The sequence below is a fragment of the Sus scrofa genome, chromosome 4, assembly GCF_000003025.6.
Source record: "Sus scrofa isolate TJ Tabasco breed Duroc chromosome 4, Sscrofa11.1, whole genome shotgun sequence".
NCBI lineage: Eukaryota > Metazoa > Chordata > Mammalia > Artiodactyla > Suidae > Sus > Sus scrofa.
In genome coordinates, this window is record NC_010446.5 from 83980947 (window position 1) to 84042500 (window position 61554).

At 37.8% G+C, this 61554-nt stretch overlaps 1 protein-coding gene and 1 long non-coding RNA gene across 2 annotated transcripts; one reads left to right on the forward strand and one right to left on the reverse strand.

Annotated features, from left to right (window-relative positions):
• Window positions 9320-59519, reverse strand: MAEL (maelstrom homolog (Drosophila)). The gene is given in 12 exon segments (NM_001097511.1): window positions 9320-9763; window positions 10295-10370; window positions 14140-14272; window positions 15579-15641; window positions 46952-47093; window positions 47215-47269; window positions 48809-48933; window positions 55072-55113; window positions 56552-56707; window positions 57588-57687; window positions 58979-59071; window positions 59321-59519. Coding segments are annotated over 12 exon segments (1305 nt in total). The 5' UTR covers window positions 59453-59519; the 3' UTR covers window positions 9320-9575.
• On the forward strand, window positions 21256-23900 carry LOC110260301. The gene is made up of 2 exons (XR_002343363.1): window positions 21256-22398; window positions 23166-23900. It is a non-coding gene; the product is annotated as an uncharacterized LOC110260301 (long non-coding RNA).

A 61554-nucleotide genomic window follows, 5' to 3' on the forward strand; every position in this document is an offset into this window, starting at 1 on the left:
AATGTTCCCTTCAACTTCTTGCTATAATTGAAACACAGATCTCCCCTGAAAGCACTGTTTTTTCCATGCAGTGTTCTCAAATGCTGGCTGTTTTTCTCTCTCACACCCATTGCCTCTGAGCCTAGAGGATGGGATAGTGTCTCCTTCTCCCTCACTGCTGCTTTCAGACTTTTCTATCTTCCTTTTCTCTAAAACCTCCAGCTTTCACACTCATGTGTTCAGATTAGATCACTTATTACCTCTTAATGCAATGTCATCTACCAGCTCCTGAATTAAACCCCCACCTCCATTTTCACAACTTTGTTTCCTGGCACACTACCCTCTCTCCAACACTCCCCATATCTTAATTACTGGCAGTTTAAATATATGGAGATAATTCTCTCAACACCTTAGCTTCTCAGTTCCTTGAAGTCTTCTCGAATCATCTTGTTTTCCACCTTCTTCAGCAACTCATTCCCATGCAATATCTAGATTCTGTCATTATTAGTAACTATAAACTTCTACAACCTTAATTGCATAATTTCCATTCTCTGATAACCATTTCCTATCTTTCTAGCTTACTCCTTCTGGTATCACAGAAATTCATCTGTCTGTCCTTCAACCCTACTTCCAATCCACTGATTTAATCACTAACTGTCCTATCTAGGTAGACTTCATTAAAAATCACTATTCTCCCTTACATATACATTTGACTCCCTTTTCAGTAAAACCACATCTTGGAGCAACTGTCTCTCTCCCAACTCTGCACATGCAGCTATGTAGCTTTATACAACTGAAGAAAAAGGTGCAACTATGTTGGTATCATTTTAAATTCCTGACCACAAATCCTAAGCATTCTACCAGGTAATAACACTACATGTATCCAGTCCATTTACCCTCCTACTCTCCTAAGCTATGACTTTATTATACCTTTTTCTGAGTCTGCAACCCTTGAATACCTCCTTTCTTTCTCATCCTCAATTTCAGATGACATACTCCAGTTCATCTTGCCAACAACTGTCTCTCTGCTAATAACAATATTTTTTTCTAGGAACCATTTTCAGAAGTATAAAATACAAATACACTTCTCTTGCTATTGCTATCACTGCTCTATTTTTTGTTCGTCTTACAGAAAAATTCTTCTAAGTTGTTCCTTATACTCTGTGGTTAATAAATGTACTCCATTCAGGTTCTTACCCATCACTCCAGAGGCTGCCTTTGTCAAAATCATGAAAGACTTCCACACTGGTCAGCTCTCAGTCCTCATCTTATTTGACCAAAGAGCAGCATTTTATGCAAATGGTCAGACTCTTTCCTTTGATACACTTTCACTTGATTTCCAGGACTGCAGTTATGCTATGTATAAATGAAATGAATGATAGCAATGATATATACACATGAGATACATCATGCCAACACTAATCAAAAGAAAGTGGGAGTAGGTATTATCAATTTTTGACAGAGCAGACTTCGAAGTAAGGAAAATTATCAAGGATGAAGAAGAAAATTTCACAATAATAAAGGGATCAGTACTCCAAGAAGACACAACAATCCTTAATGTGTAAGCACTTAACAACAGAGTTATCAAAATATGGGAGGCACAAATGACTGATAGAAAAGTAGAAAGAAAGGTGTGAATCTACTGTTAAAAGTTGGAGACTTTAACACCCCTCTTTCAAAAAGGACAGATCCGGCAAACAAAATCAGGACAAAATCAACAGCACCATCAATTGACTGGATACAGCTAACATCTATTGATTACTTCACCCAACAGCAGAAGACACATTCTTCTCAAGTTTACCTTGAACACTAAGACTATACATTCTGTGCCATAAATTCTGACCCTAACAAACTTTAAATATTAGAAGTAATACAATGTCTGCTCTCAGACAATGGAATTAAACTAGAAATTAATAACAGAATGACAGCTGGAAAATCCCCAAATATTTGGAGATTAAACAACATACTTGAAAATAACACATGGGTCAAAGATGAAGTCTCAAAATTTTAAATTTTTTGAACAAAATGAAAATGAAATTACAATATCAAAATCTGCAGTGTAGGAGCAGTGCTTCAAAGGGAAGTCTTTTAGCACTGAATGCATATATTAGGGGAAAATATATGCACTCTATCAATAATCTAAGCTTCTACTTTTAAAAACTAGAAAAAGAAGAGCAAATTACATCCAAAGTGAGCAGAAAAGTAACAAAACTAGAGCAGGAATTGATAAAATTGAAAACAGGAAATCAATAGAAAAATCAATACCAAAAGCTAGTTCTTTGAAAAAGAGCAATGAAACTGATAAGCTTCTTCAGCCATACTAAGAAAAAAGACATAATTAATAATATCAGAAATGAAAAAAGGGACATCACTACAGATTCCACGAACATTAAAAGGATAATAAAGGAATATTATGAACAACTCTATGCCCATAAATTTGATAACCTAAATGAAATGGACCAATTCTCTGAAAGACGCAATCTGCCAAAACTCACACCAGAAGTAATAAACAATCTGAACGAGCCTGTACCTAGTGAACAAATCAAAACAGAGTAACCGTCCAAAAGAGAAAAGCACCAGGCCCAGATGGGTTCACTGGGAAATTTAACAAACACTTAAGAAACTGTATAAAATCTCTACAATCTCCTCCAGAAAAAAGAATCCCAGTGAATACTTCTTAACTCATGCTTTGAGTCAAGCATTAACCCAATACCCAAACCGGATAAAGAAAGGAAGACTACCAAGGGAGACTACCAAGCAATCTTTCTCATGGACATAGATGTAAAAGAATCCGCAAAATATTAACGGAAGAAATCAAAGACTGTATGAAAAGAATTATACACCACAACCAAGTGGGATTTATTTCACATATGCAAGATTAATTCAATATTAAAAAATCAATATGGAGTTCCCATCTTGATGCAGCAGAAACAAATCTGACTAGGAACCATGAGGTTGCGGGTTTGATCCCTGGCCTCACTCAGTGGGTTAAGACTCTGGTGTTGCTGTGAGCTGTGGTGTAGGTTGCAGACACGGCTCAGATCCCGCATTGCTGTAGCTCTGGTGTAGGCCAGCAGCAACAGCTCTGATTAGACCCCTAGCCTGGGAACCTCCATATGCCGTGGGTGTGGCCCTAAAAAGACAAAAAAAAAAAAAAGTTTAAAAAAATCAATGTAATCTATCACATCAATAGGATAATGCAGTAAAATCACATGATCATATCAATAGATACATAAACAGATTTTGACAATATGCAGCATCCATTCATGATTTTAAAAAAACTTCCTAGCAAACTAAAGATAGAGGGGGACTTCCTCAACTTGATAAAGACTATCTGCCCAAAACTCTACAGCTAACATCATACTTAATGGTGAGAAATTTGAAGCTTTTCTGCTAAGATCAGGAACAAGGCAAGGCTGTCCCCCTCATCATTGCTTTTCAACACTGTACTGGAAGTCCTAGCTAGTACAATAAGATATGAAAAGGAAATAAAAGGTACATAGACCAAAAAGAAAAAATAAAAGATGAAAAAATCTATGCAGAAAACCCAAGAGAACTGACCAAAAAACTCATGGAATAAGTGATCATAACAAAGTCACAGGATACAAAATTAATATACATAGTCAGTCACTTACATATATACTAGTAATGAGTAGAATTTTAAATTAAAAACGCATTACCAGCAGAGTGCAGATAATTTTTAGGGAAGTGAAAATACTCTGTATTATATTATAATGATGGATATATAATGTATAATGTCATTATATATTCATCCAAACCCACAGATTATACAAGACCAAGAGTGAACCCTCAAGTAACTACAAAATTTGGGTGAATGGCTAATTATAATCAATGTACCACTCTGAGATACATGTTGACTATGGGGGATAAACTATGCATGTGTTGGAGCACAGTCTATTTGGGAAATATCTGTAGCTTCCTCTAAACTTTGCCATTAATCTAAGACACCTCAAAAAATTGTCTAAAAATTAAAAACTTTATTTCCATTAGCACCTCCTAAAAATGAAATACTAAGTCTACCAAAGTATACATAAGACATATACAAGAAAACTGTAAAATTCTGATGGAAAATATCAAAGAACTAAATGTAGAGATATTCCATGTTCATGGACAGGAAGACTCAATATTGTTAAGAGGTTGGTTCTTATCAACATTGATCTATAAATTCAGTGTGATACCAATCAAAATCCCAGTTATTCTGTGGATGTCAACAAACTGATTTTAAAGTATATATGGAAAGGCAAAAGATCCAGAACAGGCAACTCAATACTGAAGGAGAACAAAGTTGAAAAACACACTACCCTACTTTAAGACTTACTATAAAGCTACAGTAATCAGGAGAGTGTGGTATTGAAATAATAGACAATTAGATCAGAGGACCAGAATAGAGCCTCATAAATAGACCCAAATAAATACAGTGAACCAATCTTCAACAAAGAAGCAAAGGAAACACAGAGAAAAGATGGTCTTTTTTAGCAAATGGTGCTGGAACAACTGGCCATCCACAAGCAAAAAAAAAAAATCTAGTCACAAACCTTACACCTTTCACGAAAATTAACTCAAGATGGATCATGGATCTAGATGCAAAACATAAAACTCCTAGAAGATAACAGAGGAGAAAGGGTACAGTGTCCTTGAGTATGGTGATGAACTTTTAGATACAACACTAAAGGCACAATACATGAAATAATCATTAAGCCAGACTTCATTAAAATTAACAAATGAAAAAAATTAATAAATGGTGCTGGGAAAACTGGACAGGTACATTTAAAAGAATGGAATTAGAATACTCTCTAGCACCATACACAAAAATAAACTCAAAATGGAGTAAAGGCTTAAATATAAGGCCAGATACTATAAAATTCCTGGAGGAAAACAGGCAGAACGTTCTTTTATATAAACCACAGCAACAATAAACCAGTCGGACCTAATCAAACTCAAAAGCTTTTGCACAGCCAAGAAAACCATTAAAAAGAGAAAAGACAAACCACGGAGTGGGAGAAAAATCTTTGCAAACAATGAAACAGATAAGGGCCTGATCTCCAAAATATACAAGCAACAAAACAAACAACCCAAATGAAATATGGTCAGAAGACCTAAAAAGACATTTCTCTTAAGACATATGGCCAACAGGCACATGAAAAAATGCTCAACATTAATAATTATTAGAGAAATACAAATCAAAACTACAATGAGGTACCACCTCACCCTAATCAGAATGGCCATCACTAACAAGTCAACAAATAACAAATTCTGGAGAGGGTGTGGAGAAGAGGGTACCTTCCTTCACTGTTGGTGGGAATGTAAACTGGTATAACCACTATGGAAAACAGAATGAAGGTACCTCAGAAAACTAAATACAGAACTACCACATGATCCAGTAATCCCACTCCTGGGCATATACCCAAACAAAACATTCATTCAAAAATATACATGCACACCTATGTTCACTGCAGCACTATTCACAATAGCCAAGACATGGAGACAACCTAAATGTCCATCGAGAGATGAATGAATAAAGAAGATGTGGTACATATATACAGTGGAATACTACTCAGCCATAAAAAGGACAAAACAATGCCATTCGCAGCAACATGGATGGAACTAGAGGCTCTCATATTAAGTCAGTCAGAAAGAGAAAGTCAAATACCATATGATATCATTTTTTTTTGTCAGAATCAAAAATATGGCACAAATGATCCTACCTGCAAAACAGAAAGAGATTACAGCCAAGGAGAGCAGACTTGTGGTTGCCAGAGGGGAGGGAGTGGGATGGACGCAGAGTTTGGGGTTGGTGGATGCAAACTGTTATATTTGGAATGGGTGGGCTATGGGGTCCTACTGTACAGTACATGGAACTGTGTATGATAGGGCCACTTTGCTGTACAACAGAAATTGAAGAAACATTGTAAACCAACTATATACCTTAATAAAAATTTTAAAAATTCTGCTCTGCAAGACAATATAAAAGCATAATAAGCCACAAACTGAGAAAATATTTGCAAAAGACACATGATAAAGGACTGCTTTTTAAATTGTACAAAGAACACTTAAAACTCAAAAAATGAATCCAATTTAAAAATGGACAAAAGACCTTAACAGACATCTAATGCATTTTAAAATTAGATTGTTCCCTTATTGTTGAGTTAGAAGAGTTCTTTATATATTTTGGATACTAGACTCCTATCAGATAAATGATTTACAAATATTTTCTCCCATTCTGTGGCTTTTTTTTTTTTAAACACCTTTTTTTCCCCTCTTTTTATGGCTACACCTGCAGCATATGGAAGTTCCCAGGCCAGGGGTAGAATTGGAGCTATGGCTACAGTCTTCAGCACACCCATGGTAACGCTGGGCCCAAGCTGCATCTGTGACCCATGCCATAGCTCGTAACAATGCCAGACTCTTAACCTGTTAAGTGAGGCCAGGGATTGACCCCACAACCTAACAGACAATGTAAGGTCCTTAACATTGAGCCACAAAACTCTTTTGACTTTAATAGTGTACTTTAACATACAAGGACACTTTTTCTGGACTTTCATTTTGATGAAGTCCAATTTATCTTTATCTTTTTGACTGTGCTTTTGGTATACCATTAAGAAACCATCACCTTAAAAACCAATAATATGCTTCTAAGCCATAAAAAAAGAAACCATCACCCTGCTCTCTCTAAAAAAGAAGAAACCATCACCTCATCCCAGGTCATAAAGATCTACTTACACTTTATTCTAGGAGTTTGTATATAGTTTTAGCTCTTATTTGGTCTTTCATCCATTTTGAGCTAATTTTTGTCAGTGGAGAGATCCAAGTTCACTGTTCCAAATACAGATTCCTAGCTGTCCCGTCACTATTGTTGAAAAAACTATTGTTTCCCCCATTGAATGGTCTTGGCACAATTGTCCAAAATCAACTGACATGATATAAGTTTATTTCTGGATTTTTTTTTTTTTTTTTGGCTTTTAGGGCCACACCCATGGCATATGGAAGTTTCCAAGCTAGGATTCAAATCGGAGCTATAGCTGTGGACCTACACCACAGCCACAGAAATGTGGGATCCAAGCTGTGCCTGTGACCTACACTACAGCTCATGGGAATTGCAGACCCCTAACTCACTTAACAAGGCCCAGGATCAAACCTGCATCCTCATGGATCTTAGTCGGATTCATTACCACTGAGCCATGACAGGTACTCCTGTTTCTGGATTTTCAATTCTGTTCCATTGATCTATGTGTCTTAGCACTTTTAATAATGCATTAATTGTTTACTATCCCTATGAAACTGAGTCTCTTGAGGGCAGGGGCAACATCTTTATCTTAGTATTTTTAACCCAGCACTTTAAAAAATCCTCAAAACATATTCAGTAAGTAAAAATCAATCATTTACTTTTGAGGAAAAGGAATGGGAGTGGAGTCCATAAGAAAGGTGGGCTCCTGTACCCATGAAATACTTTGCCATTTGACGTGGATTTTAAATTCTGGCATCCCTTTTCCTTGACTTGCAATGGCAATTATTCATTCTAACATGTACTGAGAACACCTTGCTCATACAAAAATATGGGCACCTCAGAGTTCCCATTGTGGCTCGGCTAGTATCCATGAGGATGCGGATTCGATCCCTGGCCCCACTCCCCGCCGCCCCCCGCCCCGCCCCGCTCAGTGGGTTAAAGGATCTGGCATTGCCATGAGCTGTGGTGTAGGTTGCAGATGTGGCTCAGATCCCACGTTGCTGTGGCTGTAGTGTAGGCCTGCAAACTTCTGGAAACTTCTGTATGCTGCATGAGCGGCTCTAAACAAACAAACAAAAAAAACACACCGGCCCCCACGCATTTTGTAAGGGGGGGAAAGAAGATATGACATGAACTCAAACAACAGTAATTAAAGCTGTAAGTATTACCAGATAACACAAAGAAAATGCTACCGGAGTGGGAGCAGAAATCATTTTCAACGTGGATATCTAATCACTTAACACTCTGCATTTACTGCCAAAAGAATTTTGAAATAGGAGACAGGAGTCTGACGTTTACTAGTAATACGGTTTGGAGTTTTAATTACCTGTGAAGGGAGAGATCAATTATTCTCCTAAAATAAAGACCACTGAATTGTTTTGGTTTATTTGACATATAATATATACTTCAGAAGTACAATACAACCACCAAAAAATTTTAAATATAAGTTGAATGATTAACATAGAATGATTAACACAGAATTAAAGTCCTATGGCACAGAGAGGTCTTAGGAACCTGAAACCATAAATCTGAATTATAATTTTAGGATTTCCCTCCACTTTTAAAGCCAACCCAATTACTGTCATGCTGATTTTGAAGAAAGATAAAATGGCCTCAAAGCTTATATATAAGATTTTAAAATAAATCTGCTAGAAGAAAATGCAATATATAAACTTAAATTCAGTAAGCTTTTTCTGGTTTAAAGATCTAATATCAGAAATAGATAAAAAGGAGGTAAAATACAGTGTGGTATTTGAGTAACATGGTCTTTGGAGTCAGACCTGGTTAATAGTTCCTCCACAATGTAGCTGTACAACTTGAATCTCCAAGTTATGTCTGTAAAATGGAGGTAATCTCCTTCCTCAGAGTAGATTATTAAGGATTTCACAAGATGCTGTGTGTATATACACACACACACATACATATATCCACAATGTAGGTACTCAAATAGTTAGTAAAGGAGAATGCCTGTATTAAGAAAAACCAGAGTCCCATGACAGACACCAGGTGAATCTCTATAGTCAGAGGGACCAGGGTTTTGGGTCAAACAGATCTAAACTAGAATACTATCTCCGCCACTGCCATGTGTATCCTTGGCTGTGGTTCCAAGTAAAAAAGGGTTATTACATCTCTCTTTGCTCCAGGGCTATATAATAGCTCAGGTAAAGAACACATGCCAGTTTAAGTCAGTCATCAACAGGGCAAAATACCTGATTCAATATACATCTGCTTATTACATGCAAAGTGCTCTGTGGTCAGGTGGACCTGGAATCTGGTCACTGTCTAGCCATGTGACTTGGGGAAAATTATATACTCTTGTTTCAGCTTCTCATTGTTCAAGCGTCTTTGCCAAAGTCAGCATATCTCAAAGACTTTAAGTAGCAAAACTATTTTTGCTAAAGACTAACTTTTTAGATAGTTGCAATTAAAACAGCTGCAGGTCTCAAGGGTACCATTCCACATTTCATAATGGGAAGAAACTGATTAAAACTATTTTAAAACCTTTCATAACAGATATTCAATACCTTTATTGTGGAGGAAAAGATACCAAAATATAACATTTTCAAAAGCACAACTCTGAAAATGCCAGTTTTATTCTTATAGGACTCAAAACTTTAATGGCATTCCCCTAATACAATCAGGAATTAGAACAAGCCCTCATGAACAAAAGCAAAAATGCCAAGATCTTCCCCAACCACCATTATTTTTAATCTTTGAAACAGAATTTCCTTACAAATTAAGTAGTTTTTATAGTTGTGACATTTATCATTGATGTGATCTGTTTAACATGACTGTAGTCAGAAGGGAAGTTGGGCCCGTCATTTTTCCAGAAATGAAAAAAGTACCATCATTAAGATAAGGAAGAGAAAGATTTGTATCCATCTTTTTGGGACATGTAAGGTGAGAGTGAAGACTCACAGGTGGAGAATTTGTGGATATTGCTGGAGGAATTGGAGATGCTCTCTAATAAGCGGGTAATCCCTCTTCCCCGAACACTGCTGCTTTGGCCAGAAATTTTCACCCCAGATGGGTAGTCACCTAGGATATGGAAAATACAACAAAAGAAAAGCAGCAATTGAGATCTCTCAATTGACTTATCCTACTGCAGGACTTTCACTAAGCCATGATTACGGATCATCAATAGGGAAGATAATTCTTAGAGTAAAGGAAAAAAGGCTGAACAAGAATATTTCCTTTTAAGTCTTGGAAACCTTAAGTGAGGGTCTTCAGGGACCACTGGAAATGTCATGTCATTAGTCTATTTAAACTTTCCTAACTCCCCAAAGACACTATCACATCAAAACCATAAAACCATAGCTGCTAAAAGAGTAACAAGTTTTAAACAACCTGAACAAAATCTGAAGAATAAGTTAAATTGTATCAAAGTGATACAAAAATGTACATATCCAAATTGTTTAAGGTGCTTATGCTGAATAAAACTCCTAATTCATTGAGATCTATGTCGTAAAGCCAATTTAGAGCATCTGTTTAAGTACTATACCCTGGTATCATAAAAAGACCCCTAACTATTAAACATAAGATGCTTCTTATTAAACACAAAATGCTTACCAGTGGGTGTGTTTGATCTTTGCTCCTGATTAGAAGAGCTGAAATGAGAGAATCCTGAACTCTCAACCCTCAGCTTCTACAAATAAAAAGATACCAGGGGGAAACATGTTTATTTTTTATTAAAGAAATCTATTTATTAAAGATCATCTACTTCAATTTCAAATTACTCTTTAAATATAAACACTTTTCCAATGACTGATCATTTTTTTTTTTTTTTTTTGCTTTTTAGGGCTGCACTTGCTGCATATGGAAATTCCCAGGCTAGGGGTCAAATTGGAGCTACAGCTGCCACCCTACACCACAGCCACAGCAATGCCAGATCTAAGCCACATCTGCGACCTACACCACAGCTCATGGCAACACCAGATCCTTGACCCACTGAGCAAAGCCAGGGATTGAACCTGCATCCTAATGGATACTAGTTGGGTCCGTTTCTGCTGCTTACTATGGAAATTCCTCTGATCAATTTCTGAAGAGTATTGCTATAAGGAGTAGATAATCTTTAAAAAAAATTTTTTTTAACTGTTTTCTTTTTATAGCTACACCTGTGGCATATGGAATTTCCTAGGCTAGGGGTCGAATTGGAGTTGCAGCTGCCGGCCTATGCCACAGCAACACCAGATCTGAGCTGCATCTGCAACTTATACCACAGCTCAGGGCAATGCTATATCTTTAACCCACTCAGCAGGGCCAGGGATCAAACCTGCACCCTTATGGACACTAGTTGGGTTTGTTACCACTGAGACACAACGGGAACTCCACAGAGGGTAATCTTTGAAGAGGAATTACAACCTCAAGAAAGGGTTTTTTCTTTAATCAATCAACTTATTTATTTATTTTTTAGGTCCGCACCCATGGCATATGGAAGATCCGAGGCTGGGGGTCAAATTGGAGCTACAGCTGCTGGCCTTTGCCACAGAAAAATATGGGATCCAATTTCATCTGCAACCTACACCACAGCTTGTGGTAACACCGGATCCTGGCCCTGAGCAAGGCCAGGAATAGAACCTGCATCCTCGTTGACATTAGTTGGGTTCATTACTGCTGAGCCACAATGGGAACTTTCAAGAAAGGGTTTTTACTTTTAAATATGAGAGTATAGCCTGTTTACTGACAAGAATGGTTCAGAGCAGAGAAAAACCCTGACGATGCAGGGAAGAGTAGGAAATTTTTGGAGCCATGTCCTTAATAGGATCTAATATACAAATAAAAGGACTGGTCTTAGCAACAGGCAATTCATCAATTCACACATTAAAGCAGAGGATATAGTAGATATAATGGTGGGAATATGGGGAAAACCTCTCGATTGCTTCTATGTTCTTAGAGAAGGAGGGGGCAAGAATATCAGCTAGAATAAGGGTGAAGGAAGAGGTGATGGCAGTCTGAAGTGAGAGAAGGTGAGAAATAACTATCCAGGAGCATAGATAACTAATCAAACCAGAAAATGGACAACTGCCAGGTAATACTAATGGCTCATTGGAAGTTGATGGTTATGAATATTTAATAATACCAGTCAGTACAGTAGTTTCTTCTCAGCCTCCGCTTCACATGAAAAGGAATAGAGCAGACGAAGAGTTAGATTTCATTAGGGTTACTGTTTGTCAACCAAGTATGATGAAGAATGAAGGGCCAATGGAGTTCATAACACATGGGAGTGGAAGTAATAGAGCAAGAAAAATCTAAGCTGGGAAGGAGGAGATGAAGGGTGGGGATGAAGTGGGGAAAGGAGGAGACCCAAGGCTACAGCACTTGGAGTAAATGGTACCCTGGAGTTGTGCAATGCAGTGACCCTGTAAAGGAGCACAGAACAGTGGAGGCAAATGATAAATTGAAGGTCTCAGTACAAAGAGTTGTTGGCACTGAGGTACCAGCGAAAGACAGTGGTAGTCAGAAAGCAGGATGCTTGAAATTATGGTGAGGTGCCCCTGGGGCATAGAATATGATAATGAGAGTGGATATTTGATATGTGGCCAGAGACAGGATCGCTGGAGAAAGGCAAGTCAAAGAACTGAGAGGTCAGGCGGTCTGAGAGATCATCTATGTGGAAACTGAAATCAAGAATTCTGACAGGAATATTGTTTGATCTCCTGGTTCAGTGTTGTTCTTAGGGGCTACTGATGCCAAGAAGGGGTTATCAGGTACTGCCGCCTGAATGGTATGAGACTCAAAGCCTAGAAAATTTAGGGAGAAGGTAGGAGAAGTCTGGAGACCACAAAGTTAAAGATAACTACCTCAAATCTAGGCTCATGATAAATGAGAAAGAAAAAAAAAGATGTTGCCATTTAAGAGAGCTAACTGGGAAGCAGTGTTTAGAGGATAGCCAAATTTTAATTAGAACCAAGGAAGTAACCAGAAAAGAAAAGGTTGAAGGTATTCGAGATTTTGCTAATAACTGAAGTTGAAAAGACCCACAAGTGTTTTTCAGGAGCTGCAGAGGGTTGGAAAACACAATCAGCCAAACAAGATGAGTCTGGAAGATGAGCGAGAATGTGGGTATCCTGAACTTCAATAGTGAGTGATGCAAACAATAAGAAGAGAGTTAATGAGTCTAGTTCTGGTAGTATTAATACGGATGGTGATGATGCGGCCAAGGCAGGGTTTCTCAACCTGGGTACTATTGACATTTTAAGCTTAATATTTTGTTTAGGAGGCTGTCCATTGTCAGATGTTTAGCAGGATCCCTGGTATCTACCCACTAGATGCCAGGAGTACCCCCTTTCCAGCTGTAACAACTAAAAATGTTTCCAAGTGTTGCCAAATATCCCCTGAAGGACACAAGATAGGCTCCAGGTGAAAACCTCTGGGCTAAGGGTTAACAGTAGAGAGAAGCGTCTTGGCTACAGAATAATATGGAGGGAGAACTCTGGGGGCACTTCAATTTTTAAAATTATGATGGAGTAAGACAGACTTTTGGGATATATATTTCTATGAGTTTTAACAAACAAAGATACTTGTGAAAGCACCACTGCAATCAGGACACAGAGCCATCCTATCACCTCAAAACATTCCCTCATGCTTTCCCGTAACCCTTAAGGTCTAGGAACCACTGATCTGTTCATTATTATCATTTTTCAAGAATGTCATATAAATGAAAGAATACAGTATATAAACTTTTTAGACTTGGTTTTGCTAAGTGTAAGTAATGCTTTGGAGATTGATCTTAATAGTTATTAATATCAATAGTTCATTGCATTTTGGGGTTCCATTTTCATTAGTTTAATTAACTATTTTAAAATAACAATTATTGACTATGTTCTAAGGCAGAGTTCTTAGTACTCTCATACCCTGCTGCATTTAATTCACAACTACTAGCCCTTATTAATATTCTCATTTACAGATAAGGAATCAGGAAGAAGGTTCAAATAACTTGCAGAATCACACAGCCTATATGTAGCAGAGCCTGAAGAGAATTTTAACGTGAGAGCCCACATGTCAGAATTAATTGCTTTGCTCTTAGTAATGTAGAGAGGCCTACCAGTAAGTAAACAGCAAGGAGGGAAGAGAGGTGGTAGGAAAATTAGATGGCTTCTAATCAAATCCTGAGTCAGGTTTTACCTATTTCTGAAGCAAATATTTTAAATATTTATATCATTTATTTTTAGAACAAATGTGTGGATGTATTTTGTATAAAGATTAATTGCCAACTTTAATTTCTTAAAGCTTTTGTCAGGAAGGAAAAGGATTTTATGCAAGATTCAATTAACTGTTTAAATATTATATTAAGGATTAAAAAACTGTTTAAAATAACAGAGTACCAAACAAAGGCTTGATTTTGGCTGCTAGCGACGGAGATCATACTGAGCAGGATATATAAGACTAGTAACTCCCAAAAGTCAGTTCCTTACCTGGTAGCGCCCTGCATCCAATACAACCATTTTGGGTGTCACACTATTGCTGGTCTCATAATCTTGGAGTGGAACATGAGCCTCTGTGAGTTGGATTCCAAGAAGAGTGGCCAGAGAATTACTGATGCAATACCTTTAAAAGTAAATTTAAAATGTTCATTATCTGAATCTCATCCAGTTCACTCTAAAAGCATTCACATTTAAAATTTTTCTAATATCTAAGAGCATGTGAGTGATACTGTTTTAAATTGGGGGAAAAATAAGTTTAGAGATTTGAAGAAAAAAAATGGGAACAGGAACATAAAACTGGTAATTACTGGTAAGCAAAACTCTGATTGCCAACTAAAATTTCAGGTTCACTACAGGGATGAGGGTAAAGATTACAAGAATTCTCAAATATTTGAGCAGGGAGAGACAAAACCAGAAATAGGGCTAAAATGTAGAAACACTTATTCATCCAAGAACTACTGCCACCTATGTAAAGAGATCATTAGTGCTCCCAGATCTCAGGCTGCAAGTACATTCACTACAAAATGAGGAGAGGAGTTCCCGTCGTGGCGCAGTGGTTAACGAATCCTACTAGGAAACATGAGGTTGCGGGTTCGGTCCCTGCCCTTGCTCAGTGGGTTAACAATCCGGCATTGCTGTGAGCTGTGGTGTAGGTTGCAGACGCGGCTTGGATCCCGCGCTGCTGTGGCTCCGGCGTAGGCCAGTGGCTACAGCTCCGATTCGACCCCTAGCCTGGGAACCTCCATATGCTGCGGGAGTGGCCCAAAGAAATAGCAAAAAAAAAAAAAAAAAAAAAAAAAAGAGGAGAAAAGAGTCTATTATTTTTAAGCACCTTAACAAGGAAGTGGTGGTTATTAATGATAGTAGGGCCTTCACTTTCCTAAAGAAATCCTAGAAAGAAAAAATTTTAGTAAGTGCTTCTGAAAGTTCAGCCAAATAGCTCAGGTAGTAACTATACCAGACAACTAGTGACACCGGTAAAATAATAAAAGTAACCATGATTTTAAAAAGCCATTGTTGGAGTTCCCGTCGTGGCACAGTGGTTAACGGATCTGACTAGGAACCATGAGGTTGCGGGTTCGGTCCCTGCCCTCACTCAGTGGGTTAATGATCCGGCGTTGCCGTGAGCTGTGGTGTAGGTCGCAGACGCGGCTTGGATCCCGCGTTGCTGTGGCTCTGGTGTAGGCCGGTGGCTACAGCTCCGATTCGACCCCTAGCCTGGGAACCTCCATATGCCGCAGGAGCGGCCCAAGAAATAGCAAAAAAGACAAAAAAAAAAAAAAAAAAAAAAAAAAAAGCCATTGTTTTACAAGAACTGTGTAAATGGAGGTGAACAATGATGTATCCCAACTACCAAAGCAACAACAAGCAAAGTGGCAAAGAATTCAATGCAGAATAGAGCATTATGAAGAAAACTTTCTCCAACTTACGCAATTTTCCTGCAAACAGCTAAAGCACAGAAGAGGATATCATTTTCTTCATGCCACTTGCACCTGTACCAAAAAAGAGACTTTAATATCCTGATCTAACTGACGTAATACAGCTTATGGGTTTTTTTTTAAACCAAATATAAATTTTATATTTTTATTTCCTAATTTACCTGAGGAAAAATATAATTCATAAGAATAATCTGCATTGCAACTTTAGTATCCAGTCACTTCAGATAATTTATAATTATTAACTCATTTTTAAATTTTTCAGTTTCATTGAAGCACAGATGATTTACAATGTTGTGATAATTTCTGCTGTACAAAGTGATTCAGTTACACATGTACACATAACCATTCTCTTTCAGATTCTTTTACCATATAGATTATTACAGAATATTGGGTAGAGAACCCTGTAGCCTGTAAAAAGGAGACCATAAAAAAAGCTATACAAAACGAAAAGGCAGAGAAGTATGAGCCAGATAAAAGAACAAGACAAAACCCCAGAAGAGCAGCTAAGTGAACGGAGATAAGCAACCTTCATGAAAAAGACTTTAAAGTGATGATAGTAAAGGTAATCCAAGATCTCGGAGAAAAAAACTGGAGCCTAAGATCAATAAATTATAAGAAATGTTTAACAGAGAAATAAAGATTAAACAAGCAGAGGTGCAGAATACAGTAACTGAAATAAAAATTCACTAGAAGGAACCAATAACAGAATACAAGAGGCAGGAGAATGAGTAAGTGAGGTGGAAGCCAGATTGATAGGAATCACTGGTGCAGAACAGAAAGAAGAATGAAAAGAAATTAGGAAAGTCTAAGAGAACTTTGGGACAATTTCAAACCAACATTCACATTATAGGGGTGCCAGAAGAAGAGAGAAAGGGCTGGAGAAAATGTATGAAGAAATAATAGCTGAAAACTTCCTAAACATGGGAAAGGAACAACTCAAATCCAGGAAGCACAATGAATACGATATGGAAAAAACCCAAGGAGGAACACTTTGAGACACATATTAAGCAAAATGACCAAAATTAAAGACAAAGAAAATATTGAAAGCAGCTAGGGAAAAGCAACAAATTAACATATAAGCAAATCCCAATAAGGTTATCAGCTGATTTTTCCAGCAGAATCTCTGCAAGCATGTTATACTTAAAAGTGATGAAAGCAAAAAAATCTACAACCAAGAATATTCTACTCAGCAAGGCTCTCATTCAGATTTGAAGGAAAAAATCAAAAGCTTTACAGACCAACAAAAGCTCAGAGAATTCAACACCACTGAACCAGCTTTATAACAAATACCAAAGGAAAGAAAAGGCCACAACTAGGAACAAGAAAATTACAAATGAGAAAGCTCACTGATAAAGGCAAAAACTCAGTATAGGTAGAAAATCATCTACACACAAATATGATACCAAAACCAGCAACTGTGAGAAGAGGAGGGTATAAATGCAGAATACCGGAGATGCATTTGCAATTAAGAGACCAGCAACTTAAAACAATCTTGTGTGTGTATACACACACACACACACAAACACACAGACTCCTTTATCAAAACATGACAACCTCAAACCAAAAATCTATAATAGATATACACACACAAATAAGAAAAAGCAGTCCAAACACAACACTGAAGACAGTCATCATATCACAAGAGATGAAAAAGGGAAGAAAAAAGACCAACAAAAAAAAAATCAAAATCATTTAGCAAATTGGTAATAAGAACATAAATATCAGGGAGTTCCCATTGTGGCTCAGCAGTAACCAATTCAACTAGTATCCATGAGGACATGGGTTCCATCTCTGGCCCTGCTCAGTGGGTCAAGGATCTGGCACTGCCATGAGCGTGGTGTAGGTCACAGATGCAGCTCAGATCCCGTGTTGCTGTGGCTGTGGCATAGGCCAGCATCTACAGCTCCAATTTGACCCCTATCTAGGAACTTTCATATTCTGCAGATTAGGCCCTAAAAAGCCAAAAAAAAAAAAAAGTAATGAAATAATGCCATTTGCAGCAACATGGTTGGACCTAGAGGTTATCATGCTAAGTTAATCAGACAGTGAAAGACAAACATTACATGACAACACATATGTGGAATCTTAAAAAAGGATACAAATGAACTTCTGTGCAAAACAGAAACAGACTCACAAGATTTTGAAAACAAACTTATGGTTACCAAAGGGGACAAGGGTGGGGAGGGGTGGACTGGGGGTTTGAGATTGTCTGCCGCTTATGGGTTTTCTATATGCCATATTTCTAGCTTTCTAGTTTAGTTGAAATCATTTAAGAAAAACTGATGCTATTACACAAAGATTAACGTTTCTATTTTAATATAAAAAAGATTCTTTAAAACTTTGTTATATCCTCTGATGAACATTCATGATGCATTTCAAACCACACACGACTGTTATAGATTTTTACCTTGAAATAAAATGAGTGTTCCAGAGACATGTTAGTGACTATGGTTAACACATACTCATTCAACAAGCATTTACTGAACACATTCTATTTACCAGGAACTTTTCTAGGCACTAGGGATGCCATATTGTATGAAAAACCCTTATCCACACAAAAATGGGGAAGCTGTATTAAAAAAAAAGATGTAGGCATAATACATCTAAGTTCTAAGAAGGAAAAAAAAAAAAAACAAGAAAAAGATGCTAGGAAATGCTAGAGAAGGGTGACATTTTAGATAAGAGGTAGCCAGGAGAGGTGTTACTGAGAAGTAAACGTTTGAGTGAGTGGAGACCTCATGAGGTGATGATGGAAAGAAAATGACCAACAACACATTTTCATGATGAGAGGTCCTATAAACCTGTGTATATCTCCCCCCAAGTGGATTAAGTCTATCAAGACTCAGAACTGCACTGTCTGCATAATGGAAAACTTGCCTGAACACAGCAAGAATCTTACAAACATGCTAAACAGTAAGTGTAAAAAGTCCCGTATTTGCACTTATGTTAAGTAAATGGAAGACTATCTAAAAATATATAAGAATTTTCCACTGCTCTTAAAAGTGATTCATAAATGATTCATAAAACTCTTAAAATGAAGCCTTAAGTTAAAACTAAATTTCATTTCTTACATGCTCAACCAGAATTAAGTATTTTTAAATTTCCAGTTAGTTTTGTTCCTTGTCCAGAACTTACACTGAAGAGTACCTACTTCATATACACTTTCCCTTGAAGATAATTTAAACAAAAACAATTGAAAAATTAACAGTATTCCAGTAATAAAACAAACAAAAAAACCCCCCCACAAAAATGTGATCTCAGAGAAAGTCTCCAAATCTAGTTATGCTATTAAAAATGACATTATTTTGGTGTTTTTATTTATTGGTCCTCTTCCTCCAAATCATCCCACCAATCCCTCTAAAAACATGAATGTATCTTCCAGTAAAGGAAGATTCATTCTAAAAATCTCAATAAGCAGAACTGCTTTGTACACTCTATAGAAGCTATTAATATTCATTACGTGACCTCAAATCTAGCTCCAACTTTAATGCATTTAAATGTGTTTCTTTTATGAGATTCCACTCCAAAGTCATAATATAAGGTCACAAGTGAGTACGTGTGCTAGGTTCACAAGCTACTGCCAACATTCCAACACTATCTCCTTCACTAAAAGAATGTGCAGCACACAGCATTTATACTTCTCTTTTCCTCCGATCTCCAAAGGTCTCAATGGTCTCACTTCCACCTATTTCAGGGTTAAGCTACCTTCTTCTTCTCAAGGATAACCTTGCCTTTACCTTCCTCAGGAACCAGTGTCATCTGAAATTATAGATGTTCTCTGCTCTAGTCAAACTGACTCACTGATTTTTCTTAATCTCAATGCTTACATTCCTCTGAGTCACTGTTCAGGTCATTTTCTTCTCTTAGAAATGTCCTCCCTTCAACTCAAATCTCTGCTCATATAAATTCTATCCATCTTTCTAGAAGAATCAAATAAAACATTTATTCCATAAAGCATTTCATATATTTTTAACCTGTATACTGAAGTGATTTTTTTCCCTCATCTGATCATAATCTTTTCAAATTCTTTAAGAATCATCAGAAATTATTGTAACTCTAGTATGTCTACATGCTTCATTGCTCTTATCAGAGAGAAGACTCAGAGCAAGTGTGATCATGTTACTCTTTCCCATGTTTCCCAAAGAATCTAGTCTTATGCCTTATGTGTAAGAGCTGCTCATATATTTGTTAAATATACAAAATTCAATAAACTGGACTAAGAAAAAACTATTCTGAAGTGCTGTCAAGAGAGAAAGATAAGACGGCAGAGTAGGAGGATTTGAGCTCACCTCCTTTCACAAAAACACCAAAATTACAACTAACTGCTGAACAATCATTGACAAAAGGACTGGAACCTACCTAAAAAGAAATTCTACATCCAAAGATAAAGAAGCAGCCAAAACGAGAGAGTGAGGGCCGCATTCACCATGTAATCAAAATTTATACTCACCAGGTGGGCAACCCACAAACTGGAAAATAATTATATCACAGAAGTTCTCTCACAAGAATGAGAATTCCGAGCCCCATGTCAGGCTCTCCAGCCTTGAAGACTGGTATTGGGAAGAGGAGCCCACAGAGCATTTGGGTTTGAAGATCAGCAGAGCTTGATCACAGGAACTACACAGGACTGGGGGGATGAGGGTCTACTGGTGGCAGAGGTACCAGGGAATACTCATTGGCGTAAGGTCTCCTGGAGGCTGCCATTTTGACACCAAGACCTGGCTCCACCGAAGAGCCTATAGGCTCCAGTGCTGGGACACCTCAGGCCAAACAACCAATACTGTAGGAATACAGTCCCACCCATAAGCAGACAGGCTGCCTGAAGTCTTCCTGAGCTGACTGCTGCCCCTCAACACACCTCTTGACATGGCTCTGCCCACCAGAGGGACAAGTCCCAGCTCCACCTACCAGTGGGCTGGCATCAGTCACTCCCACCAGGAAGCCTGCACAAGCCTCTAGACCAACCTCACCTACCAGGGAGCAGAAACCAAAATCAAGAGGAACTACAATTCTGCAGCCTGTGAAATGGAGACCTCAAACAAAAAGTTAGACAGAATAAGACAGCAAAGGAATATGGTCCAGAAAAGGAATAAGATTAAAACCCCAGAAGAACAACTAAGTGAAATGGAGATAAACAATCAATCTGAAAGAGAATTCAGAGTAATGACAGCCACTATGATCCAAGATCTCAGAAAAAGAAGAGATACACAAAATGAGAAGATACAAGAAATGTTTAACAAAGCTAGAAGATATAAAGAAAGGTTGAACAATACAATACTCCAGAAGGAATCGATAGCAGAATGAATGAGTCTGGAGAACAGATAAGTGAGCTATAAGGGAGAATGGTGGAAAACACTGACATGGAACAGTGTTTTTTTTTTCTTTCTTTCTTTTTTTTTTTTTTTTGTCTTTTTAGGGCTGCCCGTGCAGCATTATGTAAGTCCCCAGGCCAGGGTCAAATCAGAGCTGCAGGTGCCGGCCTACACTACAGCCACTGCAACGTGGGATCTGAGCAGTGTCCGTGACCTACACCACAGCTCACAGCAACACCAGATCTTTGACCCACTGAGCAAGCCCAGGGATTGAACCTGTGTCCTCATAGAATACTACTCAGGTTACTGCTGAGCCACGATGAGAACTTCAAAATGAGGATAGTTTAAGAGATCTCTGAGACATCAAATTACCAACATTTGCATTACAAGGCTCCTATAAGAAAAGAAAAAGGACCTGAGAAAATATTTGAAGAGATAGTAGCTAAAAACGTCCCTAACATGAGAAAGGAAACTCAAATACAGCAAGTCAGAGTCCCAAAAGGATAAACCCAAGAAGGAACATGCCAAGACACGTATTAATCAAACAGACAAAAATCAAAGACAAAAAATATTAAAAACAAGGGGAGAGCAGCAAATAACAGACAAAGGAATCCCCTAAGCTGTTTTTAGCAGAAACTCTGAAGGTCAGAAGGTAGTGGCAGGGTATGTTTAAAGTGATGAAAGGGAAAAACTTACAACCAAGAATATTCTACCCAGCAAGGCTCTTATTCAGATTTCATGAAGAAATCAAAAACTTTACAGATAAACAAAAGCCAAGAGAATTCAGGATCACCAAACTAGATTTACAGCAAATGCTAAAGGAACTTATCTAGGCAGAAAAGAAAAGGCAACAACTAAAAACAAAATTACCAGGCAGACTTAAGCAAATCCCACCCTATCCTGGATGGAGTCCTCATTCCCTCCCCGACCCGTGACACTGACCAGAACATGCCCAGAGATCCTTCCCCTTTTGTGGTAAAGGACTGCTAAGTTCCTGGCCTTATCAGGCCCAAGCAGAAGGTCAAAACATAGCTAGGCTTTCCAAATTGCCAGCACCAGTTGGTTCAGGGGCACCAAGACCAAGAGGTGACCCAGAATGACCCAGTACATTATGTCATATTTATAATAATTAGCATTGTGGTTTTTGACACTTGGGTTTCATTTGAGTGCTTATGGGTAAGCACCTGCACACAAGGAGAAAAGACGCATAACCTAAAGCTGTCAAAGACCTTGTCAATCAAATCATGTAGGACATAGGGAAGGACTTTGCACTACTCTGAAAAAATCAGCCCTCCCCTCACTGTCGGGCTGTTCCTGGTTTTCCAGACAGACCACTCTCTTCCCTTCAGGAGAATACTTTAGCTTGCTTTGCTTAATAAAACTTGAAACTGCTCTTTATCTCTTGACTGAATTCTTTCCTTAGGGGACAAGAACAGAGGAACTGCCATTCTACCAGTAACATATCTGGTGCCATGACTCAGATTTGCTGGATTTGAAAGGTATGCCTGACTTTCAACCAACTGCGCCTTCCATTCCTGCTTCCTTCCTCAATTTTCCCTCCCTGACACTCTGAGAATGTCTTTGCTTAGCTTTAGTTTTGGTATAGCAGATACTTTCTTTTCCACTGGTGCTGGGGCCTAGAGATGTTTCCTACTTTGGCACCATATAAGCATGCTTTGCAGACAATTTGACTGTTATGTCTGTGCAGGACACAGATGGTTGGGATACTAAGCCTTCTCTCTTGTGCCAGGACAGGGTTTAAGCAGATTTCTTTTTGCCTATTTTTTCAAGCATCTGGCATTTTGCCACTCTAAGAGACGGAGCATGGACCTTAGCTTGATTTGGATAGACTATAAGATCAATGAGATAAAAAGACTTCTTCAGATTTTACAGGCCCCCTCTCCCAACAGCCAAATCCCCAAACTAGAAACTCTGGCCACATGTTTCATCTTTCAGGTCATCCTTAAGCAGGGTCAATGGGACTTAAGGTGACTGGAACAATGCTAAATCCTGGGGACTACATCCCAGCACAGGACCTTTGATAATTGAAGATATACAGGGAAAATGCCCAGAGAAAGGACTCAGGAAAGCTGCAACAGCTTCAGGTTAGAGTACTTGGTAAGATGTACCAACCAATAGCCCCTGGGGCAAGCAACATGCTTTGCCCAGCAGGTTCATAGGCAAAGGACACTTCATTCACAAGAGGCCACTGGGGACTTGAGGAATGCCCCAAGACTACCATGTGCATTCATCTTTTCTCTTTCAGATGGGCAACCAACTGTCCGCCTCTGGAGATGCACCCTTGGGATGTATCCTAAAGAACTGGGCTAAGTTTGATGCCCAAACATTGAAGGGGAGGCAATTTTCTTCTGCAACACAGCATGTCCACAATATAAGCTAGGAGGGGGGAGAAATCTGACCTGGTATTGGGAGTTTAAATTATAATACCATACTACTGGCAGCATTACAGGTCCGGCAACCAACTCCTTGTTGCCCTTAGGATCTCTTCCAACCCCCTACCCTGGCCACTGTCATCACTGCAGGAACCCAGGATGCTGGAAGACAAACTGCCTGGAAACACAAAGAAGCCCCATAAGTCATGCCCCAATGCAACAAGTTTGGCCACTGGAAAAAGGACTGCCCTTAGGTCAGGAGGGACCTTTGGTCTGTCCCTGACCAAATCATGACCTTGAACTGAAGGTATCCTCAACCCCAGCTTCTGAATCAAGGACCATTATCATAGGACAGAGCACAGGGCAACTTTGGATGTGGCAGGTAGAGCTGGAAATTTTCTATTTGAGATGCACTAGGATGTCTGCGTGAACCTTCAATTCATTGTAAAGCTTTTAGCTATAAAACCATGATTAAAGAAGAGTTTCCCAGTGTCCTAGTGTGTTAAGGATCCAACACTGTCACTGCTATGGCTTGGTTTACTGTTGTGACATGAGTTCAATCCCTGGCCTGGGAACTTCTGCATGATGTGGTGGAAAAAAAAAAAAAAGCAGGATAAGGATGGAGGAAGAGTAAGATGTGACACTCACCTTCTCCCACAAACACATTAAAAAAAACCCAACCCATCTACATATAGAATGATTCACACAGCTACTGAAAGCCTTCCTGCTAAAATCTGGAACAAGACAAGGATGCCCACTCACCACTTTTATTCAACATATCATTGGAAGTCCTAGCCACAGCAATCAGAAAAACAAAAGAAATAAAAATAGAAGAGGTAAAATTGTCACTGTATGCAAATGACATTACCATATATAGAAAACCCTAATGACTCCACACAAAAACTACTCAAAATGATCAATGAATTCAGCAAAGTAAGCAGGATACAAGATTAACATTCAGTAATTGGTTGCATTTTTGTATACTGACAATGAAATATTAGAAAAGGAATATAAAAATAACTGCCTTTTAAAACAACCTAAAAAAGTTAAAATACCTAGGAATAAACCTGACCAAGGAGGTGAAAGACTTATATGCTGAGAACTATAAAACATTAATCAAGGATATTAAAGACGGTTCAAAGAGATGGAAAGACAGTCCATGTTCCTGGACTGAATAATTAATATCATTAAAATGGCCATGCTACTCAAAGCAATCTACAGATTTAATGTGATCCCTGTCAAATTACTCATGACATTTTTCACAGAACTAGAAGAAACAATCCAAAAACTTGGACGGAACCATAAAATACCCAGAATTTCCAAGGCAATCCTGAGGGAAAAAATACCAAGCAAGAGGCATAACTTTCCCAGACTTCAGACAATACTACAAAGCTAGAGTAATCAAGACAGTGTGGTACTGGTATACAAACAGACACACAGACCAATGGAACAGAATAGAGAACCCAGAAACAAACCCAGACACCTATGGTCAATTAATCTTCAACAAAGGAGACAAGAATATAAAATGGGAAAAAGTCTTTTCACCAAGTGGTGCTGGGAAAACTGGACGGCTGCATGTAAATTAATGAAACTAGAACACACACTCACACCATGCACAAAAATAAACTCAAAATGGCTTGAAGATTTAGACATAAGACAAGACACCATAAAACTCCTAGAAGAGAATATAGGCAAAACATTCTCTGACATTGACTGTACAAATGTTTTCTTAGGTCAGTCTCCCAAAGCAATAGAAATAAAAAATCAATGGGATCTACTCAAACTTACAAGTTTTGCACAGCAAAGGAAACTATTAAAAAACCCAAAAAGACAAACTACAGAATGGGAAAAAATAGCTGCAAACAATGCACCTGACAAGGGCCTAATCTCCAAAACACACAAACAACTCAACAGCAAAAAAACAAACAACCCAATTTAAAAATGGACAGAAGACCTAAATAGACATCTCTCCAAAGAGGACATATGGAAGGCCAACAGTACATGAAAAAATGCTCAACATCACTAGTTATTAGCGAAATGCAAATCAAAACTAGTGTGGTACCACCTCACACCAGTCAGAACAGCCATCATTAGTAAGTCTACAAATAACAAATGCTGGAGAGGGTGTGGAGAAAAGGGAACCCTCCTATGCTGTTGGTGGAAATGTAAATTGGTACAACCACTATGGAAAATAGCATGGATGTACCTCACAAAACTAAATATAGAACTACCATATGATTCAGCAATCCCATTCCTGGGCATATATCCAGACAAAGCATTCACTGAAAAAGATAAATGCATCCCTATGTTCACTGCAGCACTACTGACAATAACCAAGACATGGAAACAATCTAAATTTCCAATGACAGATGAATGGATTAAGAAGATGTGGTACATATCCACAATGGAATACTACTCAGCCATAAAAAAGAACAAAATAATGCCATTTGCAGCAACATGGATGGAACCAGAGACTCTCATACTAAGTGAATCAGGTCAGAAAAAAAGACAAATACCATATATCACTTATACCTGGAACCTAAATTACAGCACAAATGAACCTGTTTATAAAAAAGAAACAAACTCATGGACACGGAGAACAGACTTGTGGTTGCCAAGGTGGGGGAAGGGAGTGGGAGGGACTGGGAGTTTGGGGTTAGTAGATGCAAAGTACTGCATTTGGAATGGATAAGCAGTGAGATTCTGTGTATAGCACAGGGAACTATATCTAGTCACTTGTGATGGAACATGATAAAGGATAATGTGAAAAAAAATGTATAGCTGTGTCACTTTGCAGGGCAGCAGAAACAGAGAACACTGTAAATCAACTACAATAAAAAGACTTTTTTAGGAGTTCCTGTCGTGGCACAGTGGTTAATGAATCCAACCAGGAACCATGAGGTTGCAGGTTCGATCCCCGGTCTTGCTCAGTGGGTTAAGGATCCAGCGTTGCTGTGAGCTGTGGTGTAGGTCACAGACACAGCTCGGATTCCGCGTTGCTGTGGCTCTGGCGTAGGCTGGCAGCTGCAGCTCCGATTGGACCCCCAGCCTGGGAACCTCCATATGCTGCGGGAAGCAGCCCTAGAAAAGGCAAAAAGACCAAAAAAAAAAAAAACAACTTTTTAAAAAACCCTATGACTAAAGATAATTTTCTTTTTTTGTCTTTCTAGTAGGGCCACACCCATGGCATATAGAAATCCCCATGTTTGGGGTCAAATTGGAGCTGTAGCTGCTGGCCTACACCACAGCCACAGCAATGCCAGATCCCAGCTTTGTCTGCAACCTACACCACAGCTCATGGCAACGCTGGACCCTTAACCCACTGAGTGGGGCCAGGAATTGAACCTGCATCTTCATGGATACCAGCTGGGTTTGTTACCACTGAACCAAAATGGGAACTCACTAGAAAAAGATAATTTTTTATGATACTGTGTGACCAAAAGTACTCTTTAAACTCTAGAGAAAACTGGTTAAGATGACACTCTCCTGAAATTCTAAAATGAGTTCTTTTTGCATATGCAGTTAGAGAAAGCTAGCTTAATACATTTTTTTTTTAATTTTTGGAATTCTGATCCTGAGAGAATAAAAATACACTTAGGAGAAAGCTTCAAGTTAACTCTTATTGTGTCCTTGAAATACAAACACAGTCCACTTTGCCTGAGACTTCAACCTTGGATTAACTAGAACTTCAAGCCAAGGAAAAAAAAAAAAAAAAGAAAAGAAAAAAAAGGTTTGGGTATAATAAACATGCATCTTGCACCACATTAAAGAAAAACTGTACTATGAGAAAAATGTTTTTAGAGGTTATGAAATATGTTCTTAGTTTGCCAATCAACAAAAGGATGGCAAAGCAATTCAATTACTTGTTTCTTGGTTTTGTTAAGATGATTAAGGGTTAAAAGTTGTAATATGTAAACATTCAACACATGGGAACAAAGGGAAACATTTTCAGTGTGTAAAGCAAGTAGGATACATATTGTTGGTGAGAGAAGATAAAAAGAGATATTTTTGCTGAGGGAAAATATAATTTTGTCCTACAGCTGGTTGTTTCTGGATGGAAAAAAAATAGGACAAATTAATATGGAAACAGAAAGTGATAGATGGTTTGTAAAAAAGGAACTTATGAAAAAAGAATTTTGTATGTTGTTAAGATTAGATTGAATTTAATTAGGTAAGTGAATTTTATTACAGTAAGGTAGTACAAGAATGGAATTTGGTTCTAAGAGAACAAAATTTTCCTATAATATTGAGGTGATTTTGATAACAGACTCTAAGTTTCTTTCTCTATCTAGCTTTGAATTTTCCAGAGGCAATCTGAGACATCTAAGAAAAATACTGATAAAAAAGTTAAAAGAATTCTAATGGAAAGCTATTGTTTTTCTTCTAACCATACTTTTGGCCTCAATATTCAGGATGGAAAAATCACCTAGTTAAGTTGTAACAAAGTATAATTACTCATGATGGCATCATTGCTGACTTTGTTTCTTAAAGCACATGTACAAGGTTTGTGTGATAACTGGGTATAAGTTTTACAATGTATAGCCTATAAAATGATTCTCCATCAGTATATCTCTATGCTTGTTTGTCATGTCTGACTGGTATTCCTCCACCAGATGGAAGAAGCTTCTAAGCTCACCATGGGACACTAGAAGTTTACACTTCTCACCAGTCTATTAGAACTCAAAGGACCCACTGGCTTATAGACAGTAGACTACTGAGATACTAGGTGTTGTGTTAGAAAAATCCTAATGTCTCAGTGTCCTACCTTAAACCCAACTATGCTCTTGCCAGTCATATGGAAAGATAAACTGATCCATTCATGCACTGAAACTGTTAACCTGACTTCTGTCAGGATAAATGACCTCCAGGATTAGCTACTAAATAACCCAGAGGTAGTCTGCTTTTCAGATGGCGGTAGTTATATGCAAAAGCGAATAAAATATGCTGCATATGCAACAGTCTTAGAGACAATGGCTCTTCCTCCTCACACCTTTACCCAACTGACAGAACTCACTGCTTTAACCAGAGCATTGGAATTAGCTAAAAACAAGAGGGCCACTATATACACAGACACTAAGTATGCATTCCTAGTGCTACATACCAACGCTGCCACTGGAAGGAATGGGGCTATTTAACAGCTAAAAAAACCCTGCTATTAAGTATGTACCTCAAATTCTGTCATTGCTGGAGGCAGTTCACCTACCAAAGGAAACTGCAGTGGTTCACAATAGAGGACATCAGAGAATACAGAACAATGCGGCTAAAGGAAACCATAGAGCTGACCAAAAGGCTCAGTAGGCTGTCTAATCCAAAGACACTTTTTTGGGAGTCTTCATCCCTTCCCCCACCTACTCTTTCCCATAAGCCTCATTATATCCAGTAGGAGGAAGGCTGGACTAACAAGAAAGGCTACAGTCTTAACCCACAGGGATGGTATCTTACACCTTCCCCAGTCTATACAAAGAAAGGTTTTAAAAGCTTTACATGACACCTGTCACTTTGGGAAGGACAGCCTTCACCAACTTTGCAGGCAGCCATTTACTGGAAAAGAGTAAGACGATAGAGAAGGTTTGTCAGGCAGATCCTCTATGGGCCTACAACACCTCCAATGGTCAACCCCCACCCCCCACCCTATTAGCAGTCAGGGGTCCCACCTGGGGGAAGTCTGGCCAACTGACGTCACTCAATTCTTCCCTGCCAGGGTTTTAAATATCTCTTAATTTATTTAGATACCTTTATGATCTGAACTGAAGTTTTTTCCACCTAAACTGAAAAGGCTCAAGAAGTGGCTAAGACTCTTCTTAAAGAAGTCATTCCCAGATCTGGGCTTCCCTGGTCATACGGAGTGACAATGGACCTTCTTTTGTTTCACAAATAACTCAACATGCATCCAACGGTCTGGAGACTGAATATTTTCTCCATATATCCTGGAGGTTCCAATCCTCAGGGAAAGCGGAACAAGTCAATAAAATTCTCAAACATAGTCTAAGCAAACTCTGCCAAGAAACTTCCTAAACTTGGTAGAGCTCCTTCCAATTGCCTTTCTCAAGATGCAGACAGCCCTAAAGGCTGAGTTAAAACTCAGCATCTTTGAACTCCTGTACAGGAGACACTTTCTTTTTTTTTTTTTTTTTTTTTTTTATTTTAGCAAGGGGGTCAGGTTATCCTTACATGTATACATTGCAATTACAGTTTTTCCCCCACCCTTTCTTCTGTTGCAACATGAGTATCTAGACATAGTTCTCAATGCTATTCAGCAGGATCTCCTTGTAAATCTATTCTAGGTTGTGTCTGATAAGCCCAAGCTCCCGATCCCTCCCACTCCCTCCCCCTCCCATCAGGCAACCACAAGTCTCTTCTCCAAGTCCATGATTTTCTTTTCTGAGGAGATGTTCATTTGTGCTGGATATTAGATTCCAGTTATAAGCGATATCATATGGCATTTGTCTTTCTCTTTCTGGCTCATTTCACTCAAGATGAGATTCTCTAGTTCCATCCATGTTGCTGCAAATGGCATTATGTCATTCTTTTTTATGGCTGAGTAGTATTCCATTGTGTATATATACCACTTCTTCCGAATCCAATCATCTGTTGATGGACATTTGGGTTGTTTCCATGTCCTGGCTATTGTGAATAGTGCTTCAATGAACATGCGGGTGCATGTGTCTCTTTTAAGTAGAGTTTTGTCCGGATAGATGCCCAAGAGTGGGACTGCGGGGTCATATGGAAGTTCTATGTATAGATTTCTAAGGTATCTCCAAACTGTTCTCCATAGTGGCTGTACCAGTTTACATTCCCACCAACAGTGCAAGAGGGTTCCCTTTTCTCCACAGCCCCTCCAGCACTTGTTATTTGTGGATTTATTAATGATGGCCATTCTGACTGGTGTGAGGTGATATCTCATGGTAGTTTTGATTTGCATTTCTCTTATAACCAGCGATGTTGAGCATTTTTTCATGTGTTTGTTGGCCATCTGTATAACTTCTTTGGAGAAATGTCTATTCAGGTCTTTTGCCCATTTTTCCATTGATTGATTGGTTTTTTTGCTGTTGAGTTGTATAAGTTGCTTATATATTCTAGAGATTAAGCCCTTGTCGGTTGCATCATTTGAAACTATTTTCTCCCATTCTGTAAGTTGTCTTTTTGTTTTCTTTTTGGTTTCCTTTGCTGTGCAAAAGCTTTTCAGTTTGATGAGGTCCCATGGGTTTATTTTTGCTCTTATTTCTATTGCTTTGGGAGACTGACCTGAGAAAATATTCATGAGGTTGATGTCAGAGAGTGTTTTGCCTATGTTTTCTTCTAGGAGTTTGATGGTGTCCTGTCGTATATTTAAGTCTTTCAGCCATTTTGAGTTTATTTTTGTGCATTGTGTGAGGGTGTGTTCTAGTTTCGTTGCTTTGCATGCAGCTGAGGAGACACTTTCTATACACAAACCTCATAATGAATCCCAAGATCTTAGGGCTGGCCCAACATGTAATAACTTTAGGACAAGTACAATGGGCACTCCGAGCCTTTGGGAATAACATACTGCCAAAGCCTACTGACCACGGTATAGAGTCAAGTCCTTACAAAAACCTGGAAGGATAGATCTCCAAGGTCCCAGCTGACTTCTACATCCAAGGGCCTTTTCACAGTTTTTCTCCCTATTCCTATAGCTATCAAGGTGCCTGGCATTGCCAGATGGATCCATCACATAAGGGTCAAGCCATGCATGGGCTGCAACTTCTGAGGAGAAGCCCTCCAAGGATCCTCTAAACAACTATACTTGCAAACCTTTGGAACACCTAAAACTCCTCTTTCAAAAGACACCGGATAAGTAATGCCTCCTAGTTCCCTTTTACCACAATATAGGTGGGCTCCTGTTGGGTAATCGTATGCTCATATAACTTCTCATCTTTATAATTTTACTTCTCTGTTGTTTCCCTGAACCGACCATAAAATGACACTTAGAGCTTCTTTTTCACTTCTTGGTTCATAGCTAATCCCAAGTTCTTGATACAATCAATTGAGAGACGTTCAAAAGACACATTGAAAACCGTATCCAACAGGCCTCCAGCCTTGTGGATAGAAACTTTCAAGGGTAGTTCACTTGGAAAAAACATGATCTTGGATGCTCTGGCTCCTTCCTTTTCTGGGGCCCCTTGTTTTCATCTTATCTTTTGTCCTGTTCAGGCTTTGCTACCAAACCTCCTATTTAAATTCATCTCCTTTTACTCTCAGATGATAAAACTTGAGATGGTTCTCAGCCATGGGTATTAGCCCATCTACAGCCAAGAGACATCATTCTACATGGGACCTCTGAATCAATCCTCCAGGACATGTAGACAGAAATGTGACAGCTAGCAAGAATAGGGACTCTAAACCACTCTACATCACTTTTCAGCAGGATGCAGCCAGACAATGCCCTTCTTTCCAAAGATTTTAGGGTCTCAGCTTTTGAGGGAAGAAACGCTAGGTAGCTAGGCAGACATAAATGGGTCCTACCCCCATCCTAGACAGTGTCATCTTTCTCTCCACTACCTAGACACTGACCATAACACATCCAGATATCCTCCATTTTGTGGTTAAGGACTACTAAGTTACAGCCTTATAAGGCCCAAGTAGAAGGTCAAAAACACAGCTGCCCTTTTCAAACTGCCAGTGCAAGTTGGTGCAGGGGCACCAAGACCAAGAGGTGACCCAAAACAAGCTGGGTTCATTATGCCGTATTTATAATAAATTAGCATTGTGGTCTCCCACCCCCATGGGTTTCACTTGAGTGCTATGCACAAGCGCCTGCATACAAGGAGAAAAGGTATATAACCCAAAGCTGTCAAAGACCTTGTCAATCAAATCATGTAGGACACAGGGAGGGACTTTATACTACTCTTAAGAAACCAAACCTCCCCCACTACGGGGGTGTTTCTGGTTTTCCAGACAGACCACACTCTTCCCTTTAGGAGCATATTTTAGCTTGCTTTGCTTAAAACTCCTTTATGTCTCTCTCGGCTGAATTCTTTCTTTTGGGGGAAAGAACTGAGGCATTGCTGTTCCACTGTAACACTGCAAACAGAAAAGCTCATCAGTAAAGGCAAGTATACAGTAAAGGTAGGACTCCTCAACACACAAATATGTATCAAAACCAGCAACTGTAAGAAGAGGAGAGTACAAATGGAGAACATTAGAAATGCGCTTGAAATTAAGAAAGCAGCAACTTAAAAAAAATCTCTTTGTATGTATACAGGCTGTTATTATCAAAAACCTCATGATAACCGCAAACCAAAAACCTACAATAGATACACACAAAAAAAGAAAAAGAAATCCAAATACAACTTAAAGATAATCATCAAGTCACGAGTGAACAAAAGAGGAAGGGGAGAAAAAAAAGACCTTTAAAAATCCAGAACAAAAGAACAAAATGGCAGTAAGAACATACATATCGATACATACTTTAAATATAGATTAAATGTTTGAACCAAAAGACATAGACTAGTTGAATGGATACAAAAACAAGATCTGTATATATGCTTTATATGAGAGACTTCAGATCTAGGGACACATACAGATTGAACAAAAGGGGATAGAAAAGGTATTCCATGCAAGGGAAAAATCAAAAGAAGGTTGGGGAGTTCCCATCACGGGGAACTTGGGGACCTCAATGGTTAATGAACCCAACTAGTATCCATGAGGATGTGGATTTGGTCCCTGACCCTGCTCAGTGGGTTAGGGATCCGGCATTGCCATGAGCTGTGGTGTAGGTCACAGACATGGCTCAGATCCCATGTGGCTCTGGCTGTGGTGTAGGCTGGCAGATGTAACTCTGATTCGATCCCTGCCTGGGAATCTCTGTATGCTGTGGGTGCAGCCCTAAAAAGACAAAAAAGAAAAAAGAAAGTTGGAGTAGCAGTACTCATATTAGACAAAATAAAACATAGTTATAAAAGACAAAGAAGGAAAATACATACTAATCAAAGTATCTATCCAAGAGATAATATAACATATATTTTATATATATGTATATGTATATATAAATTGCACCCAATATAGGAACACCTCAGTATATAAGGGATATGCTAAGAGTCATAAAAAGACAAATTGACAGTAACAACAATAGTGTGGGACATTAACACCCTGCTTACATCACTGGAAAGATCATCCACAGAGAACATCAATAAGGAAACAGAGGCCTTAAGTGACACTTTACACCACATGGAATTGATTGATATTTATAGAGTATTCCATCTAGAAGCAACAGAATACACATTCTTTTCAAGTGCACAGGAAATAATCTCCAGGACAGATCAAATGCTGGGCCACAAAGCAAACCTAAGTAAAAAAAAATATATATGATTTGAAATCATATCAAGCATCTTTTCCCATCATCATGCTATGAGATTAGAAATCAACTATAAGGAAAAAAAACCTGCAAAACAACACAAACACCTGGAAGCTAAACAATTATGTTACTTAACAACCAATGGATTACTAGAGAAATCAAAGAGGAAATTAAAAAATTCATAAGAGAAAAACGAAAACAAAAACACAATGACCCAAAAACAGCAAAAGAAGATCTAAGAGGAAAGTTTACAGCAATACAATTTTACCTCAGGAAACAAGAAAAATCTCAAACAACCTAAGCTTATGCCTAAAGTAACTAGAGAAAGAAGAACAAAACCCAAAGTTAGAAGGAAAGAAATCATAAAGATCAGAGCAGAAATAAGTGAAATAGAAAAATTATAAAAAAAGAAGAAACTAAAAGGTGGTTCTTTGAAAAAAATAAATAAAACTGATAAACTTTTAGACAGACTCATCAAGAAAATGAGAGAAGGCTCAAATCATAAAATTAGAGATGAAAAAGGAGACGTTACAACCGACATTACAGAAATACAAAGAATCACAAGAGATATTACAAGCAACTATATGGCCACATATTAGACATATTTGGGCAATATATAGGCATAGAGAACCTAGAAAACTGAGAAAAAAATGAACAAATTCTTAAAAAGATACAATTTCCCAAGACTAAACCAGAGAGAAGTAGAAAACATGAACAGACCAGTCACAAATACTGAAATTGAGACTATGATTTTAAAACTCCCAGAAAACAAAAGTCCAGACCAGATGGCTTCACAGGTAAATTCTAATAAATATTCAGAGAAGAGTTAACACTTATTCTTCCAAAAAACTTCCAAAAAATTGCAGAAGAAGGAACACTCCCAAACTCATTTTATGAGGCCACCATCACCCTGATACCAAAACCAGAAAAGGATACACAAAAAAAATTACAGACTAATATCACCAATGAACATAGATGTAAAAATTCTCAACAAAACGAATCCAACAAAACATTAAAAGGATGATTCACCATGATCAAGTGGGATTTATCCCAGGCTGCAAGGATTTTTCAATATCTGCTGATCACTTGGTGTGATACAACACATTAACAAAGTGAATAAAAACCATATGATCATCTCAACAGATGTAGAAAAAACTTTTGACAAAATTCATGATAAAAATTCTCTCCAGAAAGTGGGCATTCAGGGAACCCACCTCAACATAACAAAGGCCATATATGACAAACCCACAGCTAACATCATTCTCAATGGCGAAAAACTGAAAACGTTTCCTACAAGATCAGGAACAAGACAAGGATATCCACTCTTATCAGTTTTATTCAACATAGTTTTGGAAGCCCTGGCTATGGCCATCATAAAAGAAATAAAAAGAGTACAAATTGGAAAAGAAGTAAAACTATCACTGTTTGCAGATGGCATGATATTATACATAGAAAATGTATGTAGAAGACATTACCACAAAACTATCAGAGCTCACCAATGAATTTGGTAGTTACAGGATACAAAATTAATACACAGAAATCTGCTATATTTCTATACACTAACAATGAAAGATCAGAGAGAAATTAAGGCAACAATCCCATTTACCACTGCTTTCAAAAAGGATAAAATACCTAAGAATAAACCTACCTTAGGAAGCAAAAGACCTGTACTCTGAACACAATATGACATTGACGGAAGAAATTGAAGATGACAAAAACAGATGAAAAGATATACCATGTCCTCGGATTGAATCAATACTCAAGGCAATTTACAGATTCAATTCAATCTCTATCAAATTACCAATGGCATTTTTTTGCATATATAGAACAAAAAAAATCTTAAAATTTGTATGCAAACACAAAGGACTCCAAATAGCCAAAGCAGTCTTTTTTATAAAGATTTTTATTTTTTCCATTAGAGTTGGTTTACAGTGTTCTGTCAATTTCTACTGCACAGCAAAGTGACCCAGTCAAACACACATATATACATTCTTTTTCTCACCTTATCCTCCATCATGTGACTAGATATAGGTTCCAGTGCTATACAGCAGGATCTCATTGCTTATCCATTGCAAAGGCAATAGTCTGCATCTATTAACCCCAAATTCCCAGTCCATCCCACTCTCTCCCCCTTCCCCTTAGCAACCACAAGTCTGTTTTCCAAGTCCATGAGTTTCCTTTCTGTGGAAGGGTTTATTTGTGCAGTATATTAGATCCCAGATATAAATGAAACATACAGTACTTGTCTTTCTCTTTCTGACTTACTTCACTTTAGTATAAGAGTCTCTATTTCCATCCATGTTGCTGCAAATGGCATTATTTTGTCTTTTTTTTTTTTTTAATGGCTGAGTAGTGGCCAAAGCCATCTCTAGAAAGAAAAATGGAGCTGGAGGAATCAAGTTCCCTGACTTCAAACAATAACTATAAGGCTATAGTAACCAAAACAGTATGGTACTAGCACAAAGACAGACTTATAAATCAAGTGAAAAGGATAAAGTCTCACAAATAAAGCCACACATCTCTAGTCAATTAATCTACAACAAAGGAGGCAAGAATATACAATGAAAAAGTCTTCAAAAAGTGGTGCTGGGAAAACTGGACAGCTACACATAAAAGAATGAAATTAGAATATTCTCTAACACCATACACAAAAATAAACTCAAAATGGATCAAAGACCTAAAAGACCAGATACTATAAAATTCTTAAGAGGAAAATACAGGCAGAATAGTCTTTTATATAAATCATAGCCATATCTTTTTAGATCTACCTCCTAGAGTAATGATAATCAAAACAAATAGGACCTAATTAAACTTAAAACCTTCTGCACAGCAAAGGAAACCATAAACAAAAAGACAATCAAAAGAATGGGAGAAAATATATGCAAATGAAGCAACTGATGAGGGATTAATCTCCAAAACAACATTTCCTGCAACTTGATATCAAAAAACAAACAACCCAATCAAAAACTGAGCAGAAGATCTAAACAGACATTTCTCCAAAGACGGCCAAAAAGCACATGAAAAGATGATCTAATCGGTAAGTATTAGATAAATGCAAATCAAAATTATACTGAGGTATCATCTCACACCAGTCTGAATGGTGGTTATCAAAGGGTCTCCAAACAAATTCTGGAGTGGGTATGGATAAAAGAGAACCCTCCTATACTGCTGGTAGGCACATAAATTGGTACAGCCACTATGGAGAACAGCATGGATGTCCCTTAAAAGACTAAAAATGGAGCTACCATATGATGCAGCAAGCCCACTCCTGGGCATGTATCTAGAGAAGAGTGTAATTCAGAGGTATACATGCACCCCGGTGTTCACTGCAGCACTATTCACAATAGTCAAAACATGGAAGCAACCTAAATGTCCACTGACAGATGAATGGATAAAGAAGATGTGGTACATATATGTATAATGGTATGTTAGCCATAAAAAAGAATGAAATAATGTTATTTACAGCCAGCATGGATGGACTTAGAGATTATCATACTAAGTGAGAAAATCAGAAAAACAAATACATGATATCATTTATATGTGCAATCTAAAAAAAAAAATGGTACAAATGAACTTATTATTTACAAAACAGAAACAGACTCCTAGGCATAGAAAGCAAAATTCTGGTTACTAAAGGGGAAATGTAGGGGGAGAAATAAATTTGGGATTAACATATATACACTACTATATAAGGACCTATATATAAAGCACAGGGAACTCTATCCAATATTCTGCAATAACCTACAGCAGAAAAGACTCTTTAGGAAGTAAATATATGGTATACATATAACTGGATCACTTTTCTGAACACCTGAAATAAACACTGTAAATCAAATATATTCCAATATAAAATAAAAAATTTCAAAAATTAAATTATGTCAAAACATACACTTGACTTTAGCCAAAAGGCCGAGAAACAACTGTGATGTCAAAAAAGTCAAAATATAAAACTGCCTTTCTTAGAAGTACTATTGTGGGGCTTCTGGTTCAAGATGCATATATTTATCTTCTCTTGTTCCCATGGCCCTACCAAAATGAGAGTCAAAGAATCAAAATAGTCGATATCCACAACAAAGGAGAAAACAGGAAGAAACTTCCATGGAAGAGAGTTTTAAAAATCTGTTCAATACAGAAAGTAAATGAATGAATAAGTGATGGAGCTAGGTAAAGGAAAATGCTGCCTTCGGTACTCACAGAACAGGCTACACAGAAGTTAATCTACCTACTGAACTCTGGAGAGGCTCTGAACTCATGGACAGGTCCCTGGCCAGAGAGCAGAGGTTTACTGGACATCTGTCCAAAGAATTGTCAACTTTCCCGACCCCATGCAAAGAAGTGATCTGTTCTTAGAGAACTAGGCAGCAAGAATGAATACTGATTCCCTAAGGCAAAACTCTCAATATTCTGGAATTTGTGATTCTGCCTCCACCTTAACATCTAGCTCCCTTGTTTGCTTTCCCTATAGCAAGGCCTAATCTGCTGATACTCCTCATTGGACAACACAGAGCTCTTACTCATCTTTGCAGCCTCATTTTAACATGTGATTTAACCAAGGACTATCAAACAACCAAGGAAAGCCTGCAACATGAAAACAACAACAATGAATGAAATCAAGATAGGAAGACCATAATTCACAACTCAAAAGAATGAGATAATCCAAGAAACAAATGCAAGCTAACATTTCTGCCCCACCAACCAGTACCCCAACCAGATTTGTAAAATTACTGCATCTATGATCCTAGTTTTTCTTTTCATCTCTCCTACTTAACACTGATGACTCACTATGGTACTTTAAATAGCATGATGGCAACTGTAGACTGAGAGGTATTGAGAATCTTGGGAGTTCCTGTTGTGGCTCAGTGGAAGTGAATATGACTAGGATCCATGAGGATGCAGGTCAATCCCTGGCCTCGCTTAGTGGGTTAAAGATCTGGCAATGCCGTGAGCTACGGTGGCAGATGAAGCTCAGACCTGGCATTGCTATGCTGTGGTGCAGGCCAGAGGCTATAGCTCCAATTCGACCCCTGGCCTGGGGACCTCCATATGCCATGACTGCGGCACTAAAAAGACAAAAAAATAAAAATAAAAATAAAAAATAAAATAAAAAAATCAGTCTCTGCCTAGTCTGAAAATGTCAGAGTTTCTGAGGGCTCTCTGTTGAGTCTTCTCTCTGCATCCTCTAAGATCTGCCTAAGTGATCTCATCCATATGCTACAAGAACCATTTAGGCAGAGGATTTGACTCTCCTTCACTGTATTTTCAGCACCCAGAACAGTGCCTGGCACACAGGGAAATGAATGCTGACATTATCCAAACCTCTCCACTGAGTTCTAGGCCAGGAAGACCAGCTGCCTGCTTGTTATTTCTAGATCTTGCCTCACTAGGGCCTCAAAACATTCTAAACTTGGTCTCTCTTCCCCATCCACTCTGAGATCCAAGTTAGAAACCTGCGCATTGTCTTTAGGTTTTTTCCCTTCATTCTCTCTTCCTGTATCCAATCCATCAGCAAGGTCTCCTAATTTTTTACCAACATCACTTCTCCTTTTTCTGCTCTAACTCTACTGTCACCACCCTTGTCCAAGCCATTTCTTGCCTGGACTAGAGAAATGACCTAATAATTAAAGACTACATACTTCCTTTCTTGCCTTCCTCTAATATATCCATTAAAACCTCCTATCTTTTAGAAAATTCTGTTAATTCTCAACTTGATAAAATTCCTTGCTGTAGCTAACAAGGCTCGAGCTTATGGTCCTTGCTTATTGTTTCAATCTCATCTTGTGCATTCTCCCTTTTGCTTGTTACTCTCCGGTGAGTGAAACTGTTCCTTTTATTTTTCATATGGATGCATCTCTTCTCTTGCTTCGGAGCTCAGCTTTTCATGTTACACCCTCAAAAACAGTCTCGACAATTCTAGAAAGTAGTCTACCTTTCTCCACACTTTTCTCTACTACAGTATCCAGCTGATTTCCTTCTTAGCACTGATTACAAGTTAAAATCACTAAAAAGTTTTACAGTGTGTTTCTCTTTCCCATTTAAATGTGAGCTTCAGGAAGGCGGGAACCACATTAACCTTGGTCACCAGTGTACCTTCAGTAAGTGCCTAGGATACTTTTTGGGAAAGGGGAGATGCCCAATAAATACTCATTAATTAAAGTTGCCTTGTTTCAGTCAGCAGGACAATTATGGCATGAAGCAATAAGGAGAATGGGAGATCTATACAAGTTATAAATACTCTAGCTTTCAAAATAACTGGTAGTCATTGCGTAACCGTACTCAATTTCACCAATACAAAACCTACTTATTTCTCCTGGAGCTAGAGACAACATTCATCCAAAGCTTATTACAAATTTTAATGTCCTTTAAGTGGAATTTTAAGTGCAGTGTTTGAAATGAGTCCCATTTGCTTACATTAACAGATTTAACAATAGTTTCTATTGTCCACTACTGCCAAAACTCCCTTGTTAAGATCCTATATTTCGGTATCTCACACTATGATACTCAGGAAAAGGTGGATCTACCCTTTACAAATCAGTTTATTATTAAAGTGTTTAAAGCATTATGTAATGGTTCTTTTTAACAAAATCCCATGGCACAAATCTCAAAAAATGTCTTATACCAAAAGTACTCTTGTTGCAGCCTATACATACTCTGAGACTCAACACTGTGTTTCTTCGGTTCTAAAACATGCTTTTTTTCACCTTTTAACTGAAGCTGGAATGCATGCCTCATACAATTTAAAGGTATTCTACAATTCCTATTAGTCAGTAGAAACATTTGCCATTATCTTTGCACAAGTTTATTATTTTTAAAGCAGTGATATGTAGTGTTTTATTTTTTATTGCAGTATAGGTGATTTATAACAATATATTAGGTTCAGATATACAGCAGAGTAATTTAGTATTTTGTTGATTATACTCCATTACAAGTTATTACTAGATAATGGGTATAATTTTGTCCTATATATACTTGTTGCATAGATGTATTAATATGTTATTTGTTATATATTTATATATCTGTTAATCTCATACTCCTAAATTTGTCCCTGCCCCCTTTTCCCTTTGGCAACCACTATTTTGCTTTCTGTATCTGTGAATCTGTTTCTACCAATTGAATCAAATATATTTGATTATTATTCTTGATGATAATCAAACAATTGAAATCCTTCAGTATTTTAGTAAATAAACCATTAAGAAAGTATTGCTTTATCTCTGCAACTTTTTTTTTTTGCCTTTTGTCTTTTTAGGGCCGCACCTGTGGCATATGGAGGTTCCCAGGCTAGGGGTCTAAGCGGAGCTACAGCTGCTGGCTACACCACAGCCACAGCAATATCAGATCTGAGCCTCATCTGCGACCTACACCACAGCTCACAGCAACATCAGATCCTTCCCACTGATCAAGGCCAGGGATCGAACCCACAACCTCATGGTTCCTAGTTGGATTCATTTCTGCTGCACCATGATGGGAACTCCAAAACTTTCTGTTGGTTATCATCTGATGAATGAACCATTATCAAAACTTGCAGAAAAGTTGTCCTTCAGTGGCTTGGTAGAAAATCTAGAGATGATAGTACAGTTCTCTTTTAAGAAATGCAGCATCACTAATACTCTGTATGGCACAGATACAACTATGTATGAAAACATGGACAATGAATGACTGAATGTGTAATTTTAGCAATACTTTTGCCAGTAGCTGAAATATTCTAACCACTGACAACAAACTTTAGAGCCTAAAAAGAATGAACATACAAAATATATGCCTGCAGCATAACAGAGAACATCACAAAACTCAATTACCTATAGAAAAGCAAAATAGAATCCTTAATTTCCAGTGGAATCATTGCTCAAGTTCATACCCAAGCCTTTATATAATTTTATACAGAGAATGGAGTCCAGAAAACACAGGGGAGAGGAAGGGAAATGGGAAGCCCAAGATCAAATTACCATCTTTTCCGCAATGAGAAAGTTCATAAACATCTAGAGTCCTGGCAGATCAGAATACTGACTATAGACAGGAAAGGGACTTAAAAGTTACTGTGAGACTCCAGAAGGCAGTCTAGAAGGCAATGTTTCTGGGCAGCAGAGGGTAAGAGGAAGGGAGAAGAGTCCTTTAGAAATTTTGTGGAGGGAGGAAAAAAAAGCAAAGGGGGAGAGGAAATTTAGGACTCTCCTAGACAAAGCAGGGAAAAAAAATGGAAAGACCCACAATCACACCCCCAAACATCCTGAAAACATTCCAAGAAACCATAGTTTTGCTACACTGACAGAAGAGGGTGCACTTGAACTATGAATCTCAAACCACCCCAAATCACCAGCTCTGTCCAAGAAAGTCAAAAGAACAACATGTAACACATCTTCATCAACAGAAAGCCACTGTGAGAATAACACAGAAAATGAGAATCAAAATGCTTTAGTTGATAACTCCTCCCTCTACCTCCGCCCCCCAAAAAATGAAGAAAACTGTAACACTCTACATTGTTAATGTATACATAAATTAAATGTCCTCAAATGAAAAGCTAGAGGATTTGAAAACATGCCCTGAATGAGAAACTTTCAAAACTAAGAACAGAAAAAAGAAATGAGTTGATAAAACTCAGAAAACAAAAATTATATAGGAAAAGAGCTAAATTACAACCTGCCTAAGGAAGAACAGATTCAAATGAGAAGTTAATAAGGAAAACTGAAGAAAACAGAAAACTACCATGAGAAAAAAATTAAAGAAGTAACAAGGGTGTGAAAAAGCGACCATAATGAAAGATAGGTAAAGAAGACCAAACCAAACATACATATACTGGACTCCTTTAAGAAGAAAAATTAATGGAACAAAATATTAAACTATAATCTAAGAAAAACTGCTAGAAATAAGACCTAATTTTGCATACTAAGAGAGCCTGCCAAAGACCTGGGAAAACTGACCTGCAATAATACACTTAGAGAAATATCCTGGTAAAAGCTATTAGACTTTAAAGATAAAAAAAAAAAAAATTCTTAAGGTCTCCAGGCAAAAAGATCAAAATAACTTAAAAGATCAAGAGAATGAAATGACCAAATCTCTAAAAAGCAACACAAAGCAATACACCAATGCAGCTGTATTTTCTAGAAATTCAAGGAAATAAAATGTAAACCAACAGAAAAAGTTTCAAACACCTCAGAACACAGTTACTACTATTCCCAAGAGCCCTTGATTAATCTACTAGGTCAAGACTGAGCAAACTTTCTGTAAAGGCATCAAATAACACAGTAACCAACTTACAACTACAGGTGACATAATAAGACATAGAAACAATAGTAATGAGACTTTACACCACTCTCAATATAAGCTAAATCAAGTGGACAAAACAAAGAGATAAGGCAATTTAAACGACATAATAATGTAGAGCTTATGGACACTTGTCAAAACACTGCATCCTGATAAATAATACATATTTTTCCACACACACCCACAAAACTGATTATACATTGTTAGCAAAAAACTGCAGAACACTATTAACTTCCATAAGGTAGAAATATTATACACAACACTTTGATCACAATGCTATTATAATTTACTAACGAAAACGAGAAAGGACATTTTTTTTCCATCGGGACATTTAAAAGCTTCATATTAACTCCTGGATTAAAATTGAGTTGAAACGACATAATTTTAAAAAAATGACAAAATACTATGCCAACAATGTATGGGATGCACTGCAAGCTATGTTTAAAATTCACTAAACAATACAAAAAAAAAAAAGCAAACCCAAATTTATTAAATTCTGAGCCCCCCAAACTAGGAAAAGAACCACAAAGTACCAAGAAGATAAAAGCAGAAATGAATAAGGAAGAGAATAAAAAATAGCAGATTTAATAAATTGAAATCCTGTTGTTTGAAAAAAAAAGTAAGAAACGCTCTAGGCTAGTTTGATTAGGGTAAAAAAGGAGAAGCACAAATATATAAGAAATGATGAGATAACCACTGAAACAAGAACTTCTAAAATCATGAGACTTAGTTTGCAGACTTAATTTTTTTTTTTTTTCGGTCTTTTTTTGGGCCTCCAGCATATGGTGGTTCCCAAGCTAGGTTAGGGGTAGAATTGGAGCTGTAGCTGCTGGCCTACACCACAGTTACAGCAACGCAGGATCTGAGCCACTTCTGCCACCTATACCACAGCTCCTGGCAATGCCGGATCCTTAACCCACTGAGCAAGGCCAGGGATCAAACCTGCATCTCATGGATACTAGTAGGATTCGTTAACTGCTGAGCCACTATGGGAACTCCTGCAGACTTAATTTTAAACAAATTTGGAATCCTATATAAAATGCATAGTTTCCTAGGGAAATTACCAAAATTGATCCTATTAAAGTTAGAAAGCCTAATCAAATCAATTTTCATAGAAGAAACAGAGAAAGTTATCAAGGGAATTGGCCCACAAAAGTTCACCAGTCCCAGAATGTACAACCTGTGTGAGAAAAATTTTAAGACAAGACTTGAAAGACCCAAAAGCAGATTTAAACAATAGAAAGATGTCTCTTGTCTTTGGATGTTTTCAATACTAGTCTCTTGTCTATGGATAGTTTTCAACATTAAAGATTTCAGTCCTCCCAAGTTAATTTATAAATGTAATGCAATCTAAGGAACTTAATGGTGCTAAACTGAAGTGAGCGATACTTCTGCCTATACTTTTTTGTTTGAACTATGTTAATGCATCACACATTCAGAAGATAATAAAACCAACAAAGATGAGAAAAAACAAAATTGGAATAAAACAAGCAAATAGACTTTCAAATGAATAATTTAACTACACTGAGGGAGAAAAAAAAGGACTGACTCCAAAAACTTTGAATACAGTTTTGACTATCTTCAGACTAAAACTGCAAAAAAAAATACGAACTATTAATATGCATTTTTTAAATGGTGGTAACACTTAATTCTAAAATAACTTTTAATGCATTCTAGGACTAAACAAATAAAAATTTTGAGCACCAGGATTTTCCACTCACAAGGGCAATACAAAAATGGAAAACTAGAGAACTCTAACAGTTTTAAATTGGAATTGTCATTACTGAGTGGTTAACGAATCTGACTAGGAACCATGAGGTTTCTGGTTTGATCCCTGGCCTCGCTCAGTGGGTTAAGGATCCAGTGTTGCCATGAGCTGTAGTGTAGGTCACAGACGCGGCTCGGATCCTGCGTTGCTGTGGCTCTGGCGTAGGCCAGTGGCTACAGATCTGATTAGACCCCCTAGCCTGGGAACCTCCATATGCTGAGGGTGTGGCCCTAGAAAAGAAAAAAAAAATACACACATAAATAAATAGGAATTGTAAGTTTAGTATAAACTCGTGGTGAGATAAAGACAGAGGGAAAGAGGGAGGGAGGAAGAGGGGCAGGCAGGGGACACTAACTACATAAAAATGTATATGGAGGGTATGTAATACATTTATCTAACTCTCCACAGTAAGGGGAACTAGAATCAGTAACACTCTAGTAGGAATGAACAGACCGAGCACCCAGATCCTATCTCCTAAATATTCTCCTCTGCTAAAAGGAATCAGGGCTTCTTGGATAAAGGGCTAATTCAAAACTGAAGCAGGAAAAGTAAAAAATGAATCTGAACTACATGAATAAAGGAAAGACGTACTCAAAGCATTCAGGCAGCACTGTAAAAAAAAAAAAAAAAAAAAAAACCCAAACAATAAAGAAACCACTATTTTGAAAGGACTTCCACTGGCCATAAAAAATAATCTGAGCATAAAAATAAATTGATAATAAAAGATTATAGCCCACTGAATAAGGTATATGTCAGTTCGTACTCATATAAATAAATGGGGAAAAAGTGAGCAAAAAGGAAAAGCTCCTTACAGTAAAATGCTAACCAAATAAATATTCAAACCACAATCAGATTAGGAAACCACCATTTCAGTAATAACTGATTCAAGCAAAAATCAGTGGATACTAAAACTAGCAGATTATCGCTTCTCAGCCTTTTGGCTAAGATCAAGTGTAAAACTAGCAGATTAAAGTCTGAGGAATAGATTATCTACCAAATCTCAAAGAATCTCCCAAAAGAAAGTTATTTATAAGGTGAAAGACAGTAACTCTTCAATAAAGAAGTTTAACAGACACTATCTTAACCAAGCCATCAAAGTTATCAGCAACGAGACTGCTATCACACACCTTAAAATTTGACACACTGAGAAAGACACATCACTTGTGTGTTACTCCTATTAAGAATACGTAACCTTGGAGTTCCTGTAGTGGCTCAGCAGTAACAAATTCAACTAGTAACCATGAGGTTATGGATTTGATCCCTGGCCTTGCTCAGTGTGTTAAGAGTCCTGTGTTGCCATGAGCTGTGGTGTAGGTTGCAGATGCAGCTTGGATCTGGCATTGCTGTGGTGTAGGCCAGAGGCTGTAACTCCGATTCAACCCCTAGCCTGGGAATTTCCATAATGCCAAAGGTGCGGCCCTAAAAAGTGTATGTGTGGGGTGGGGGAGGAGAAAATACATAACCTCAATCTAACAATGAGGAAATAGAGTAAAACTCAAACTGAGAAACATTTTACAAAGTCATTGGCCTACACGCTTCAAAAAAGCTCAAGATGAGGAAAGTCAAAAGACTGAGGAACTATTCCAGACTAAAGGAGCCTAAAGAGACATAATAACTAAGGGCAACATGTCATCCAGGGTTGGACCTTAGACTTTTTTTTTTTGCTATAGAAGATATTAATGGAACTAGCAAAATATTTATATGGGCTTTAGATTAGATAGCAGCATTGTATCACCAGCAATATCCTGTTTATATAACTGCATTATGGCAATATACATGTTCTTGTTCTTAGGAACAACCCACTGATATTCAGGGGTGAAAAGGCATAATGATAACTTACTCTCGAGTGGTTTAGGAAAAGAAATAGCGTATATATATTTAGAAAGTTACAAATAAAATGTTAAAATATTAACAATTAGAGAATCTGAGAAAATGGCATATATATCTTCCTTGTACTAGTCTTACAACTTTTCTATAAACCTGAAATTATTTCAACATAAAATACTTTCAATTTATTTCACTTCTATACATCCTGTAACACAAGAATTGTATATAATAAAAGATCTATATAAATAAATATATTCTTTCATCAGTACAGAAATTCTAAGTGATAAAGCCCTGTGAGTTTATTTGGTAGTTTATTATTTTTAGCCATATACAAAGTAACAATGTGCCTTACAATCAATAAAATATTGTACTCAATGAAATATAATGATTCCAAAATTTCATAGGAAAATTTTGGCTAAGAAGGCAAAAACTAATCCTACCATATTTTCTCAGTTAAGAAGTCATTATCACCATCACAAAATCACTATAAATACCTGGTGTTGCTGGAATAATCCCACATGGCCACATCTAGGAGGCTCCGAACCCAGGTCTTAGAGGGCTCCTTGAGAAATTTTTGCTGGTAGATCCCTACCACAAGATCCTCTACAGTGACAAGTTCTAGATCTTGCCTGATTTCTTCCATTGGTAAACAGAAAGCACACATAATCAGTAACTTTAGGTACACAGAACATGTACATCAAAATGAAACAAATACAGATATCGAAATGCATTTGAACAGAGACCCAGTTTAACTTACCTGATGACTTTGCCATATACTTCAAACACCAGTTGACTCTGGCTCTATCATCAGACTGAAGAAAGGAAAAAATTTTACTTGTATTTTCTCCTCTCCTGATTTACTTTAATTAATGCAGTTTTTTCAAACTTGGCAGGGGGTGGGTGGTAGAAGGGGCAGAGTGGTGGGAAGGGAGAAGACTGAAGTTTGTGATGAACTAAATAAGCATTGTCAAAAAAAAAAAAAAGCAACACATACTAGAAAAGACTACTGCTATTAATAGCCAGCTACATTCACAAAGGAAAGTTAACATCTTATGAACAGCAAGCGAGACATAGGGTAAGCAAATGAAGAAATCAATGTTCAGAAAAAGATAAATAAGAAATTGCGTTAATGGTGACACAAATAGTAAGGTTAAAACCCAATTCTTGGAGTTCCCGTGGTGGTGCAGTGGTTAACGAATCCGACTAGGAACCATGAGGTTGTGGGTTCAATTCCTGGCCTTGCTCAGTGGGTTAAAGATCCGGCGTTGCCGAGAGCTGTGGTGTAGGTTGCAGAAGCGGCTCGGATCTGGTGATGCTATGGCTCTGGCATAGGCCGGTGGCTACAGCTCCGATTCGACCCCTAGCCTGGGAACCTCCATATGCTCCGGGAGCAGCTCAAGAAAAGGCAAAAAGACAAAAAACAAACAAACAAAACGAAACCCAATTCTTCAATACCTAGCCTAAAAGAAATATAGACAAAACAAAGTATAAAGGTTATAAAAAGATCAAGGGGTGTTCCCATCGTGGCTCAGCAGTAACAAGCCCAACTACTGTCCATGACAGGGGTTCCATCTCTGGACTTGCTCAGTGGGTTAAGGATCTGGTGTTGCCATGAGCTGTGGTATAGGCCAGCAGCTGCAGCTCTTATTTGCCCCAGCCTGGGAACTTCCATATGCCGCACCTGTGGCCCTAAAAAGACAAAAAGATCAAAGGATTGCCACAAAAAAAGTTCTGAATAAATAATACTCTTGTCTAGAAGGACAGGAGTGAGGATTAGAAATCCATCCCTCAGGGTAAAAAGATAGTGAAGATATTTTAGAAAGAGGAATAGGAGTTCCCATCGTGGCGCAGTGGTTAACGAATCCGACTAGGAACCATGAGGTTGCGGGTTCGGTCCCTGCCCTTGCTCAGTGGGTTAACGATCCGGCGTTGCTGTGAGCTGTGGTGTAGGTTGCAGACGCGGCTCGGGTCTGGCGTTGCTGTGGCTCTGGCGTAGGCCAGTGGCTACAGCTCCGATTGGACCCCTAGCCTGGGAACCTCCATATGCCGTGGGAGCAGCCCAAATAGCAAAAAGACAAAAAAAAAAAAAAAAAAAAAAAAAAAAGAAAGAAAGAGGAATAACATGAAATTTACCAAAACTGAAATACATTCAGCTTTTGCAGTCTTCAAAACCCATCCAAACCAGAGAAATTTAGAAGACATTATACCCAATTACATTCAAAACAGTTAACCAAGAATGAACATGTTTTAACACACACACCTAATACACAAAGTTCTTTCTTTGGGCATCTTTCATGGATCTTTTGGTTTCTAAGTGGATGCTTTAAAATAAACTATTACATTGAAATTACCTTGCAGTAAATAGGTGGCCACTTCCCTGAGTTTGGACGAATAAATCTATAAAGGTTTTGTAACACAGTTGCTTGATCATGCCCAGATTCAAAATGTGAAATAGGAATCTTGTGACTAGAATCACCTGAAGGAAATAAAAACAAAATAGGAGTTCAAATTTTGACTACGATAATTATGGAGTAGGTACAGAAATAGGAGTCCAAGAAGGGAGTAATGGGTAACTTGTACTCGAGCGCTTGTACCAAGCCTGGTTATGGTTAGGTACTTCATATATTTTATCCCATATTCTTATGAGGAAGATAATATACACAGTACTAGAGAAGAGATGACTGAGAATTACCAAGGTCAGCAGTGAATAACTAGTGAACACTGGAATCAAGACTCAAACTCAGGTTTAAGTGAAAGAGCCTATATAGTTATTTTCACTGTTCCTAGGTGGCCTTTCATGAATCTTTTATTAATAAGGCTGGGGACCTTAACAGTGGTGACTACCTTTTAATTGATTGTATGATGAATATTTCTACTTCCAGTAAAACATGAACCAAGTAGTTCAGATCAACCTCTTTACAAAAATCTAAAATGCTTGAGGATAACAAGAACACCTATAGTAGCAAGGAAATATTAGATGAAGATGCAGGAGAACACAGAATTCCAGAGAGGTGAGCCTAGCTTTTGAGACAGTTTTTCCCCTGGAGTCATTTGCTAATTCCAGAAGGGTAAGTTTAATGGCTGAGAAGTGTGCTTCTTGGGGCCTGGTTTGTGAGATGTAGGGTGTCTAGAAAAAGTAAACACAAGCCTTCTCCAGAAGAAGTGAACATCACTATAAGCCTCAAATAACTTTAAATCATTCTTTTCAAAGAGTCTATACAAATAATCAGGCACACAAAGAAACAAGAGAACCAAAACCAAGTTGATAGAAAAAGATCAGAAGGGTGTCCAGATGAAGTTATTGGACACAGATTTTAAATAATCAAACATATTTGACAGGATCAAATAATGAATTTCAGCATAAAAGTGGAAGCTATAAAAAAGAATACAAGGCGAGTTTAACTTCTGATAATGACAGACTGGGGAAAGCTGAACATACAAAGCACCTGCTTTAAAGCACTGCAGACACAAAAATGCAGTGAAGAATTATGGGCCCAAAATCATAGAAAGGAAGAAATCCTAGAGACTGAATCCAGCATTTCAGTTTGTTGGTAATTTGGGCATTTACCAATTTTAGAAGAGGAGATATAGAAGGTGAGAAACGGAGAAGTTTAACAGTCCCAGAGCTAATAAGAATTAAAAATATTACTATAGTATTACTTGTGTGTGTATATATATATATATATATATATATATATATGTAAATTTATAAATTAAAAAATATTCATTTTCTTCTGTCCTCCACCATTTATGCTGTGAAGTCAATTATAAATATTACTGATTTTTTTGTTGGTAATCTGTCCACCTTCCTTTTTTTTTAAGATCAACTAGAAATAAAAACAAAAAACATCAACTAGAAATAGACTGACTCTCTTAAGTCTAAACTCAATTTTAAATTATCTTAATCTCTGAAATGGGATTAAAGCAACCTGAGATGGCTAGTGACTCCAGCTTTCTGCCAGAATCACAAATCTATGGAGAGGAATAACAAGTTTTCATATCCACTGTTCAGTACTCAAAAACAACCAGACATATTGAGAGCTAAAAACTTTATGGAACAGCAAGACAACCAACAGACTATAAAAATACATCAAAAAAGAAGATCCCTGTAATAGGGTTATCAAACATGAGATTTTTAAAATAATGAAGCTTATTATATTCAAAGAAATAAAAAATACTGGTAACTTCAACAGAACCATAAAAAAGATCCAAATGTAAACTCAAAAACTGAGAATACATTCTCTAACCTGTTTTAGGATGGCCAAATAACCTTGGTAACAAAATTAAGATTAACCTCAGTCTTCGACATGAATGCACAAATCCTAATACAAAATTTTAACAAACCAAATCTGGCAACTTAATTAAGAGTTATACAGTACCATGTTGGATTTTTTGCTGGAATGTAAGGTGGTTTAACAATAATAAATCACCATGTAAACAAAAGACATAAATCAAGTGATATACAGAAAGAGTACTCATTAATATGTACAACTGACATCTCTTGCCAAACTGGGAACAGAAGGGAACTTCTTTATCCTGATAAAAGAATACATACTAAAAAATGAAAACTAGAGCAAAAAGTGTACTCACTGGTGAAACATCATTAACTAGAGAGCCTAACCAGAATGAATACTAAGACAAAACAAGTTTTAAATTTTTAAAATAAAAGATGCATACTAAAAAGAAAAATCACAGATATGATTATATAAGGAATTTGCTAAAAATTCGGTTTAGCAAAGGTGGGATAAAACCAAAATACAAGGAGTTCCCACTGTGGCACGGTGGGGTAAGAACCTGACTGCAGTGGCTCTGGTCACTGTGGAGACATGGGTTCAATCCCCGACCTGGCCCAGTGGGTTAAAGTATCTGAAGTTGCCACAGTTGTGCCACAGGTCACAGCTGCAGTTCACGTACAGTCTCTGGCTTGGGAACTTCCATATGCCACAGGTACAGCCATTAAAACACACACACACACAAACACAAAAGTAAACAATTAGAAAATATAATTTTAAGAGATATTTATAATAGCTATAAAAATGGTAAACTATAATAAGATTAATACTATGGAAAAAATAAGATTTTATTGTAAAACATTACAGATTCAAGCAATAAGAGTAACCCCATGTTCACATAAAGAATCAATATCATGAAGCTGTCAGTTCTATGCCAAATGACCTAAAGATTTAAAGGTTATTCCAAATTCTGAGATTCTAAAGTTCAGAAAGGCTTTTGTGAAGCATGATACACTAAGTTGTATGTGGAAGAGTAAAGGGTTAAGAATAGCTAAGATATTCCAAAAGAATAAAGTCAATCTTGTCAAAATGTTTTAACAATATGATATGGGAGACAAACAGATCAACAGAAAATATAAATAAGGCTCAGGTGGAGTGTTCTGGTGGCTCAGTGGGTTAAGGATCCAGTGTTGTCATTGCTGTGGTGCAGGTTGATCCCTGGCCTGTGAAATTCTGCATGATGCAGGTGTAACCAAAAAAAAAAAAAAAAAAAAGACTCATGCATAAACATAAACGTGATTTAGTACAGGTGACACTACATATTTGGGAACAAATTGATTATCCAATAAATGATGCTGAGACAACCGATTATCCACATGGGAAAAAAATGAAATTGAATCTTTACTGCACATCATACACAAGTCAATTCCAAGTGGAATAAGAACCTAGATGTGAAAAACTATAGAAGAAAATTAAGATATTTTCATGGCCTTCAGGTAGAAGGGAATTCTTAAATAAGACAATAACACTCCCCCAAACAATGAGAGAAAAGATAGTTACTAAACTAAAAGTAAAAATTTCTGTTCATTAAAATACACTATAATGTAGAATTCCTGCTGTGGCTCAGTGGAAACCAACCTGACTAGTATCCATGAGGATGTGGATTTGATCCCTGGCCTCACTCAAAGGGTTAAGGATCCAGCATTGCCATTAGTTGTGGTGTAGGTCATAGATGTAGCTTGGCTCTGACATTGCTGTGGCTGTGGTGTAAGCCAGCAGCTGCAGCTCTGATTCAACCCCTAGCCCAGGAAATTCCATGTGCTGCAGGTGTGGCCCTAAAAACAAAAAACTACCAAGAAAAAAAAAACCCCATCATAATGAGAGTAAAAACTGCAAGGAACAAACCGAAATTAGGGATCTGCACACAATTAAATAAAAAAAATATATAATAAACTCCTATAAACCATTAAAGATGACAATCCAATAGATAAATGGGGAAAAGACACTGCTGAGTTAAAAAAAATTACAGGTAAAGAATTGGATTGTGATGATCATTGTACAACTATAAATGTAATAAATTGAGTAATAAAAATAGATTAAAAAATAAAAATAGAATAAAATAAAAAGAAATATATACAGTATCATATAAAAATCTAAATAGCAAAATTAAATGTACCATATAAATACATATCTATAGTAAAACTATTCATAAAACAAATAATACAAAATTCAGAATAGTGGCTCTTTTAGGAGGGAGGATACAATTAAGGAGAAATATAGGAGCCTTCAATAAGTAATGGCAAAGTACTCTTTCTTCAGCAGACTGGCAGCTGAACTGCTGTTCATTAATATTCTATATACCTTGGAATTCCTGCTGTGACTCAGAGGTAACGAACCTGACTAGTCTCCATTAGGATGCAGGTTCAATCCCTGGCCTTGCTCAGTGGGTTAAGGATCTGGCATTGCCATGAGCTGTGGTGTAGGTCGCAGACATGGCTCGGATCCCACATTGCTATGGCTGTGGTGTAGGCTGGCAGCTGCAGCTCCAATTCGACCCCTAGACTGGGGACCTCCAAAATAAAAAAATAAATTCTTTATACCTTAAGTGAATGTTATGTATTCTATTTTGTATCTGAAGCTTCATTTAAAAAGCTGATAGACATTTTGTATAGAAAGCTGAAGGCAGTTTTCAAAGCTTTGTTTTAAAGCAGAACTTCTCTCTCAAAATCATCAACTAGTAAAATAGATAAAAAGTAGAGCTCCTACGGTGAAGTGGGGGAGATGAGAAGGGACTAAACCTCCTACCTCCACACACTCATACAAAACCTGAAGTCCTCTTCAAAGGAACACATGGTGGCAGCGGGGGGAGGGGGGATCAATGGACAGACTATATCAAAATCTCTTCCAATCTTGAAATCCTTGAATACAATGTCCTAAACCATAATGCCCAAGAAGCATTCACTTGATTTCACTTACACATACTTCATTAAAGGCCAGGTAGCACAGGAGCATTTGAAAGATCTACCTGCACATTTCCTGGCTACTAATCGAACTGTATCCACGTATAAATTTGCTTCAGTGTATTACTCATGAAACATGGTCTTTTCCTAAGTAGCAGCCTGATTATAGCACCCTAGGCACTTTTAGTTATTATATTGGCATAGCTGTCACTCTAATACAGTCATTTATCTTATTTAATTTGCACATTTCCCAGGGTTATCAAATTGGCAATTTGAGACACGCATAAATCAGTGAGCTCCAAAAGGATCTGAAGTTTCCTGAATGAAAAACACTGTACTCAGGTTTAATTAGTTTGAAAAATAACTGAAGAAAACATTCCTAGAGTCCTTAATAAGTTTGTTTTTAGGACCATACTTTGTTAATTAATTTGAAAAGATTATAAAAATAAGCCTTTAAAATGATTTTTTAAAAATTTCATCAGAAATAAAATAAGAAACAGTAAGGAGGTATTCTCACAGATGAGTGTCTCACTCATAGGGATTCTGATGCACTCAGGAGATGAACAAACCAGTAACAGGGCTTAAATAAAAGTGTGAAATTAATTCATCAGCTATGTTTCTACTTCTGATTTGTTACTATTAAGTGAAATAACCAAAGACAACATAACACTTGGGCAGATTAGCTAAGTCCGTACTTCAGAGTTACAACAGAACTTTTATCCTATAATTTTTTCATTCAAATCTACTTAAGGGGTCTTACTTAAAAAAAAAAAAAAAAAAAAAAAAAAAAAAAAGCCTGTAACTCCTTGCTCCAAGGCCCTAGAGTCCTGATCCCAGGCAAACAAAATAGGACTAATACATATTTTTCACTAAGACTAGAAAAAAAACTCAAAGGATATAGACAAAAAAATGAGTCTAAAATATTCTCTTCATTTATAAAGAATATTGTAAGTATTACACAACAGCTGCTTATTACTGGAGATTTGAAAAACTTTTTCCTTTTTTTTAAGGGCCGAACCTGTGGCACATGGAGGTTCCCAGCATAGGAGTTGAATCCGAGCTGTAACTGTTGGCCTACACAGACAGAGCAATGCCAGATCCGAGCCACGTCCAAGACCTACACCACAGCTCACAACAACGTTGGATCCTTAACCCACTGAGCGAGGCCAGGGATTGAACCAGCATTCTCATGGATACTAGTCGGATTTGTTTCCGTTATGCCACAACAGGAACTCCACAGTCCATATATTTTAAAAGTATTTAGGGATCACATAAACCATCTACCACATTTATGAAGATTTTTTAACAACTTAAGGTTATTCTCCCCCCAAATCAGTGTTTTCTGTTTCTGTTTAAAGCAGTGTCTTAACCAGGTACACACATATTTAATGCCTATATTCTACCCCATTCCTTTATACTTACTGGCAGCCTGACAATGAAATCGAAATCCTCGTGGAATTTCACCTGTAATACAAAATATTTTATTGAGAGAAGCTGAAATCTGGAAGCTCTCTGGTTGTGCTATACTAATATTCCATAGGATGACCAAATCATAACATGGGTAATTGCTATTGCTATGTGAAATTACATAACGTTAAACCTTCAGAGGGTTTTTCCCCAACAAAGGTTATGATGACTATCAAAGAATCTGGTATATTGTCTAAACTACTTTAAAAAGCAAGTTATCCTGGAAGCTCTTGCTATGGCACAGTGGGTTAAGAATCTGACTGCTGTGGCTCAGGTTCTGTCCCTGGCCCTGCCAGGTGAGTTAAAAGGATCCAGCATTGCTACAACTACTGAGTAGGTCACAGCTGAGGCTCAGATTCTTCTCTAGCCTAGGAACTTCCATATGCCGTTGGCGCAGCCATAAAAAAATAATAATAATAAAAAGTTATCCCTTACAGAAAAGGGTCTATTAGGTAAAGAAAATCTGTGTTAAAGGAGTCTTAGCCTGGGGTTCAGAACAAGCCACAGGAGTTCATGAGACCCATGATAGAGCAAAGTATTTATGTATTTCTCAGAGGAAAAAGTCTCCAAATTCTCTTTTTAGTGTTTTACACCTATACAGAAAATAATTATTTGATGTGTCCTAAGCAGCAACTGTCACAAGTGTTAAGTAGGAAAATTTTGTTGTTGTTGTTATTTCAAACTAAGGAAAAATGCTGGACTGTCTCAACGAATTTTAAAGAAATTGACACAACTAAGATGAAATTCTTCTTTCCCCAAACCTCTTCTCCTTTACTCTTCTGCCTATATATTCCTCCCATTTACCTTCAAAAGTTTAGTGCTCCCTTAATTATCTATTCACTTGGGAGCTGAATCAAGTCCTGTCTCTATTACTAATTGCTTTCAATAGGGTACACTCATGTAAAAAAGAAACAGAACATCCATGAGCCTATTAAGTACTAGGCTACTTCCATACGGTCTCATGTATTCCTCAGAAAAGCCCTCTAACGGGCATTAGCCCCACTTTACAGATGAGTTGATAGGTTCAGAAAGGATGAATACTTCGTTCAAGGTTACAAGGCAACAGCAAGTTAAAAACTAGTGACTGCTGAGGAAAGGATGGGGTAAAGAAATAAAAAAATAAATATATACATTAACAAGCTTTTAGAAATTCCAAAATGTTAAGCCACAGATAAGCAAATAGCAGGCTGCACATTTTTTTCAGGCATTCTATCCACCCAACTCTAATGCTTACTTGAGGTTAAAAGCCTAAACCAAAACCTGTGGGTCAACATTTGATTCTTAGTTTTCCATTCAGTTATTATGAAGTTTTGCTACATTTTAAGAACTCACCCGTGCAACAGCTTTTAAGAAAAATACTATCATCAAATGAGGTCAAGATAAAAAAAAACCGTAACTTTTTAAGATGGAGCATCTACTCTAGCTGGCTACTTACCAGGATTTATAAAACTGTGGAAATCTGCCATAATACCTTCTTGGAGAGAGTATTTAACACAGCCTATTTCACAAGGGAGGAAGCGCTGTTCACAATGAGGAGGTAGCTCGCCATGGCTAAAAATGTTCAAAAAATAAAAAATACCTCCAAGGAGAGCTAAAAAAAGACAACACAAACAGATGAGCACCTCAGATTTACTCCTCTGATAAAACGCAAAAGTTTTAGAACCTTTCTCCTGTGTTCCTATATTCCTAAATGAGCTAAAAAAAAGTCAGCTGTACCAGATAAATCAATTTTTATGATGACACCTATTAAGGATTAAAGTAGTAACCACTTTTTGCATGAAGTAACAAAAATTATTCAAATTTGGAGCCAGCTCTACATAATTTAGTTATACGTAAGCCCTAAATCTCAGCAATGACTTAAGCTGTGACCCATTTTCAAGAAATATAAAGGTCTGGGAAATAAACCAAGTAGAATCAGTGTAGAAAAACTCTTTTATGATATAAACTACAGACAATTTAGTTTACCCTTTACTTTTACCAATATACACAAGACCACTTATAAATTCTCTAAAGCAAGAAAGAAATGTGACGATGTAAGGGTCTTATTTACTAGGAATGGCAATACTTAAATTGTTAAAAATTTATGATCTTCAGCAAAGTCAGAACACAATAATAATTTAAAAACAGAAGGAACAGCAAGGACTTTCTTTTCTAGGATAGCTCAATTTATCTTTACCTTTGTAATAAATGTACTTAAATGTCTAGCTGTAAACAATTTAAAAAGTATGTTTAATAACATGTGAGATGCTAGAAACCAAGAGATCAGATTTTTATTAAAAAATTATCCAGTGTTACTCCAACAAATGCATATTACCTGGGCTTTTACAAGTTAAGCATCATTTGTGTTTGACACCTGTTATCAATTTGAAAAGTGGGCTCAAAATGAACCGAATACGTGTTTACTGACCAATGTATCACAGTATTTTAAGGACCCAAATTTATCTAAGGAAAATATTTTAAGATTACTCTACCTTGATCACTTTTTAAAGACAAGCATGACATATCTGGAGGTGAAACATTCTGCTTTGGTACAAGCATTGCGGGCCTCCTCAGAGGAGTAGAAACAGGTTTCTAAAGAGAAAGATAATGACTGACCACATACTTAAACTCTTACCAGGCGCTTTATACCATATACTTAAATATAGCTAATTGCAAAACAGCCCATAGATTACTTTGCTGGCCTCTCTAGGCCAACAAATACAATGAATATATAAATACATCATCATCAACGACACCAAGGGCAGACAATGGCAAAAATCTATAAATACTTTGAGTCAAAAGGTTGACTGGTAAATAACCAGTCCCATTATGGCTGAAAGTCATTTGCCCACTACTGATAATCTAAACTAATCCTACTAAGTCACAAAACACATGCCTCTCCAGTGGCCAAAAGAGTATCATTTGCCAAAGTACTCTAATATTGTTTATTTTTCACTTAAAAGTTAAAACCAGATTTTGCTGACTCTTAAGTCTCAACAAGATAAAGATATACACACATGGTTTTCATTTTGAGGGGAAACATCTTAAACTGTAGTGAGAAGGAGAAAAAAAGAATCAAAGCTCACAAGTATAAATAAATACAAATTCAACCGATTATATTCCAAACATAAATCCACAAAATCAAAATCTCTCAAACCTTAAACTAGCAAAACTCTCTTGAATTTCAATCCAATGTTCACAGCTTAAAATAACAGAATTTTACTATGTAAGAATGGAAAGAACATGGGGAGGGGGGAAATTCCACAATTACTATGCCTCTCCTTGATATGAACAACAAATCCTAGTGCTTTAACCCTCTACTACACAGATATTAACCCAAATAAATTTTACACACCTTTTACCTGTAAAGCACACAATCATCCACCAAGATTCACAAACCAAAGATTCACAAACCACCAAGATTCAAAAATAAAAAATTTCAACATTTTAAACACAGTAACTGGCCTGGGTTCCAGGTGTCACTCAAAAAGAGAGAATGGCCCAAACTACTTTTAAACATCTAAAAAAAAAAAGGTTCTTAAATCATAGAGGAGTTGAAAGGGACCCTTAAAGGTCATCTAGCACAGACCCTAAATATCAAAACTCCCATTGCTGATGATGGTTTATTGGTTGCAGGTTTCCCAAAGGGATTTTTCCTGGCCTTCTCCCACCAAATGATAGCAATGAGTGCCCTAGTTCTGGACCCTGCTGGTTTTTCAAGAGGCACTTTGACACCAGGAAAAAAGTATATATATGAAAAACTCTTCCTTGCACTCACCTAATCATCCAGTCGTCTACTCTTTGGCATTCACTCACTCACTCATCCAGCATTTACTGAATATGCCTACGTGCCAGGCAGGTGGCTGTTCTTCCCTAACTTTACCTGCTTCTCCCAAGGCCCAGCGTCCTTCCCCTGGGCGGCCTTCCACTCTCGAGCCATTTCTGAGTATTTCTCCTTTTCCTCCTCCCTCAGTAGCTGGGGAAATGGAAGGGGGACACAAGAAGAGGAATAGCAGTGAGGACCGAGTGCCCTGGGTCCCGCAGGTAGATCCTTGGAAACTACAGGAAGGCGGTTCCAGCGTCTGTTTGTCCTAGGCTGGGAGCAGGAGACTCCCTCTCCCTCAAGCAGGGGCCCAGGGATCACTGGCCTCCTTGGGGCCTCTCTTACTCCCTCCTCACCCTCCCGCTGGCCCAACTGCCCAGCCCCAGGCTCACTCAGCCTTACCGCCCAGTCAGCGGAGCAGTAAGGGATGGCATCAGCGACACGAGCCACCGGCAGGCCTCTTCTACGTAGTTCAGGGATCTTTTCCTGCACGAAGAAATAGTAGGCATTGCGGCTGCCCCTGCGGTTTGGCATGGTGAACGCTGCCGGACGTCGAGATGGGCCTGAGACAGTACCAGCCACCTGCGCCCTCGCCGGGCTCCCACCCTTAGTAACCAAGGCAGCGGCCTGCGTGCGCAGGCCCAAAGCTCTCAGCCAATCAGGGTGCGCTGCGCAGCCGCATTGGCCTCGCCAGGAGAAAAACAGCCTGAGATGGGATGCTTCCCCCATGTGTGGCGGTGGGGGTGGGGTGGAGAGGGAGCGAGGTCACAGGTGCGAAGCACTCTGATTGGCTGGGATGAATCATTGTCGGAGGTGCTGTCACGTGGAAGGTTCGGTGATTTCTGTACATTATTGCGTAATATGCCTCAAAGTAGGTAGAGAGAAAGAGGACTGGCCCCGGCTTCAGGTTCTTCCAAGTTTTACATTTGTAGCAGCTCTGTGCCAATTATTGTGAAAGGTATTGAGAGGAGAAACAGTGAGGAAATAGGACAAGATCTTGTGTCTCAAGAAGTTTACAATTTAATAGGCAGGGCGGGTAAGATGACAAAAAAAAGTGACTCAAAAGAGTGTGATTTGGTTTGGTTTTTCCCCATTTTCAAATAAACATTGTTGTTTCAAAGAATATGTTTATTTATTTATCTTTACTGCACAAGAAATCCACTTTCATTTTTAATTAATGATTTTAATTTTTTTCCATTATAGCCGGTTTTTTAAAATGTAGCTTTTAGTAAGTGTTAAGAAGGACACACATACGTAGTAAGAGACTGAGATTTTATTTTATTTTATTTTATTTATTTATTTTTTTTTGGTGTGTCATTCTTTTTTTTTTTTTTTTTTTTTTCCCACTGTACAGCAAGGGGGTCAGGTTATCCTTACATGTATACATTACAATTACAGTTTTTCCCCCACCATTTCTTCTGTTGCAACATGAGTATCTAGACATAGTTCTCAATGCTATTCAGCAGGATCTCCTTGTAAATCTATTCTAGGTTGTGTCTGATAAGCCCAAGCTCCCGATCCCTCCCACTCCCTCCCCCTCCCATCAGGCAGCCAAAAGTCTCTTCTCCAAGTCCATGATTTTCTTTTCTGAGGAGATGTTCATTTGTGCTGGATATTAGATTCCAGTTATAAGCGATATCATATGGTATTTGTCTTTGTCTTTCTGGCTTATTTCACTCAGGATGAGATTCTCTAGTTCCATCCATGTTGCTGCAAATGGCATTATGTCATTCTTTTTTATGGCTGAGTAGTATTCCATTGTGTATATATACCACCTCTTCCGAATCCAATCATCTGTCCATGGACATTTGGGTTGTTTCCATGTCCTGGCTATTGCGAATAGTGCTGCAATGAACATGCGGGTGCATGTGTCTCTTTTAAGTAGAGTTTTGTCCGGATAGATGCCCAAGAGTGGGATTGCGGGGTCATATGGAAGTTCTATGTATAGATTTCTAAGGTATCTCCAAACTGTTCTCCATAGTGACTGTACCAATTTACATTCCCACCAGCAGTGCAGGAGGGTTCCCTTTTCTCCACATCCCCTCCAGCACTTGTTATTTGTGGACTTATTAATGATGGCCATTCTGACTGGTGTGAGGTGATATCTCATGGTAGTTTTGATTTGCATTTCTCTTATAATCAGCGATGTTGAGCATTTTTTCATGTGTTTGCTGGCCATCTGTATATCTTCTTTGGAGAAATGTCTATTCAGGTCTTTTGCCCATTTTTCCATTGGTTTTTTTGCTGTTGGGTTGTATAAGTTGTTTATATATTCTAGAGATTAAGCCCTTGTCAGTTGCATCATTTGAAACTGTTTTCTCCCATTCTTAAAGTTGTCTTTTTGTTTTCTTTTTGGTTTCCTTTGCTGTGCAAAAGCTTTTCAGTTTGATGAGGTCCCATGGGTTTATTTTTGCTCTAATTTCTATTGCTTTGGGAGACTGACCTGAGAAAATATTCATGAGGTTGATGTCAGAGAGTGTTTTGCCTATGTTTTCTTCTAGGAGTTTGATGGCGTCCTGTCGTATATTTAAGTCTTTCAGCCATTTTGAGTTTATTTTTGCGCATGGTGTGAGGGTGTGTTCTAGTTTCATTGCTTTGCATGCAGCTGTCCAGGTTTCCCAGCAATGCTTGCTGAA